Consider the following 72,089-nt stretch of genomic DNA (forward strand, 5'->3'; position numbering starts at 1 on the left):
AGGTTTGGTTTGGTCCTGATCAGGCTTGGTGTTTTTAATTTAGTTTAGTTTAGACTGAAATAGAGTCAGCTGTCTGTACATTATCACACACTGATGAACAGATTCTCAAACTCTGTGCAACTGTTGACTGTTGATTGACAGCTCTGAGCTCATTCACAAACACAGCTGCTCCTCTGATCTGCAGACATGTTCAAACCTGCACTGAACGAACAGATGCATGGACTTCTCCTGCTTTGAATGTTAGAGAGACAGGAGCTGAAATCAACTAAAAATTTAAACCACATAAATAATAAATGCATTAAATGAATGTATGCAATAAATAAATGCATGCATTAAATAAATGAATACATGCAATAAATAAATGCATGCATTAAATAAATGAATACATGCGATAAACAAATGCATGCATTAAATAAATGAATACATGCAATAAACAAATGCATGCATTAAATAAATGAATACATGCAATAAATCAATGCATGCATTACATAACCAAATGCATGCAATATCTATTTATCTAAAGATATAAAAATATAATAAAATGATGTTAAACTATATAACAATAAGAAATATTATATATGATTTAGTATATAATAATAATAGTTTGTTTCATTACATTGCATAAAGAACTAGAAGTCTACTTTACAGAAAAAAATAGATATTTTTCCTCTAAGCTTATAATGAATCGATGGCCTTTGTTAGCTTTATGAGCCAATAATCGCAGAAAAACATGTTAATTAGTGACTAACAGACAGCAGCCTATTAATAAAAGCAGTGACATCATGGTCAGACGCTGCTGATCAATCAGTGTGTCTTCAGTCAATAAAAACCTCGAACGATCTGCTCTTTAATGTGAAATCGTGCTTTACAGCCAAAGCCTGGCATTTATATCTGTCAGGATGCTTTTCTGTTCAGATGTTTTCATGCTTCAAAACATAAATAAATAACCATAAAATAAGACAAATCAAAATACAATATAATGAAAGTTCTAATTAAAAAAGATCACACATACAACACATACAATGATCAAAATATAAAACAAAGGGGTAAATTTAGTCATTCAGACTGACAGCTTTTGTGCTGAAGTTCATTAACCCTCTTGTAAATTAATGTTGATATAATTAAACTGGTTTTAGTCATTTGATCAAACATATAGTATGTTTTACAATGTTAAGCCACAGACTTCCCAGAATCCATCAGGTCTATTGATAATATTCACTGGCTGTTGTTTTCCCTCCAGAATCATGTCAATTCCTGGAAAATGTTTTTTTTACAAAATAGATTTTCAAAAGGATGTAAAGTGATATAGAAGATACTTTGGGGAAAACAATCTTTCCAGGAAATAAGCTTTCTTTGAAACATTTCAATAAGAGAAAGTTTGGGGACAAAATTCAGTTCTGAAAATACTGTGTATTATTCTAGTCAGTGTATTAGAGTTAAATCACAAAAGCTGATTTGTTTTTATTTGATCGAGGGTCTGCGGCTTCAACACTGGAGTGCTTTACATGGGAAATGACTGTACATTGAATCCTGAGCGTGATTGTATTTGGAGTTTCACATGAACCAAACTTAACAATTTGTGGAAAATCTCCAAAAGGAGGCTTTTCAGAAAAGGAGAGCAAACATTATCTTACTAGAGAGAAAAGACTGAAAGATAAGCGTTCAGAGAAGCACACTGAGCAAGGAGGCATCGGCTGCTCTCATTGGTGCAGAAGAGGGAGTGGGCGGAGTCTAGAGCCACCAGCCAATGAGAGCGTGATCAGATCCACACTGCATCACATAATTCCTTTTCGGTGAATATTCATATTGTATATATACTGCATATTTTGCTCTCCATTATTTTTAACACATTGCCTGATGAAAAAACATATTTATTCTCACTAACATGTTTTACTACTGTTACGACCCCGTGCTTCCTTTTCTTGCCTGCTGGTGGCGTGATGACTTCAGGAGGGTGTGGTCGATTGTACAGCCCTGCTGAGCGATTTCCACTGATTGTGGACAGGATAAATGAATAGACTGATTCCATTGACAGGACTTCACCTGGGGGATTGGCAGCCTCCGGAGAAGTCATTTACTCCAACTTTCTCTTCTTTCCTTATTTATCATTCCTCACCATTTGGATTATTATTATTTTTCTCTTTATTTAAACCCTAGACATTATGTTATGTTCTTTTGTATTGTATCATTTTGGCACTTGAATAAAGAAACTTGCAAGTCAACCAATCTGTGCAAGCGCTCCTATTTTATGTTACGGTCGATATCGAGCTGGCCGTGACATAAATTGGGGTCTCGTCCGCGATCCTTTGGTGAGTAATGTGATTATTTTTTTGTGAATGGTTACCTTTATGAATGAGAACTCCGGTTAGTCAGAGTGTATCCAGCTGGGTTGTGTATACAATCCTTCCGACGGAACACTGTTTGTTGTTTTGTTTATTATTTTGTCTTTCTTGTTTTTGAGGGTTATCCTGGGTGGAGATTTAACTCTCTGTAGGGGGTACGCTTTCGGACTTTCAGTTTAACTGATCGTTACGGAGTTCAGCGTTTAATGCCGCCCCGAGCCCGGTACACCTTTGAAGACTAGGTAGAAATTAGTTAGTGTTTTCGTAGATAGGAGCTGGAGTTTCTCAGTTTATAAAAGTGAATCCATTCTACAAAAATTGGTAAGTAATTGCGCTCGTGTGTGTATAGTGCGTTCTTCTTTTCGTACCTACAATGTGTTTTCGACTTGTAGCTAGTCTTTGGAATTTTTGTGAATGAGTAGGTTACGTAATACACTGACGTAGTTCCTCTTTGAAGCAGGGGCTTATGGGAGTTGTATTTCGGGTAAACAGCGTCTCACGCGTGTGATCTGGTTGTTGTTTTTTTGTTGTAGCTTAAGTGTATTTACTAACAAAATGTCTTCGGTGCTCGAAGATTTCTTCGCTTGTCCCTCAGAAACCTTACTTGAGAGTTGTACAAAGGAGCAACTGGTGCACATCGCCGAACGCTTCAGTATCGATCTCACTACTCAGGATAAGCGGCTGAAGGAAACACTTGTGACTACTTTGAAGCGATCACTTGTTGACAGAGGAGTTTTAGAGGTAAGCACTAAGTTTACTGCTCCTAGTGAATCGTTTGTGTCTACTCCTTGTGAAGTTGACAGTGAAAGTGAGATAAAATTCCTAGAGATGTCATTGCAAGAGAAACAGTTGTATTTAGAGGCAGCGAAACTCCGCGCTGAGCGTGAGGATCGTGCTGCGAAAGAGAGATCGGTAGAAAGAGAACGCGCTGTGAAAGAGAGAGCGGAAGAGAGAGAACAGCAGTTAGCTGTGCGAAGACTGGAACTTGAGTTGGAGAGAGAACGGGATGAAAGAGCATTTCAGTTAAAGAAGTTGGAGTTGGAGTGGTCAGTAAAACAAGCAGAAGCTTTGCGAGCTGATGTGCCTCTCGTTGAACGGCGTCAGCCGAGTGAATTACACGAACCTGTGTTTGATGTTCATAGAAATGTAAGATTAGTTCCGCCATTTTCTGAGAGGGAAATAGAAAAATATTTCTATCATTTCGAACGAGTTGCCTTGTCTTTAAAATGGCCGAAAAGGTTTTGGACCTTGTTATTACAGTGTGTTTTCACAGGTAAAGCACAGGAAGTCTATTCTGCTCTCACACTGGAACAGAGTGGTGAGTATGATACTGTAAAATCTGCTGTGTTACATGCGTATGAACTCGTGCCTGAGGCATATCGCCAAAAATTTAGGAATTTGAATAAAATTGATGATTGCCCTTATGTTGAATTTGCAAGAGAAAAGGAAAATTTATTTGATCGTTGGTGTACTTCCATGAAAGTTACCACTTAAGAACAGTTAAGAGAATTGGTGCTCTTGGAGGAGTTTAAACATTGTGTTCCTCACGCTGTAGCTATACATATCACTGAACACAAAGTGAATAAACTTTCTGAAGCTGCTATCATGGCCGATGAATTTGTGTTAACCCATCGGGGGTCATTTAGTTCGGTCAGTTTTAAGAATGACATGAGTAAGTCTAAGTTTTGCTCTCAAGCGAAGACTAAGTCTCCTGTGATGAGTAGGAACGTTAAGGCGACAGTTTCTGATCATTCTAGTAAGCCTGTACTCTCACGAGACATAGTTTGCTATTATTGTAAGAAGCCTGGCCATAAAATATCTGACTGTGTTGTTCTTAAGAAGAAAGAAAGACTGTCGAAACCTGTTGCTTTAGTTGCTGCTTTGCCATTCATTGATGATACTCGTGATGAGAGAGATCACCCGTTACCTATTCCAGGTGGTAAAACTGTTTTCAATCGGTGTGTAACTTCCTCTGATTATACCCCTTTTGTCACTGAAGGAACCGTGTCATTGCCTGGGTCGAACGAAACTGTACCCGTGCGTCTTCTCCGAGATACGGGAGCTGCCCAATCGTTCCTTCTAGAAGGAATTTTGCCTTTAACTCCTGAAACTGCGACTGGAACCTATGTACTAGTACGAGGTTTTGAGATGGGGTTTGTTGAAGTGCCTTTGCACCGAATCCATCTTTCCTCTGCCATTGTATCTGGTGATGTTGTAGTTGGTGTCCGTTCTGCACTTCCAGTTCCTGGGATTACGTTTATTCTGGGGAATGATTTAGCTGGGGGGAATGTTTGGGGAGAGAGTAGTGTGGCAGCTCCGCCCATAATAGTATCTATACCCAGAAAATCTGTCGAAAATCCTAAAGAATTCCCTGATTTGTTTCCAGCTTGTGCAGTTACTCGATCGATGGCTAAACCGTTGTCTGAAAATCAAGTTGTAGAGGTTCCCCTTCATGACACTTTCTTTTATACTGTTAATACAGGTGAACCAGAATCTGATGCGTCTGAATGCTCTAAACAGAAAGACCTGAAGGCCTGTGCTTCGCTGTCTTCTGACCAGAAAGATTTTATGGTACTGCGAAGTAAATCTGTTGATCCATCTGAGGTTATGTCCACTCCTGAAAAAACTAATGCTGATCTCTCTGATGTTGGTGGCTGTTCTCTGATTTCCTTGTTACAGATCTCTCGAGAGGATTTAATAAGAGCCCAGCAGAGTGATGACACTCTTAAACCTTTATTTTCTGCAGCAGGGTCTAAGAAGTGTTCTGATCACCACTCTTCTTCGTACTTCCTTGACGATGGTCTCCTTTGTCGGACGGAGGTCATGCATAAAGATGTTTCTCTGGAACCTAGAACTCAGATTGTAATCCCTCTTACAGTAAGAGACTCTGTGTTGAATTTGGCTCATCGAGGACTTGCTGGTCATACAGGAGTACGGAAAACATATGATCGTGTTATGCGACACTTTTATTGGCCTAAGGTAAAACGAGATGTGGCTAAGTATATACGATCTTGTCATACATGTCAGATTACCAGTAAGCCAAATCAGAAAGTGCCGGTTGCTCCCTTGCAGCCTATTCCTGCTGTTTCCACTCCTTTTGAACATCTGATCATTGACTGTGTTGGTCCTTTGCCCCGGTCTAAGACTGGTCATCAGTATCTTCTCACTCTTATGTGCCAGACTACTCGTTATCCTGCAGCGTATCCATTGAGGTCTATCACTACAAGGTCTGTCTTGAAGGCCCTCACTAATTTCATGTCGACCTTTGGAATTCCCAAAGTTATTCAATCTGATCAGGGTTCAAATTTCATGTCGAAACAGTTCTCCAAAGCCCTGCGTCAGCTTAGAGTAAGCCACAATATTTCTAGTGCTTATCATCCACAGAGTCAAGGAGCTCTTGAAAGGTTCCATCAAACCTTGAAATCTCTGTTAAGGTCATATTGTGTGGAACTCGATGTGGATTGGGAAGAAGGTCTGCCGTGGATGTTACTAGCTATACGTGAGGTAATCCAGGAGAGCCTTGGTTTTAGTCCGAATGAGCTAGTGTTTGGACATACAGTACGAGGACCTACTGCTGTTTTAGCTGATGAGTGGCGTTCGTCTAAGCCTTCTGAAAACGTTTTAGACTATGTGAGTGGATTTCGGTGTAGACTGTATGAGGCACGAGCTATTGCTAAAAGGAAACTGAGTAAGTCTCAAACAAAAATGCAGCAACTTTTTGACAGGAAAGCTAAGTTGAGAGATTTTCAGGTGGGTGATCAGGTATTAGCTTTGCTGCCTCTTCCTGCTAACCCATTTCAAGCAAAGTTTACAGGACCTTACAGTGTCGCTAAACGCCTTTCAGATAATAATTATCTGTTGAATACTCCTGACCGTAGGAGAAAAGTGCAAGTTTGTCACAGTAACTTGTTGAAATCTTATGTAGCTTCTGTTCCTTCTGTCTCTGTTAGTGTGGTAACCACTTGTGACTCTTTTAATCCAACCCTTTCTTGCGGTACAAGTGGTGATTCTTCAGAGAATGCTGATGAGGATGGGAATCTTCTTTCTCGAGAAAAAGTAGACGGACGACTTAACAACTCTGAGATCCTTGCTAACCTGTCCTCTCATCTTTCATATTTGACAGAGAAGGAGAGGAGTGACATCATTGAGTTAGTGATGTCATTTCCTTCTCTTTTCCTTGATGTCCCTGGTCGTACTTCTGCCATTGAACATGACATCGACGTCGGAACTTCCTGTCCTGTTAAACAGAACGCTTATAGAGTTAATCCACTGAAACGAGATTTGTTAAAGAAAGAAGTGAACTATTTGCTTGCTCATACCCTGGCTGAACCCAGTTTTAGTTCATGGAGTTCTCCTTGCGTTCTAGTAAATAAATCCGATGGCTCATATCGCTTTTGCACCGATTATCGAAAACTTAATGCGGTGACAAAACCAGATTCTTTCCCTTTACCTCGTGTTGACGATTGCGTCGACCATGTTGGTTCTGCCCGATACGTAAGTAAGTTTGACCTTCTAAAGGGGTACTGGCAGGTGCCATTGACTACTCACGCCAAAGAGTTATCCGCCTTCGTTACGCCTGATGCTTTCCTGCAGTACACAGTAATGCCTTTTGGGGTTCGTAATGCACCCGCGACTTTCCAACGATTGGTAAACCGTCTACTGTATGGAATGTCCGGATGTGAGGCGTATCTTGATGACGTCGTCCTGTATAGCTCTTCTTGGTCTGAGCATCTTAACCAGATCAAATAATTATTTTCCCGCTTAGCTGAGGCTAATCTCACTATCAACCTTGCTAAGTCTGAATTCGGAAAGGCGACTGTTACGTATCTGGGTAAGGTAGTGGGAAACGGATGTGTGAAACCTATCGGGACTAAGGTAGAAGCCGTTTGTAGTTTTCCAACCCCCACCACTCGGCGTGAATTACGCCGATTCCTCGGCATGGTGGGATATTATAGGAGTTTTTGCGAGAATTTCGCTAGGGTAGTTTCACCGCTAACAGATTTATTGAGTCCGAAAATAAATTTTCAGTGGTCTGAGACATGTCAGCAAGCTTTCGAAAATTGTAAGGCTTTGCTGGCACGTGCTCCTGTTTTGACCGCCCCGAATTTTGAAAAGTCTTTCAGTCTTGCGATTGATGCTAGTGCTTGCGGTGCGGGCGCAGTTCTCTTGCAAGAAGATTCGAACGGGGTTCAACATCCTGTTAGTTACTTTTCAAAGAAATTTAATCGGCATCAACAGGTCTACTCAACTATTGAGAAGGAAGCCCTCGCCTTGGTGTTGGCCGTACAACATTTTGAAGTGTATTTGGGGTCAATTGCTGCGCCAATCATCGTTTATACAGATCATAACCCTTTGGTTTTCTTAAATCAGATGAGAAATCGTAACCAACGACTTATGCGATGGAGTCTCATTTTACAACCTTTCCATTTGGAAATTAAACATGTAAGAGGAAAAGATAACGTTATAGCTGACACCCTTTCCCGAGCGTAACATCGAGATGTCTGTGGTATGTTTCTCTCTTCTCGTTTTTTCATCTCTAGGGCCCAGAGGTGTTGAACAAAGTGGAGTAGAGGATGCTTCTTGGACAATTAGAACATTCCATTGTTTGGTCCTTTGGGTGGAGCTTGATTTTTCTCTTTTTGTTTTCTTTTAGATTCGTTGCCGAATCTTTTTGAGGAGGGAGGTGTTACGACCCCGTGCTTCCTTTTCTTGCCTGCTGGTGGCGTGATGACTTCAGGAGGGTGTGGTCGATTGTACAGCCCTGCTGAGCGATTTCCACTGATTGTGGACAGGATAAATGAATAGACTGATTCCATTGACAGGACTTCACCTGGGGGATTGGCAGCCTCCGGAGAAGTCATTTACTCCAACTTTCTCTTCTTTCCTTATTTATCATTCCTCACCATTTGGATTATTATTATTTTTCTCTTTATTTAAACCCTAGACATTATGTTATGTTCTTTTGTATTGTATCATTTTGGCACTTGAATAAAGAAACTTGCAAGTCAACCAATCTGTGCAAGCGCTCCTATTTTATGTTACGGTCGATATCGAGCTGGCCGTGACAACTACTGACTGAGTTGCTTTCAGATCTTTTTTCAAGGTTTTTGAGGTTTATTCAGAAAACGAATTAACTTTTTTTTTTTGCTTCAAACACTTTGATATACTAGCACTCAACATCTATTTTTTATAATATTCTCACCAAATCAAGCCCTAAAACAAGCAAATATAATTTCCGTAGGAGAGAATCATTCAAAAAGACATTTCTACATAAAATAAAGTGCCATTCTGACTGAAAAAAAGACAAATATCAGTGTTGATTTAAACGAAAACGTCTGTTATTGTGCTGTCAGATCTCTTCTATGTCCTGATATTACTGATTTATTAGATCTATGAGCATTATAATGTTATCATGCATGTGTCAGAGTGACTCAAGCTACAATGAACCTCTTTTAAAAGCAAATTTGCATCTTCAGGATGTTAGTGAAGGCCAAACACTGCTGGTTTCAGATATTTGCATTGTTATTAGAAAAGGTATTTCTAGGAACGTAATATGGAAACACATCAAATTACATTCTTACGTGATTCTGAATTATTCCGAATGATCATGACGAACTTTCAGTGGCTCCCATTAACACCTGTTCACTTTAATCAAACCATAAACGTGTGAATATCATTCATTAGGTGAACAAATACAACAGAAAGCGTCCTTTATTGTAAAGAAATACACACAAATGCATTGCACTTTGTTCTTTCGGTTAATTATCGTATATTTTGATATTTTAAAGTTGAATATTGTAAATATTATACCCAAAATGATTTAAAATATACAAGTTTCAGTTGCATAATGGTTGCAACTGTAATTAAACACAAACATTTATATAGTTTTCTGTGAGCATACGTGAGTTGATATACTGGACCTGCATGTAACAACACACTAAGGTTCTCAGTTAAAACCCAAATAAATCTGATTTGCATGCTTGCAAATGATCTCTGTATCAGATTCCTGCGGCTCTCAGCTGCGGCTCATAATCAAACAGCTTCATATGTGGATGCATCAAACTCTCTCAACTCTTGGACTGTCTTATTAACTCAAGAATGTAATAAGACAATGATTTAGGGTTTAAGATGCATTTCCAATGCTTGTAGAAAACAAAACTAACGTGTGTATCTAACAGGTCGCTGTCTCTGGGAATCACGTCTCGACAAAAGCATCATTTGCTGTGGCTGATGGTCATCTGTTGTGGTACATGCCAGATAAGTATGTTGCTTTAACAATGCATTTATCATGCCAATGAATATGTTATTTGGTGCACATAGCCTTATAACATTGCATTTCTTTGTGCAGCCTGCTCAAAAATTATGATAATCGGCGAGGATTTGACAGATACGTGTTTCTGGAGCTTCAACAGTTCATCCTGTCCAGGTTTCTGTGAATATTTTACTTGTTTTTTTCTTTTGCTGCTCACACTTTAGAACGAATTAGGTTTCTACTTAAATTTTTATGTGAATAAAAGGTTTCTGTGGATAATCTGTATATTTATTTTCTGATAGTGCTCATGACAACTGATAACTTTATTGAGTTTTTGTTTTGTTTGTTTTTCCAGCTATAAACCTGACATGTCCACCGGGATATGAAATACTGATAGGAAAGTTTTGCATAGCGAATATCAAATACAACACATCTTCCACAGGTAACAGTTCATCTTTAATAATATTTGATTTAGCTTTTATTTTCATGTTTTCAGTTTTCAGTTTAAATTCGGTATAAGTTTTAGTAATTTATTATTATTGTTATTATTATTAATTATTATTATTTAGCTTTAATTTATTTCAATTTCAGTTTTAGTAACTTCAGGACTTCAACCTTTTTTTTTTTTTTGGTTAGATGCCAAGGCATCAAATATTTAGCTGAATTGAATTTTAGTTGTTTTTAAATGATAAAAAATGAATAATTTTAGCTACTAATAACAACACTGCTCAGTGTACAAAAAAAAAATATATATATATATATTTATATATATATATATTTTTTAATTAATTTATTTATTTTTTAACTTCAACTAGTATAAAAATATTTTAATTCTTTTTTATTTTTTGTTTATTTTTGTTTATTTGTTTATACAGTGCCTGTATATATTCCAATTATAAAGAATTATTGAAAATGGCAAAATAGCTTTAACTAAGACAAAATGTTAAAATGTTCTCTCTTGTTTCCAGGATATTGCAAATCATACTGTTTCAACATAACAAACAATGAGGGCAAATATGAAGTAAGAATGGATGAGATGGCTCTAAACATTGAAATGTGGTTTGTCCCAAATCCATATAAATGCCTTACATCAGAAGTTCTGAAATCAACAGGTATGTAATAGACTCAGTGTAACTAGGGTTGCAAAAAGGTGGAAAATTTCCATTAAAGAAATGTTATATTTCCAGAGATATTTTGGAATATTTCCGTAAATGTTCCACCCCTTTGCAACCCTAACACACACACAGAACCAGATAATTACAGATATACTTTCCACACATTCGTGTTTGCATGCGTGATCTTTGCTGTAAGTGATAATCACTTCGTCGCTGCATTCTAAACATTTCATCAAGCGATGCAAACCAAAAACAGAAAGTAGGTAACATTGAAAGTAACCAAACTATTTAAATGGAGTCTTTGTGTTCGTTGTCCTGAAAGCTCTGTAATAAGTTCCTGAAGAAGAGCAGATCATGTATAAATGCAGACTATATTAAATTAGGCATATTTAGTAAAGTGCTGTACAAATTTCATTTATTTCATTCTGCAGGATCCACATCCAATCATATTGGGACTTGTCGGCCACAGTCAAGCACAAACACTACCAACCCTACCACCACCACGACTGAATCTACCATTACTACCCCAGCTAGCAACCCTACCACCACCACCATGACTGAATCTACCATTACTACCCCAACTAGCAACCCTACCACCACCACCACGACTGAATCTACCATTACTACCCCAACTAGCAACCCTACCACCACCACCACGACTGAATCTACCATTACTACCCCAGCTAGCAACCCTACCACCACCACCACGACTGAATCTACCATTACTACCCCAGCTAACAACCCTACCACCACCACCACGACTGAATCTACCATTACTACCCCAACTAGCAACCCTACAACCACCACCACGACTGAATCTACCATCACTACCCCAGCTAGCAACCCTACCACCACCACCATGACTGAATCTACCATTACTACCCCAGCTAGCAACCCTACCACCACCACCATGACTGAATCTACCATTACTACCCCAGCTAGCAACCCTACCACCACCACCACGACTGAATCTACCATTACTACCCCAGCTAGCAACCCTACCACCACCACCATGACTGAATCTACCATTACTACCCCAGCTAGCAACCCTACCACCACCACCATGACTGAATCTACCATTACTACCCCAGCTAGCAACCCTACCACCACCACCACGACTGAATCTACCATTACTACCCCAACTAGCAACCCTACAACCACCTCCACGACTGAATCTACCATCACTACTACCAGCCCTATCATCAACACCATCTCTACTAACAACTCGACCACCACCACAACTGAATCTACCACTTTCACCAGTACTAACAACCTTACCAATAGCTCTACCACACCCACCAACACCTACAATCCCAATTATACAAATCCATACGAAGGTAAGTTTCCACCCTCTTCTATAATCCTATTGGTTGTCATTGCAGCAAGATACATTGCATTCTCATTCGCACTGTAAAGATAGCTAGAAGCATAGAAATAGCATAAAATTACAGTAGAAGCCTCATTCCTTCTGAAGTGTATGACAGGATGTGGCGGCTCTCTGCTCAGGTCAATGCAAACTAATAGATTTGTACTGCAGAATTAACAGAGTATATTTCTATGTGTAACACAAAATTTGCAACCGTTTAATAAAAGAGAAAAATAAATAAATGGAAGGGATCTGGCGGAGTTCAACGTCGCTGCAAATGTGCCTATATACGAAGTGTTTTTGCAGCGTTGAGCATTGTAGCCAATCACAGGCATCACGGTTGGGAGAGTCCATTCAGTATCTCTCTGAGTGAGTTACTTAAGCACACATTTGCTGTTTTACATGCATGCAAATCCTCTCATTATTACAAACAAAGCGGAGACACAAAGTAAATGTAAACACAAACAAAGTAAACAAAAGATTCATTGTGAGGTTCAGTTAGATTCAATGATCCGACTGGAGTTTCACACTCAATGAATTTGCACTTTCCTACAAATATGTAATTCACATTTCAGTATAGAAAGTGACAAAAAGACAGTTAAATCACTTTTTTTAAAAAAATTATTATTATTGTTACAATAGTGATTCAATAAACTACAAAATAAATTAATATAAAATGGCTATAAGCCAATAAGTGCTCCTCTGCAGCCATCTACTGGTTATAATGGTAATTTCATGTCTTTTTTATGATTATTATTTTAAAATAAGTGTTAGTATTCCTATACTGTGAAACTTTTAGTGATGAGGACAATCTTAGGAGGATGAACAAAAACATTTTGGTCATTGCATTAAAAATACAATTTTAATTACTATTTAGACATCTGAGCTCTAAATGCTGGAAAAAGTTGTGAAGTATTGTGATTTCTGTGAAAAATACTTGAAAAGCACTCTTACTGTAACATGTTGGTGCAACGGAGAAAAATCCAAAAAGAGACTAAACAAACAAGGGGATAATATTTTTGGATAAATATCAATGTTTGAATTATATGAAAACAGATTATGCTACATGAAAACTAATTGTGGAAAGCTTTTTATGTTTGTTTTTATGATATAACTATCTTGGAAATTATCTCTTTACAGTAAAAGAAACCTCTTTAAATGATTGATTCAGCAAACTGTCCAAATGAATCAAACTGAATCACAAGCAATTTCAGACCTTTCTGCAATAGTGATTCAATTTGTGATTCATTTGTTTTGATTCTAAACAGCCAAAAGAAAACATATATAACTCTCATTTCCACTATATTTAATTTTCCAACTTTATTTAATGTTTTATTTATGTTGATCCTTTATTACCTTCCATGCTGTTCTAAGTATGCATAGTTGCAGAAGTCTTTATTTCAAATCATACACTGCAATTATACACAATTATGTTGAATTATGTCTCCTTTTCTACTGAGGTTGTTTGAAAAACCTTTCTGTTGATCCTGAAAAGATATGTAAATACGCTACATATGAAAATGACACATGCTGTGGTAAGTCTTAATATTATTAAGATTTATAAAAAAGTTCACAGCCACCAAAGTTTGATTTTAGAATCGAAATAAATGTAGAACAACGTTAACTGATTTATTTTTAGCATAGATGATGGCCTAGTATTTGCATTTCTTGAGCCTTTTAAACAGAATGCACTTGCATGAGAAATTCAATAATTTGTTTAGTGTTTGGAGTAGCATGACAAAATCATGGCAGGAATATAACTGGACTGTGTTAATAATAAATATGTCAATTGATGAACATGTATAAATGTTTCTTGGTTTATAACTAACCAACCTATATTAGAGCATTTTAATCTACAAGATTGTTTGAGTTGTTGCACAACTGCATCCATTGTTTATTTGTGTTGAAGGGAAAAATGAAAGCAGATATGTTATGCATTTAAATGGGAGTAAGTGGACATGTGTGACCTGCGATGATGGAAGATCAACCACCATTACACCACTGTCACAAACCATTACCATTTTCCCAACTACCATGCCCACTCTCCCACAACCGGAGATGAATTTCACTCTTTCAAGTGGCCAAAACAATGGAGATAAAACTGATCCCAAAAAGGCAGCGTAAGTGTGCGGTTACCAGTAGATTTCAAATCTAAAAATTTGTTACAGAATACCAAGCGATTCAATGCATTTTACAGAGAAAGCTTGGAAAAACTGGAGTCACTGGTGGAGCAGATGGAGAAAAGGAATAAAACCAATGCAGCAATTTTCATGGGGGATGTAATTGGCGTTCTCCAAAGACAACCCAAGAACACAGCAACCAAAAACATCAGCATATGCTACTCTTCAAGTCAGAATTTAATAAACGTAAGGCCTGAGAAGCATTAAAACATGTCACTTTGGGGAAGAATTAACATAATCAATGTCATTTCGTCTTTTCACAGGTTGTTGAGAGCAACCAGGCTGGTTTTCCCTGGTCTGTAAAGATTCCCAGTGAGGCCTTTAATAAATCACGACAGGAAAACAATGGAAGTGCATTTGTTGGAGTTTTACGGTTCAAAAACATGGTAAAAAATGCCTGCGCTATTGTTTCACTTTCATTTTGAACTGCTGAAGCCGATTCCTCAAAAATTTGACTTTAGGACCAATATGTTTCTTGATTGTTTCCATTTGATTGCTCTGATCTTGAACGGTTTCTGATTTAGGGGGAAAATACAACTTACACTGTTTTGAACAATGAGAGTTATGGAATAACGATGGGGGCCAATATCTCCAACCTAACCGACAATATTGACATGATCATTGAAAAGAACGATAATCTGGTAATAAAGGTTTTGTTGCAAAACTTGTATTATATTACACTGTTAAAGCTAAATCTAAATAAACATGTTTTTACAGACCGGTAATGTGTCCTGCGTTTCTTGGGATGGAAAAGGTAAATTCATTTATGTTGCAATCAACAGACACAGTGTATTTTCTATACTTAATCTGTATAATTCATTTCATTTGTGTGTTTCTTTTGAAGGAGAACTTATTTGGACGACGTCCGGCTGTGAGACAGAAATCGACAACACCACCATAAAGTGCTCCTGCTCACATCTGACATTTTTTGCAGTGCTGATGGTGAGAAGAAGACATTGTATAAATGACAGCAAAAAAAATAATCCAGCTGATCTGTGCAGTTTTCTTTTTTCTCCAATCTTTCAGTCTCGGCCAGCTATAAACGGCACAGTGCAGGATCTGGAATTATTGACTTTAATCTCTTCTATCGGCTGCGGCATCTCCATGTTTTTTATGGCCATCGCTTTATTCATGCATTACCTGCTACGGTAGAGTATCTTAACATTTATCATACAGTTAGTGTTGTTTAATACTTAATAATCATTATTTCTACACCAACAAGAGATTTTAACTTAGAAACTGCTGGTAAATGTACAAAGAAAGAAACAGCGACACACTGAATTAAACTTGACATTTTGAATACAAAAATGTGACCCTGGAGCAAAAAAATAAATAAATATCGCTGGGGAATAGAATATTATAAAATAAACTGTATGTTTCAAAATTTCAGATTTTTCTGTATGCCAAAGAGCATGTTCCATGAAGATAGTGTAAATTCCCTACCGTAAATATATCAAAACTTAATTTTTGATTAGTAATATGCATTAAGCATAAATATGCATAAAGACTTAGTTTGGACAACTTTAAAGGTGATTTTCTCAATTTTCAGATTTTTTTGCACCCTCAGATTCCAGATTTTCAAATAGGTGTTTCTCATCCAAAATTTGTCCTATCATAACAAACCATACATCAATGGAAATTTCAGATTATGTAAAATCTCAAATTTGAAAAACTGACACTTAAGACATGTAAAACATTCTCCAAGTGATGAGATCAAAGCTCTAACGTATTAAAGTTCAGGTTACAAAAGCATATTTTTTGCATGTTTTAACAGGAAAGCCAAATCAAATCAGGCCACGAAGATCCTGATGAACATGTTTGTGGCTTTGTCTCTACTGAATGCATCGTTTTTGTCAAACGAGAGCATCGCTAACACAGGAGACAACGCTGCGTGTGTCTTCATAGCGCTGCTCCTGCATTACTCCATGCTGGCCTCATTCACCTGGTTCTTCATTCAAGCTCTTCACATGTACTTATGGCTCATCAGACAGAACGTCACCATCTCAAACTACATGAGGAAGATCACCGTGTTGGCCTGGGGTGAGTTACAGCAACAAAATGTCTAAAACAAATTTAAGTTCATACAAAAACCAAAAATATATTGCACACAAAACGTATAAACTACTGTATACTTTTATGGTTTCATGCTTACTTATGTTGTATACTCTTATGGTTTTAACTATAATACCCCTTGTCTCTGTGTGTTTTCAGTGTTTCCTGCTCCAATAGTCATAGCTATTGCTTCTGTAGGAGAATATAAAACAGTGGTCATAAAATCAACATCTGAAAAAATTTCACGAATGTAAGTTCTGTACATTAAATGTAAATGTGCATTTCTGAATGTCTACTGATTGTCTTATTAATCATACTTCATTCTCTTCTAATTACAGGTGCTGGATTACAAACTCTTACATTCACAACACGGTGAACATTGGCTACTATGCTTTAGTTTTCATCTTCACGACAGGAATCTTCATCATGATCGTCACTAAAGTCGTTCAGGCCAGAAACATAAAAGCTGTCGATGGCAAGAGAAAGACAATCAAAAAGCAGCTAATGATGGTGTTGAGTTTGTTCCTGCTCTTCGGTCTGACGTGGTCTGTGGCGTTCTTCAGTAATGGACCGATGCTCGTTCCCTCATATTACATATTCAGTGTGCTGAACTCATTTCAGGGTGAGAAACAATTACACTTATTATTACATTTAGTTTATATTTTTCCTGCAGATTTCAGCTAATAATTAGAGCTTTAAATCTTTTATTTTAAATGTTTTAATATAATAAAAATAAAATACATTTAATGTAATATATATTATAATTAAATAATTTTATTTTATTAAAAGGTGCTATAACGTATCGGTTACGTACGTAACCCTCATTCCCTGATGGAGGGAACTGAGAAGTTATGTCGAATGACATATGGGGTCTCACTTGGGAGGCCAATCATCTCTGAGTTTAAGAGAAAACGCCAATGAAAATTGGCTAGTGGATTTAACATATCTGAGCCACTCCCCGTGCCAACGGGTATAAATAGGGCGACAGGTGCATCGACTCATTAGGTTTTACGCTGAGGAGCCGAGAACGTGTCCCGGCAACAGCGTTGTGGCATGGGGACATAACGTCTCCGTTAGGTTACGTACGTAACCGAGACTTTCCTTATCTGTCGGTCACTACGAGTTATGTCGAACAACATATGGGGTCCTATGGAAAACGCTACAACCTGAACACAGTCACAACCCTGTGGTGCTGCAATTGTCGGCAAGACGTGGCGTGCCACAAAAGCTACGCTTAAGGTCGTAACCTTACCAAAGCCCCAGCGTAAATTCACTGACCTTGGTACCGAAGGGGCCAAAGGGTGAGTACATCGCTGCTGGAGAAGGCCACGCTGCTGTTCCGCCAACACAAAGTTAGTGGAAGGGATTTCAACCTTTGGAGAAATATTGCTTCAAATCTTCCCTATTTGTTTTTACAGCTTGGCAAGACGATGGGGAAGTGAGCCTTAGGAAAAGGTCGCTACAGAGACCACATCCTAACCGTAGGAAGGTGACATGTGGAGATACTGATATGGACTGCACCGGGGGGCAGTACTACATATGGAATGGGTCTCTGAGGCAGGTCCTACATTAGAGTAGGGATGGAACAGCTGCCAGAAGAGACTGACAGAGCGGGTCTGTCAAGGGAAGACACAGGTCTGCCAACAGGGAAACCTTATCGTGGAAGAATACACATATGGGATTACCCATAGGGAATCAAGCCATATGGACACCTAGCCCAGTACAGGGGCTGACTGGAGCTACAGGCATGCTAACACCAGTACTGGGCCTGGCGACAGACGGCTCCACCAAGTCTGACTGCCAAGGGTGCTGGAGGATGCTCGACCAGGGTACGCCAACCGGGGAACTCTACTGGGAGAAGAAAGGCGCTCACATCCCCTTGTTAGGGGGAATGGAGCAGCAAGCGTGACACCCAGCCAGCCCTTCCCGGCAATTACCTGTTACCCAACACATGGGAAGAAACTGGCTCTACATGAAGGTTGTAAAACCCACGAAGGTGTTAGGTGTCGCCTAGCCCGCAGCTCGACAGATGTCTGCCAGAGAGGCGCCGTGCGCCAGCGCAGAGGAGGAGGCCACACTCCATGTGGAGTGGGCCCTCACCTCCTGGGGGCACGCTCTCCTTGGGAATGGTACGCCAAGGCTGCATCATGATGGGCTGCAATGACAGCCACATACACTTTCAGGGTGGAGGGTGACAGCCCACGCAAGAAAGCACGACTCTGACCGGGCACCACCGCTGGTGGCAGATCACTTAGGTCTTGGAATAAACGCATTCCAAGGGGACTTAGAATCAACAAAGAACCTACTATAGGACAAATTAATGAGAGTTTTTTGTAAAAAGTGGTGTAAAATCTTAAACAAATGCTCATTGGACCTTATGCTTTTGGTCATTGAACATGTGAATGAAGAAATCTCAAACGTGCAGGTGGACATTACCGACGTCCAAAATGAAATGAAAAATAAGTTTGACTCCCAACAACTAAAAGATATTGATGATCGTTGCTCTGCCCTTTTGGATAGCTACAGAAAGGAAATATTGGAAGTGAAACTACGGAAATACTGCCGAGATACCTTGGATTATAAAAACAATCGGGTCTACCAGTGGCTGTCTAATCCTGTTTCTATGCGGACAATGCATACTCCACGGCAAATTACTGACTCCCTCTCCAGTGGTCTTTCAACCGATTAATCTGGAAGCGATATTGCATCAGCAGGTACTGCAAATCATTTTTTATCTCAAGGGGGGAGACGAGGTCTTCGGTCGCAAAACAGAAGAGACCGACACGGAGAGGCGGTAAGAAACATAGAACTTGCAGCACGAAATTGCTCTCAGGTCAGCCTATAGTTAGAAATTATCCTAAGGAACATTTGGAGAAGAGCCGTTTTCGACCTAAGAGTACATTTATGCCCCCTGTATCTAATCCTTCGGTTCAGACTTTTTGCCGGCTGGTTGATCAGGATGTCTTTAATCCATTTACAAGAGAGAGATGTTTTTTCTCGACCCTTTCGGCTAGAGAACATGAAGCTTTGAGGGCTCTTAGTGAAGATGTTTTTCGATTGTGATTAAACCTGCGGACAAAGGTGGTGCAGTTGTTATACAAGATATAGACTCATATCGTAACGAAATTTTCTCTCAACATAGAGATCAGGAATTTTACTCCTCTCTTACGTGTGATCCTACGAGTCAGTTTACCAATGCGATAAAAATCATTTTGATTGGTGGCGAATCAGAAAAGTATATCACCATGGAGGAATTTGATTTTCTGTTCCAAACTCACCCAGTACGATCGTGTGACGAGTGGGGCGGGGCCGAGGGATGTGGGAACGAGCGAGGCCGGTGGAGTGATTGTGAAATGAGCGACACTTGCGACCCACCACCAGTCTCGAGTCCCACAGAGGAGATGGAAGGATATAAAACTGGAGCGACGACAGTGAAAGTGACGTGACATTCAGCCAAGTATGGTGACCCATACTCAGAATTTGTGCTCTGCATTTAACCCATCCGAAATGCACACACACAGAGCAGTGAACACACACACACACACACTGTGAGCACACACCCGGAGCAGTGGGCAGCCATTTATGCTGCGGCGCCCAGGGAGCAGTTGGGGGTTCAATGCCTTGCTCAAGGGCACCTAAGTCATGGTATTGAAGGTGGAGAGAGAACTGTACATGCACTCCCCCCACCCACAATTCCTGCCGGCCCGAGACTCGAACTCACAACCTTTCGATTGGGAGTCCGACTCTCTAACCATTAGGCCACGACTTCCCCCACACAAGGACAAGAGAGGACCAGGCCTGGGCTTTATTTTATGTTTTGGTTTTTATTTGTGCGCATCAGTCATCCGTGAGGGGCTGATGCGCTGTTTTGTGTTTATTTTGATTATTAATTGAAAAATCATTTTGATTGTCCGCCGGTTCCCGCCTCCTTCTTCCCGAAGATAACGGAGTTATATTATTACAGACTGGTATTGTACACCTTGCCGAAAATCCATAAGAAATCTGAAGGTAATATTTCTGGCCGTCCCATCGTGGCAGGTTGCCAATCTTTAACTGAACCTATTTCTCAGTATGTAGACTGGTACATCAAGCCTATTGTTTGGACTTTACCCTCATATTTAAGGACACTACTGATTTTCTGAGTAAACTGAAGAATGTCCATATATCAGATGATGATTTGTTATGTACTATGGATGTAACTAGCCAGTATACTAATATTCCACACGATTTAGGTTTATGTGCTCTGGAACATTATCTAAAATCTAGAGATGTTGACAAGCCTCCAACCATTTCTGAATGTCTACTGAATGTCCTCCAACCATTTGCCTCCATTTGCCCCTAATTATGCAAACTTGTTCATGGGTAAATTTGAAGCAGATTTTTTATATTCCCCAAATAACATTTTCCATCACTGTTTGAAATGTTGGTTTCGTTATATTGATGATGTGTTTTTCATTTTTAGCGGAACAGTTGAAGAACTTAATCAATTTCATGAATTTCTAAATTCTAGACTTGATTCTATACGATTTTCCTTGGAATATAATATATCTTCTATATCTTCTCTTGACGTTAAGGTTTTTAGATCTACTGGACAGATTTTACAGACAACAGTATTTTGTAAATCCTCAGATAAGAAAACATTTTTACATGCTAAAAGTTACCATCCTTCATCTATGAAAAAAGCCTCCCGTATAGTCAGTTTTTGCGTATAAGGAGGATTAGTAGTACCGATGAAGAATTTGATAACCAGGTCAGAATAGTATATGACCGTTTCCTTTCTAAAGGTTACGACCATATAAATCTTGACTCGAGTTTGGATAGGGTGCGTGGCATTGAACGAGAATCACTTTTTAATAAAAAAACAGCCACTTCGGACAATCGAGTCGTCTTATCTACGACATTCTCTCCCCTTTCGGGCAAGATTAAATCAATAGTGAATAAACATTGGCATGTTTTATCTAGTGACACAATGATTGGCCAGTCATTTCAAAACCCTCCGCTTTTTGCTTATAAGAGGTCCCATAATTTGAGGGGTATATTGGTTAAAGCTGGGTCTTACACTCCGCCTACTAATTGGTTCACAACTCTTGATCCAAACACAAAAGTAACACACGCAATCATGATATTAAGTCACCCGTGGCCAGACATTTTAATGAATTTGGGCATGATATTTGTACTTTGAAATTTCTAGGCATTGAGTTGGTCAAGCCTCTTCAATGGGAAGGTGATAGGGAGCGCTTTCTTCTTCAACGAGAGGCTTTTTGGATTTACACACTTCAAACAGTATACCCCAATGGTTTAAATTAAGAATTACCTTTAAATAGTTTTTTGTAAAACCATTTGGGTTGCAATCAATCTGTGTTATTTCTTTTGTTTCCTTAATGTTTGTAACTTGATGCACCTGATGGTGCTAATGATTTGAGGAATGGGGTTCACCTGTGATGCATTGTTTTAAAATGTTCTTGTTTGGGCTTCTTGGTACACACTGATGATGGCTTAGGCTGAAACACGTCTGTGTAAGACATGGTACAAATAAATTTATAAAAATATTTCTTGAGAGTTTGAATTTTTTTTCTCTTTTATTTCTGGATAACTTTATCACTCGCACGACTAAACGACGTGGGAGTTGAGCGCGCCTTCTCCTCTACAAGATCACTTAGGTCTGCCACGTCCCGTCCAGAAGCCCCACGTAGAGGTTCCAAAGATCTGGACGCGGGTGCCAAATGGTGCCAAGCCCCTAAGAGAGGAGATCCCTCCTCAGGGGGAAGCGCCAGGGAGGGGCTGTCACGAGGAGCATGAGTTCCGAAAACTAGGTCCAAGTGGGCCTGTAAGGCCCAACCAACAGGACTTGTTCCTCATCCTCCCTGACCTTGCACAGCATCTGTGCGAGCAGGCTCATTGGGGGAAACGCATACTTGCGTAGAGCTTGAGGTCAGCTGTGTGCCAGTGCATCCGTGCCCAGGGGGGCCTGGGACAGGGAATAGTACAGCTGGCAGTGGGAGGACTCGTGGGAAGCGAACAGGTCTACCTCGGCTTCCCCGAATTGACTCCAGATCAGCTGGACCGTCTGGGGATGTAGTCGCCATTCCCCGGGAAAGGTGAGCTGTCATGAGAGCGCGTCGGCTGCACGATTGAGCTCCTCCGGGATGTGGATAGCACACAGCGACTTGAGCCGCATCTGACTCCAGAAGAGGAGATGATTCTCACCCATGACGCCCCCTTTCGCCAGCGGTCAAGAGGTGGCGGTTCGGAGACGCAACGCATCTCTGGCCAGTTCCTCTGGGAACACGAGGAGTGTGGCCGTGATGACTCGGAACGCGATGCCTTCTGGGCCATCCGACAGAACTCCCCATCGCTGGATAAGCAGCAGTCTGCTGTTGTTCTGCCAGGAAATAATGGGCACAGCCACTGTCAGCGTCGCCACACAGGACAGCCTGGGAGATGGGAACGTCGAGAAACTGCACTTTGTCAGCGTCTCTTATACAGACCAGGCTGAACCAGAAACGGCACTACTGGACCACCAGAGTGGACCTCGCCTTCCCGAGGGACTGCGTAGTGACTTCTGTCACCTGGAAGGGTGAGGTCAGTTGCCGTGCGCAGCTCCTGCATCAACCTCGGGTTGGTTGTACCCTTGTGCATTTGTTAAAGCCTTGGCTTGGTGAGTTTGCAGGATAGCCATGGCATGTAGGGCAGAGGCAGCTTGGCCCGCAGCACTGTAAGCCTTGGCGGCGTGAGCGGCCGACAGCTTACAGGCCTTGACTGAGAGGCTCTGATTATTCCTCCCAGTGGCGGCGTTTTGCGGACACAAATGAACCGCAATCGCACTCTCCTGCTGGGGAATGTTGACGCACCCCTAACTGCCACGCCATCAAGGGTAGTGAGGACGGAGGAACGAAATGAGCTGCTTCCGGGCGTAAAAAGGGGCCATCCATGACTACATCACTTCCCCATGCACATCCGGGAAGAAAGGAACCAGAGCAAAACGCGGTTGTGAGCCGCGCTCTACACCGAGAACCAATCGAACAGCCATGAGCACTCAGGGCTGGGCGGTGCATTCACCTCCATCCTGATACATTTACATTTAATCATTTAGCAGACGCTTTTATCCAAAGCGACTTACAAATGAGAACAATAGAAGCAGTAAGGTCAACAAAAGAACAACAACAGTATACAAGTGCCATGACAAGTCTCAGTTAGTCTAGTATAGAACGCATAGCCAGGTTTTTTTTTTTTTTTTTTTTAATTTAAAGACAAGAAAAGGAAAAGTGCTAGTATTAGTTGGTTAAGTGCTGTCGAAAAAGATCGACAATCTGATCCCCGGCGGCAAACTGAATGACCCGTTGGGACTGCCATAAGACAAGCAAAATCACCCAGCAGCTGCACAGGACAAACACTGTGGAAGGGGTCAGAGGTCCGTGGGGCGTGGCCCGGTGGAGAAGCTCTCACTGTCACCTTCAAATCTGCGGCGGTCCTCTGCTCGTGGCAGAGAAACCGGAACGGGTAGTGACAGAGGGGTCTGCTCCTTTCCTTTTAAGAAGGAGAGACGTGATCGCTGATACATATGTCGTTCGACATAACTCGTAGTGACCGACAGATAGGGAATCGGAGTTACACTAATATGATGAATTTGACAAGAAGTCTGATTATTTTTGGTCACTGTTCAAAAATTGTGCAAATGACTTTAATCATATCTGAAATGTATTTGCATTAGTTGAAATAAGTTTTTGTGTTCTTCTTTCAGGGTTTTTCCTCTTCCTGTATTACTACCACATTCACAATGATGTTGCGGGTAGTTTCTCTGATGATCCAGAAAATACAGACTCCAACACAGCCATCACTCAATCCAGGATTAATGCTGTAGAAAATATTTATAACTAGCATAATTAAGACAGAACGCTTTCTTTGTCTCAGACTGATTTGTACAGTAATTGTTTAAGGGCAAACTGTGCATTCTCACCAAAATCAAGCTCAAAAACAACACAAAGACAAATGTCACAACTCAAAGAGAAAGACAGTTTTAATATAGGGTCAGTTTTATTGAAATAACTCACAAAAATGACTGAATTCTAACTGAAACTATAAATATGACAGTTATTACTTATGTTTGATTTATTGAGCTTTATAATTATCCTTCTGTCTACTATGTGTTTTTAAGTGTGTGTCAAGGCGACTCAAACAACACTGAACATCTTTTATCAAAACAATTCACATCTTCAGAAAGAAAGCTTATTAAACCTCATTCTTCATCACTATGGACATTTGAGTGGCTTTAAAATTATTTACTCACGTCAGTCAAACTTGTAAATGTGTGAAAGCCTTTCATTAGATTAGAAGATAACATAAGTGGCATTTATTGTAAAGAAATATTGTATTTTATTGTTTCTATGAAAAATTTTCAAATTTGCCATTTTCGGTATGGGAATCTGAATGTAAATATTGCTGATACATGTAAATAATGTAGAATTGCCTCTAATAAATAATATGCTTTTATTGGAATTTTGTTGCTACTTTAATCAAACATTAATTTTCTACAATTATATTGTTGTCTGTGAGCTAAAATTACTTGACAAACTGGACTTGAATGTAAGTAGATAATGAGATTTTCAGTTAAAGCCCAAATAAACATGATTTGCATGTTTTCAAATGAACTGTATGTCAGAGTCCAGCGGCTCATAATCAAACATCTTCATATGTGGACGCATCAAACAGACTGTGGACTTTCATGTGAAGAATGTTATAAGAAAATTGTTAAAGATTTATTTCCAAAGCCTGTAGAAAACAAAACTAACGTCTCTCTCTAACAGGACGCTGTCTCTGGGAATTATGTCTCGACAAATGCGAAATTTGATGTGGCTTATGATCATTTGTTGTTCTACATGCCAGATAAGTATGTTTTCTTGAAAAATGGATTTCGCTAAAAGATATTTGCCAATGAATGAGTTGTTTGGTGAAAATTAGAAAACAAACTAAAGTGTAAGCAAAAAATAATGTGATAAAAAAATTGTGGCTGTGGGCTCCTAAATTATGACCTTTAATATAGAGTTTTTTTTTTAGCATGTCATACATTGTTATATGATAATCTTAAATATTGACTGTGTTTGTGCAGGCAGTTCTGAAAATCAGATCAAAATCGACATCCAAGTCTGTTTGACTGATGAATATTTCTGGAACAGAAGTAGCTCACCATATCCAGGTAGATGTGAAATATACTTCTAACATGACTGTGTGATACTGCATATTTATTATCTGAAAGCACTTGTGATGAATGACAAACTCATAGAGTTCATTTCCTATCAATCAGATAATAACATATATAATTTTTACATAAATGTCAAACTAAACATCGAGCCTGTTAATCCTGGAGAGAAATGTAAAAATGTGGTATATGACAAAGGTCTATGCAGCGGTAAGTCTATTTTAATATTTACAAATTGCTTTTCAGTTGTTTCTATTGCCTATTTTATACCAATTAAAGTTTAATTTCAGAATCAAATACAGTACAATGTAAACAGGCATTATATTTCTTTCCTTGAAAAATCACTAAGTTAAGTAACGTAGCATGTACAAGCTTTGAAAAACATGCTGAATAATTAATTCATGATAAGTTAACACTGTTCAGTTCAGTTTACTGAAAACACAACAAAATTAATTATGAAGATAATATGATTGGACAATGTCTATAATAAATGTGTGAACTGATGAAAATGCATCTATAATGCTGAAATGACAGTGTTTCTTGTTTTATAAATGACCAGCATATCAAATATATCATATATTATGTAACATATAATTTATATTAGTTTATTGCACAACTGCAAAAAATGCATCCATTGTTTATCTCTGTGTTGAAGGGAAAGAAGGAAGCAGATACGCTCTGCATTATAAAGATAATCAATGGATGTGCGTGACCTGTGATGATGCAAAATCAACCACCATTACACCACTGTCACACACCACATCTCACAATCCAACTACCAGTGTAGCAACAGATATGACAACTCCCTATTCAACTACTAGTGTCACGCCAAATACGAAAACTTCGGACACAACTACCAGTGTAGCAACAGATATGACAACTCCCTATTCAACTACTAGTGTCACACCAAATACGAAAACTTTGGATCCAACTACCAGTGTAGCAAGAGATTTGACAACTCCCTATTCAACTACTAGTGTCACGCCAAATACGAAAACTTTGGATCCAACTACCAGTGTAGCAAGAGATTTGACAACTCCCTATTCAACTACTAGTGTCACGCCAAATACGAAAACTTTGGATCCAACTACCAGTGTAGCAAGAGATTTGACAACTCCCTATTCAACTACTAGTGTCACACCAAATAATAATAATAATAATTCATTACATTTATATAGCGCTTTTCTAGGCACTCAAAGTGCTTTACATAGTCAGGGGGTATCTCCTCGTCCACCACCAAATACGACAACTTCGGACCCAACTACTACAACTCCTGACACTACTACAATTGTATCACCAGATATGACAACTCCCTATTCAACTACTAATGTCACACCAAATACGACAACTTCGGAAACAACTACCAGTGTAGCAAGAGATTTGACAACTCCCTATTCAACTACTAGTGTCACGCCAGATACAACAACACCCGATCCAACTTCCAGTGCTGCACCAGATATGGCAATACCGAACCCAACTAACAGCTTCGCACCAAATACAACAACTCTCAAACCAACTTCCAGTTTAACATCATATACGACTACTCCCAAACCAACTACAAGTTTTGCATTGTATAAGACAACTTCTGACCCAGCTACCAGTTTCACATCACATATGACAACTCCTGGATATACTGATTCTTCAAAGGCATCGTAAGTGTGCAGTTACCAGTGAATATCAAGTCTAAATCTGGATCGTAGAATACAATGTGATTCAATCCATTTTACAGTGAAGCCTTGGACAATCTGTATACTAAGATGGAAGAGATGGAAAAAAGCAATAAAAGCAATGAGGCAATTGTCAAGGAAGATGCTGTTGGTCTTGTTCATGTTCAAGCCAAGAACACAGAAACAAAAGAGATCAACATATGCTACTCTTCAGACCATGCTATGGTAAACCTTAGAGCTTAGATGCATTAAAACATTTAATGATTCATCAGTTTTCATGGCAATTCTACTTTTCACAGGTTGTTGAGAGCCAAAGTGACATGAATACAAACTGTTCCTGGTCTATAAAGATTTCCAAGGAAGCTTTAAATAAATCACGTCTTGAAAACAATGGAACTGCATTTGTTGGAGTTCTACGATTCTGTAACATGAGAAATAAGGTACTGTATGCTTCAATTATTTATTTTTCTTGAATGGACAAAATCTAAAATATATATATACTTTTGGACAAATGTTTCTTGATCAATTATATGCAAGCACATTTATATCGGATTCATGATTGCTCTCTTGGTTTCTGATTTAGAATGAAACTAAAATTCACACAGTTTTGAACAATGAGGTTTATGGAATCACAATGAGGGCCAACATCTCCAACCTTACGGAAAATATTGACATGTACTTTAAATATAAAAATCTGGTAATGAAGTTTTAGATGCAGAATATATTTTGTTAAATTGACCAGACAATGTGAAAGCAAAATGAAAATGAATGTGTCCTTTCAGGATGGAAATGCAATCTGTGTTTCTTGGGATGGCAAAGGTACATTATGGCGTTCTGATTCAATCATCAAACCCAATTCATTCAGGATTTTTTTTAATTATTATTATTATTATTATTATTATTATTACAATAGGTTTATTTGTCATTTCTTGCTCTTTTCTTTGAAGGAGAACTTAAATGGACAACATTCGGCTGTGAGACAATAATCAACAACACCACCATAAAGTGCTCCTGCTCACATCTGACGTTCTTTGCAGTGCTGATGGTGAGAAACTTCTCAGAGAATAACTTATGTTTTCATGATTAATATGTTAATTAAAGATTCCAATAAATTGATATCTGTCTTTAATCTCTGTCTACGTGAAAAAAAAAGAAAAACAAAACACACACACACACACACGCACACACACACACACACACACACACACACACACACACACACACACACACACACACATATATATATATATATCATTTAAAACAAGATCTGCTTCTTGCTAACAAACAACAAATGGTTTTAAAGTCCTTCTGCTGATCTGTTTCATTCTGTTTTCTATGATCCTTCAGTCTACGCCAGATGTAAATATGACAGCACCGTATCCGGAATCATTGACCTTAATTTCTTCTGTCGGTTGCGGCATCTCCTTGTTTTTTATGTCCATCGCATTATTCATGCATTTCCTCCTACGGTAGAGTATCTTACAGTTTATCATATTGTTAAAGCTGGTTAGTAATCAATAATCACTAATACTACACTAAGACAAAATCTTCAGAAATCGCTATTAAATTTAGCTACTGTTGCTGTAGTGGAAAAATAATTATATTCTAATACGGTTCTCCATTTATTTATTTATTTATTATTTTTTATTTATTTTTTGATAATGACAATAAAATCAAGACTGATAATTATAATTTGGAGGATGAGAGAATCACTTTAAGCCTGTTTTATCAGTGTTGTGATAATTGACAAGACCCATTGATGCACTTTAAACTTTTCCCAATCAAACAGCAAGAAAGAAACAGAACAGGCACCTTTGTTTATATTGTACTGTGTGTAGAACTATGTTAGCTGCGTTTTTAATATTTAATACATATTTTATTTTAATCAAATGTAAATTTGTCTCCCGGATATTTTATTCATATCCAAAATTAGGAGATGTGAACATCAGGAGCACTAAACGCTATTCTGCATTGTATGATTTATTCATACTCGAAGCCAGAGGGCGCTCTAATGAAGAAAGTCCAAAACAGACTCATAAAAGTAAAAAGGTATAACTTGCAGGAAATCCCTAATATGGACAAAAGAATCTGGCTATTGATGTAGCTGAACTAAATAAAAAGCAGAAACGTTTTTACTGATGAAACGTTAAGACAACAAACACATGATTGCAAAAATATAGGGTTTATGTGTGTTATGTGTCACCTCCAGGTCATAAATAAATAAACTATATGAAAAACACTTTACTCATTGACATATTATTTAGTATAGAAACTATAAAAAATATTTCCTCCCTTATTCTGTGTAAAAATAGGGGAAAGGTGTTCGTAAAAGCCTTTATAAACAATCATAAAATTGTCATTAGGAAAATATTGAACAAAAATATTATAGCTACTTGCTGCAGCTAGTGGCAAAATTTTTTGCATGTTTTAACAGGAAAGCCAAATCAAATCAGGCCACGAAGATCCTGATGAACATGTTTGTGGCTTTGTCTCTACTGAATGCATCGTTTTTGTCAAACGAGAGCATCGCTAACACAGGAGACAACGCTGCGTGTGTCTTCATAGCGCTGCTCCTGCATTACTCCATGCTGGCCTCATTCACCTGGTTCTTCATTCAAGCTCTTCACATGTACTTATGGCTCATCAGACAGAACGTCACCATCTCAAACTACATGAGGAAGATCACCGTGTTGGGCTGGGGTGAGTTACAGCAACAAAATATCTATTATAGTGCTGCTTCAACGCCAGCTAGTCAAAACTTTAGAATAAGTTTTCATTAGGTAATGCATTAACTTATTTATTAATCTCTGTTAATGATAATCAATAAAAACACAACTGTTTACTGTTAGTTCATGGTAGCTCTGGTCCATTACATATATTATGCATTACATGATTTCCATGCACTTTTAACTCATTTTTTACGCAATAATGAAATGAAAATATAAATAGCCTGTGTTAACAAAATTTATTTAAATTGACACTATATCACACTATCACTTATCTTTTTCATCTGAAGAAAACAAAAACTGTAAATGAAATGATAACTATTGTGTTTTCTGTGTTTTCAGCGTGTCCGGCTCCAATAGTCATAGTTATCGTTTCTGTAGGAGGATATAAAGCGGTGGTCCTAAACACAACGTCTGGAAAAATCGCACGAATGTAAGTTTGTCTGATGTCACACATTCTTAAAGGGTTAGTTCACCCAATATTCAAAAATATGTCATTAATAACTCACCCTCATGTTGTTCCAAACCCGTGAGACCTCTGTTTATCTTCTGAACACAGTTTAAGATATTTTAGATTTAGTCCGAGAGCTCTCAGTCCCTCCATTGAAGCTGTGTGTACGGTATACTGTCCATGTCCAGAAAGGTAAGAAAAACATCATCAAAGTAGTCCATGTGACATCAGAGGGTCAGTTAGAATTTTTTGAAGCATCGAAAATAAATTTTGGTCCAAAAATAGCAAAAACGTCGACTTTATTCAGCATTGTCTTCTCTTCGGTGTCTGTTGTGAGAGAGAGTTCAAAACAAAGCAGTTTGTGATATCCGGTTCACGAACGAATCATTCGATGTAACCGGATCGTTATGAACCAGTTCATCAAATCGAACTGAATCGTTTTAAATGGTTCTCGTCTCCAATACGCATTAATCCACAAATGACTTAAGCTGTTAACTTGTTTAATGTGTCTGACACTCCCTCTGAGTTCAAACAAACCAATATCCCGGAGTAATTCATGTAACCAAACAGTACACTGACTGAACTGCTGTGAAGAGAGAACTGAACATGAACACCGAGCCGAGCCAGATAATGACTCGTTCATGAGTCAAGAACCGTTTCTGTCAGACGTGTCCGATTCGAGAACCGAGGAGCTGATGATACTGTGCATGTGTGATTCAGTGTGAAGCAGACCGACACACAGAGCGTCTGAACTGAACTGATTCTTTTGGTGATTGATTCTGAACTGATTCTGTGCTAATGTTATGAGCGCGGGTAAACCGAAGGCTTGAATCAAGGGCAGTTATCGCAAATGACGTCATTACGTCGAGCGCATAAGAACCGGTGAACCGTTTTCTTCAACCGGTTTATTGAATCGAACTGTCCGAAAGAACTACTGGTGATCCGAAAACCAATGCAACCGGTTCTTGCCTCGTGAACGAGTCAGTCTTTTTTTTCGTTATCTGGCTCGGCTCGGTGTTCATCTTCAGTTCTCTCTTCACAGCAGTTCAGTCAGTGTACTGTTTGAGTAAATGAATTACTCCGGGATATTGGTTTGTTTGAACTCAGAGGGAGTGTTAAGTCATTTGTGGATTAATGCATATTGGAGACGCAAACCATTTAAAACGATTCAGTTCCATTTGGTGAACTCGTTCGAGAAGATCCGGTTACATCGAATGATTAATTCGCGAACCAGATATCATTGAACTGTTGTGTTTTGAACTCTCTCACAACAGACACGGAAGAGAAGATAATGCTGAATAAAGTTGTAGTTTTTGCTATTTTTGGACCAAAATTTTCGATGCTTCAGAATATTCTAACTGACCCTCTGATGTCACATGGACTACTTTGATGATGTTTTTCTTCCTTTTTGGACATGGACAGTAGACCGTACACACACCTTCAATGGAGGGACTGAGAGCTCTCGGACTAAATCTAAAATATCTTAAATTGTGTTCAGAAGATAAACGGAGGTCTCACGGGTTTGGAACGACATGAGGGTGAATTATTAATTACATCATTTTGATTATTGGGTGAACTAACCCTTTAAACTTATGTCTACTGATGTCTACTTTTTTTCATTTTCTAACTACAGGTGCTGGATTACAGATTTGTACATTCACTACACAGTGAACATTGGCTACTATGCTTTAGTTTTCATCTTCACGACAGGAATCTTCATCATGATCGTCACTAAAGTCATTCAGGCCAGAAACATAAAAGCAACTAACAGCAAGAGAAAGACGTTCAGAAAGCATCTGATGATGGTGTTGAGCTTGTTCCTGCTCTTCGGTCTGACGTGGTCTGTGGCGTTCTTCAGTTATGGACCGATGCTCGTTCCCTCATATTACATATTCACTGTGCTGAACTCATTTCAGGGTGAGAAATGCATCAATATATGGCTCAATATATATTGATATACATTATATACATACATTATATCAATATATAATGCTTGCATTTTTTTTCTACTTTTTTTTAATAAATTATTTGAATTAAATTATAATAAAATATTATTTCTAATTATCATAATAAATTCTTTATTTGATAAAATGTAATTTATATTTTAAATAAATTACTTTATTGTTTATAAGGTGTTTTAATGTTACTTAATGATTATTTTAAGTCACAGTTTAAAAGGCATGCATACATTCATATCTGAAATGCATTTGAATTAATTTAAATAAGTTACTCTGGTCTTTTTTCAGGGTTTTTCCTCTTCCTGTATTACTATAACATTCACGATGATGTTGCGGGTAGTTTCTCTGACGATCCAGAAAACACAGACTCCACAACAACCATCGCTCAATCCAGCATTAATGCTGTAGAAAATATTTATCACTAGCATAATTAAGACAGAAGGCTTTATTTGTCTCTGACTGATGTTGAAACTGATTTATACAGATGTTGTTTAAGTGCAAACTGTGTATTCTCACCAAAATCAATCTAAGAAACAACACAAAGACAAATGTCACGATTGAACAAGAAAACACAGTTTAAAATGAAATAACTTGAGACATATGACAAATATCTGTTGATCATTATTGTATCTGTCTATTATCATGGAAGGATTTAATTGTGCTTTCAAATCTCTGATATGATCTGTATGGTGCCCCTGTGCTGACATGTTCAGCTCACGTTTTGTCACGGCCAAAAGATATTAATTTGTGGGAATGTGACATTATGTCATGCCCTTGAGGTGTTATGTTATGTACAACATATTTTTCTCAGGGTCACGAGTTTAATATGTAAACAAACCTTCATGACCATAGCAACCTGGGATTATCAGATAATCAGAGATAAACAAACATTTTCATAAACATTAAACATTTCATTTAATATTTTATTATTATTGTTATATTTATGACCGTGTGTGATAATAAATGAGCGTGTTGTGTTTTCATCTACAAATGTAACTACGTGAATGATTATTCCTCAACAAACAATATAGTATTTATAATTATGGTCTATTAATTAGCCGAAGTAAAATGAAATATGTTAAATTTAAACTGCATTACAGCAAAAATATAAAAATATAAAAATATAAAAATATAACCAATAATAATAGGCTAATAATAATAATAAAAATAATAATACAAAAATAATAATAATAAAAATAATAATACAAAAAAAAAAACTACGGGGAAAAGACGATCAGTTAATGAACTTACAAACTGTAATTTATTCATGATAAACTTCATTTGAATGCTGACTATTGCACATAATACAGTCAGGTATGGTTAATAATTTTATAAATTCTATAATAATCAATTAAATAAGTTCTTAATTCAACGTTCCCACAAGTTATTATTTTGTGGCCAGGAGAAACTAAGTAAAATGAACATGTCAGCTCAGGGGCACCATAGATCTGATATTACTGTTGTTAGTTTTATTGAGCGTTATAATCATCATGTGTGATCATGTGCGTGTAAGAGCAACTCAAACACTGAACCTTATTTAGAAAACAAATTTACATCTTCAGGATGACAGTAATGTGTGCACGCCTTTGGATTCAGACATTTGCATGGTTATAAAAACAGCGTACTAATATCCACACACATAGATGTGAGAAAAAACAAAACCGCTGTAAGAATCAGCTGATGAATTCTGCATTATTTAATAATTCATACCTACAGGTGATATGTTCTATCTCTCAGTATATTCTTATGGTATTGAAATGAAGCTGTAATGAAAATGTGATTTGTTTTAATTTTTTCATGAAATGTGTATTCCCTTTAGTCCAACTGCTAAATATATGGATGTATTTCATTAGTTAACAAAATAACAAAGCAAATTTAATTCATTGTATAGACAGTATTTACAATTTGCTTTTGTTTCTATTCAAAATGTTCTAACTTGGCATTTTCTGCATGGAAATGATTGTAAATATCGGTAATCTAAATATTGTCTAATAGTCCCTAATAAAGGTTATGCTTTCTTAGGAATTTTGTCACTGCTTTTATTAAATATAAATAAAAAATTTCTACATTTATGTTTTTCTCTGTGAGCAAATGTGGCTTTAGAAACTGGATCTGTTTCTTGATAATATTTTCAGGTTAAAGTGCATAAAAAAACATGATTTGCATGTTTTCAAATGAACTGTATGTCAGTGTTCAGTTGTCAACTGTATGTGACTCTCTCAGCTCTTGGACTGTGGACTTCAGCTCAAGAATTATAAAATAAATTAAATTATTTAAGATTTACTTCCAAAACACTCTAGTGTGTCTCTAACAGGTCGCTGTCCCTGGGAATAATGTCTGGACAAAAGCAGAATTTGCTGTTTCTGATGATCATCTGCTGTGCTCTGTGCCAGATAAGTATGTTGCTTTATAAAAAGGAAGAATTTTTTTTTAAATATAAACAAAAATAACATGATATGTGGGCATCTAAATGTAGAGTGTTATACTATGTCATACCTCATTATCTAATAGTCTAATAATGTTGTGTTTGTGCAGGCTCCTCAGATAAACTGATAATCCAAGTCAATTCATCAGATCAGTGTTTCTGGAACAGAAGTAGCTCACCAAATCCAGGTAGATGTGAAATATACTGCTAACATTACTGTGTGATACTGCATATTTATTATCTTAAAGCACTTGTGATGACTGACAAACTCATTGAGTTCATTTCTGTTTTTCTTTCAGATATAATACAGACATGTCTGACAACTCGAGAACCAATAGGAATCGTCACTCTAAATATCTCTTCTCTTGGTAAAACACGCTTATTTTATATTTATAAACCATTCTTGAGTTCAGAGCTCTTTAAAAAATATTTCTGCCCAAATGTAATGGTTGTCTGTGGTTTCAGGACAATGCAGATCATACAGTTTCAACATAACAAAACAGGGTGACAATTATGAATTAAGAATGAACGAGACGGTTGAAGGCATAAAACTGTGGTTACTGACAAATGATAATTGTCTGCCATCACTTCTGAATTCAGCAGGTGTGTGTCGTTCTACATACAATGGAGTGTTAATGCTGAAGGTTGTGAGTTTTGTTGTTATTTTTAGTGCACATTAACCCCTACAGACCAACACAACACCACATGAGAACAAAGCTGTCCAAAACGATTGATCACTGATCAATGCAAACCGAAATCAGATCCTAACACACTTAAGTGCAGAATTATCCACAGAACAAGCTCTTTAAATGGAGTCTGAATGATCATTGTCCTGTAAGCTCTCTAATGAGTTCTCAAGGAAGAGCAGATCATGTTACACACAGAGTCTGTTTTACATTAGTTATATTTAGTCAATAATAATAAGTTCATCTCTTCTCTTTTACAGAAATTTTGTCTTGCCAGGGTTACATAATAAGCACCAGCAGCATTATTCCAAACACAGGTAAGATAAGATTCATCCACTGTTATATTGTTTTTAATTTCAGTTTATGTCTTCAATTAGGACAGGACAGTTAGTTTTTTAACAGAAAGTGTAAGATGCCACTGTGAATTTATTTTATTTTTTATAATTTTTATGTGCATTATTTAATTTACATCATTGTCTTGCAATATATTCTCCTGGAAGTAAATAAGAAAGAAAGGAATATTGCACTGATGTATGTAGAGCTTAAATACTGAACACAACAGATTTCATTATAAAACTACATTATGTTAGTATCTAGACCAGCATTTCTGAACGGCCTCAGAGAGATCTGTTTAAGTCACATTTAAACCACTTGCATAAGAATATAGCAGGGCCAGCATAAGTAGTTGTATAATAGTGCTCCTCTGTTTATTTATTTATTTATTTATTATTATCAGTGTTGGGAGTAACGCGTTACAAAAGTAATTAATTACTGTAATGCATTGCTTTTGCTGTAACGCGGTAATGTAAGGCATTACAGGGGGAAAAAATGTAATATTTTACTCGGTACAAATGTCAGTAACGCGCGTTACAATGCATGTTAGTTAACCTGGAATAAAGTGGTAGTTTTTTTTTTCTTCATACAAATTCGCCAAAATCACCGCAAGATCAGCAGAGGAGATGTTTCACTTCCTAGCTGCTAGTCAGACAGAGCAGAGATGAGTGAGCCTGCAGCTGATCTAACATCGGATAGTACATTCTCCAGATGGGCATATGCCCATTACTTTAAGTTTGTGAAAAATAAGGATATGAAGAACATCATAGTCATATGCACTTTGTGTGTTACACCTAAAGAACTGTCAACTTCCCGAAATAGCACCAGTAATTTAACCAAACACTTACAGAGGTGCCACAGTCACGTGAAGTTAGCAAAACGGAAGCAAGCAGAGGATGACAGTGGCGATAACACGACGATGAAGCAGCTAAAATTAACGTTCTCCCGATCTGAGTTACTACTTCAGCCTCAAGAGGTGAGGAGACTTGTGGCGGAGTATGTTGTTGAAGATATGCTGCCGCTTTCAACGGTGGAATCGCCAGCTTTTCGGAAACTCGTCAACAAGATCCCTGTCGCCACAAGCAGCAGCAGCAATGATGACAAGGTAAGCAAGGCTACCATTACTTAAACAGGTACATTTTTACTGGACTACTAGCTATTAGTTTACGTAGTTCTGGCCATCAGAACAGATACATACATAACGCCATTGTGAATCACGTCAATAGGCCCGTGTATTAAGATGAAATGTAGTCCAAAAAACATCTGTTTTTGCCCCACATCGATTTATCTACTTATTTATTTGAAATTTGAAATCTAATGTGGTGTAGAGCATTTTTGTAAGGGCTGTCCGTGCTGAATATGAACAATGAATATTGAAACACTGGGGTGCGCTAGGCTACCTGTACTGTGTGAACATTTACAATGAAAAACATGTCTCAATTTTTTACATATGTATGCAGAGACTTTGGTCTTTTTTAAAAGGAAAGCTAATGAATTTATACAATATAGGCTACTTTCTAGATGCCCACTATCCATGACTAGGAAGAATATGAAACATGTCGCATGTTTAATCACACTTAGAATGCAGCCTATTGTATAAGCTTTCTAGCTTTAAATAAGTCCAAAGCTGGTTGCATTAGGGTTGTGTACATTGTAAGGCCCATTAGCTAATGTCACAATAGTAATTAACACCTAATAATGAATAATAAATACACACTGAACATTAGTAATATTTTGTTTTATTATTATGACCATTGAATTTGATATCTGGTTATTTTCTTATATTTTCAGCATGTACTTCCAAGTAGAAAAACCTTCTCAAAGGACTTGGATAAAGCATACGCAGTCATGACAAGGGAACTCAAAAAGACCATTGAAGTACAGAACCATGTGTCCACCACCGCTGATCTTTGGTGCGCAAATAACAGAAGCTACCTTGGGGTCACAGTGCACTGGATCGACAATGAAAGTTTGAAACGGAGGAAGGCGGCAATAGCTTGTAGAAGATTCAGGCGTCGCCATACTTATGATAGAATTGCTACAGAGCTTGAGGACATTTTCTCAGAATATGGCCTAACTCATGACAAAATCATGGCATGTGTGACCGATAACGGTAGCAACTTTGTGAAGGCATTTAAGGAGTATCAGCATGTTGAGTCCGAAGAGGAGGAGGAGGAGGAAGAAGTGGAGGAGGACAGTGGCGAATAGGAAGTGCACTTCACAGACCTTCACAGTGTGCTTAATAGCGCTGATGATGAAGATGCCCAGGTTGGGCTATGTGTACTGCCTCCCCACCAGAGGTGTGCAGCCCACACACTGAATATAGTTGCAAACAATGAGGTGGATAAATGGCTTGCAACCAATCCAGAATCAAGAGCAGTCTACCGTAGTGCTACAGCCAAATGTTCTGCACTGTGGACAAAGTCCTGCCGCTCCACTGTTGCAGCTGAGTGCGTTGAAGAGGTTAGTGATAAAAAGTTGATTGTCCCCACAGTGACACGGTGGAACTCATTTTATGATGCCTATGCAAGAATCACAGAAATGCCTCTCACTGACATTAATAATCTCTGCACAAAGTTTCAGATTAAATGTATGAACGACAGGGAATACCAGTTTCTTAAGGACTACTGTGCCATTATGAAGCCTTTTACTGTTGCGCTGGACATTCTACAGGGAGAGGAGACTTGTTTTTATGGCACGCTTCAACCAACACTAGAGGTGCTTATGGCCAAAACCTTGGCGCTTAAAAATGGTCTATCACCAATGACCACTGGGTTGCCTGACATTATTGTGGGAGTAATCAAAACTAGATTTGCTGCAATAATTGATTCCAAAGCTGCACTACTGGCTTCTTTCTCACTGCCCAAGTTTAAGCTGCGCTGGGTAAAAGAGGAAACCAGAAGAGACCACATCACTCTCCTCCTTACAACGGAGTGTCACACCCTAACAGAGGAACCTGCAGCCCTGATGCCCGATCCCCCTCCACCTACTGCTGTTGCCCCAAGTGAGGAGGACTTTTTCTCTTTTGATGAACAGGTGAATGTCTCAGCTGATGCACTCATGTCAGTGGAAACAGAGGTAACATCTTACTTGAATTCTGCCCCTGTGATGGAAAGTCTTCATCTGTTTCCAAGAATAAAAAAAATTCCCACTCCGTTACAATGCACCAACACCTTCCAGTGCACCAGTAGAAAGACTTGTCAGTCTTGGCAGTCTTTTGCTCACCCCAAAACGCAACCGTCTTAGTGATGGGCGCTTTCAGCGCCTTCTTCTGATGCGCTTTAACAGATATTTCAGTCAAGAAGGTTAGCAGACCACACACACACACTATATATGTCAGTTGTACAGGCCTTGCTTGACAATATGCTGCTTCTGTTTGTGTATTTGGTAGTTACAGTCTGTTTACATTTTTGTCCTGTATTGCTGTTTTTTTCTGGTTGGAGTTCAGACTAAAGTAATCCCTTTAAGGCAAATAGGCCGAAGCACTTCAATATAATTAAAAGCACTTTGATTTTGTTATTTTCATTTGAAAATGTGACTTGTAAGCCTCATATAGCTAATAGTCATTGTCTAGCTGTGATTTAAGAGGTTTGTGTTTTTTGTTTTTTTATCTCTGGACAGTTTTATTGAAAGCTACAATTTGCCATATGTTAATTTTAGTTACGTTTCTGAGATGAAGTCATATCTCTTAGGGCTAATCTTATTCTATGAAGCATAAACTGTGCCTTGTGCTGTAAAACAATAAAGGCATAAAAATGCTAATTTTGTACTATCTTGTCATATCTTTTGACATTAAGATACAATACAGTTCAATTAATGTTATTATGAAATAATAAAGTTAAAGTTGCAGTATTTCTATCAGAGTTTGCCAGACTTTGACATTTTGTCTGTTCTTGCGACGATTGTTCCTTGTATTGCACCATGAGCCATCACTGTGGCTATTATATCTTACTGTTTTTAACCACAATCCAAGCTCAGTCGGATACCACATCACCTTCTACTGAATGTGTAATGAGCTAATTGAGCATCATGAGCTACATTTAGATTGCCAAATCCATATTTGCAGTTATTTTGGTGAGAGTAACTTAAAAGTAATGCAATAGTAGTGTAATGCCTTACAATTTAAATACAGTAATATTGTAATGTAAAGAATTACTTTGAAATGACAGTAACAAGTAATAAATAACGCATTACAGTTTTGAAGTAACTTGCCCAACACTGATTATTATTTCTTGTTTTTATAGTAAACATATTACAATACATGATGTACTTATATGAAGCCAATTGACATAAGACATTATATCAGAGAAAGGTATCAGAATTTAATCTTTATGCTTAAAACAATCAAAAATATTTGCCAGCAGGGTAATAAATCTAAACTTAAGGTTTATAGCTGTACATGTGTTTCACTTTAGTTACACAAGCAATAGAGGTTGGACGAGTCATGTTGTTTTAATTCATTGTTGCTTTAAAGTTTATTCTCATAATCTATTGGCAGGTGTTTTGAGTAAATCGATAATCTGTTAATGCATTTGTCTGAAATAATTGATTTAAATCTTCTAAATGTTCTAATAACTGAAAAACTAAATCCATAAGTTTTCAGTGTAGGCTATTATATTTTGTCAGTTTGTACATCATAGGCTACACTTTTATCATAAAATCAGTTTCAAAGGTGTCATGAATTGTTAAATCTAATCGAGCAACCAAGCAATAAACATGCTGTTGAAAGATCACAAAATATTGTGCAGTTCCTGGTTGTGGAAGAACACAGTCACTGCATAACCTTCCATCAGAATCAAATATTAGGAATGTGTGGTTGAACTTTATTTTTAGCAAAGTTCCAGCTAACAGGAGTATGTAATGATGAGCCAGAGGCGTTCGGATCCAAATGCAGCGCTTTATTAAAGAATGGTCAAACAGGCAGAAATCAGGAATGGCGTCAGGTGTGTCAGGGATAACCAGAGTCGAAACCAGAAACAAGCAGAGATCTGGGCAGGCAGCAGAGAATCAGAGTCGGAGTAATCAGTCCAAAGATCAAACACGGGAATGACAAAACACAGGGAGAAACGCTCGGAAATGTTAGACAGGCTAGACAAGACTTCGCATTGAGTGAGAGTGAGTGTGCTGCTTTTATGTGTGTGTGTAAATGAGGTGCAGGTGTGGCAAGGAAATTGGCTGATGAATGAGGTGCAGGTGTGGCAGGGTGATTGTGATGCAGTGACTCATGGGTAATGTAGTTCGGGTGTGGTGCAACAGTATGAGAGGTGCTAGTGTCCAAGTGACATCTGGTGGTTGATGGGTAGAATGGTCCTGAGTGGAGTGCCCTCTAATGAAGTTCATGGGCACTCCATCTAATAATCGTGACATAGCCCACCCCCAAAGGAGCGGCTTCCAGACGCTCAAAACAATCTAGGAGGGCGGTGGAGCGGAGGCGGAACAGGGGGAGGGATGGAGGGCCAGGTCCATGAGGAAGTGCAGTGGACTGGGGCAGAGCAGGTGGAACTGGAGCCCTTCCTGGGCCTAACTCAGGAAAACAGGAGCCCCTCCTGGGCCTGGCATAGGAAAAAGGGGCCCGCCATGGGCCTAACTCTGGAACAAGGGTCCACCAAGGCAGAGCAGGTGGCGTGGCAGCCCACCAGAGTGGAGCAGGTGGAGCTGGAGCCCACCAGGGAGGAGTAGAGGACCACCACAGCTGAGAAGATGGGACAGAAGCCCACCAGGGCGGAGCAGAGGACCACCACAGCTGAGAAGACGGGACAGAAGCCAACCAGGGCGGTGCAGAGGACCACCACAGCCGAGCAGACGGGACAGAAGCCCACCAGGGCGGTGCAGAGGACCACCACAGCCGAGCAGACGGGACAGAAGCCCACCAGGGCGGAGCAGAGGACCACCACAGCCGAGCAGACAGGACAGAAGCCCACCAGGGCGGAGTAGAGGACCACCACAGCCGAGCAGACGGGACAGAAGCCCACCAGGGCGGAGCAGAGGACCACCACAGCCGAGCAGACGGGACAGAAGCCCACCAGGGCAAAGCAGAGGACCACCACAGTGGAGTCGATGGCACCGGACCGCAAGTCTGCTCAGGTGGGACTGAAACAGAGAACATTGACAGGTTAATAGCGGCCTCCGTGACCGTGATGAGATGGTAGCTGGCCTCCTTGGCCATTACAGGGCAGGCGGTTAGTTCATGGAGGACCTCCGTGGTCATGACAGGACAGACAGAGAGTTGGTGGATGGTCTCCGTAGCCCAGACCGGAATGAATGAGAGCTCATTGACGGCCTCCCTGGCCGTGACAGGATAGGACGAGAGCTCTGAGATGTGACGAGGCTCTGGGAGTTCGGCTGAGATGTGACGAGGCTCTGGTAGATCTTTGGTGATTTGATTGGGTTCATGAAGATCATTGATGACTTGACTTTGCTCATGAAGATCATTAATGACTTGACTTTGCTCATGAAGATCGTTGGTGACTTGACTTTGCTCATGAAGATCGTTGGTGACTTGACTTTGCTCATGAAGATCGTTGATGACTTGACTTTGCTCATGAAGATCGTTGATGACTTGACTTTGCTCATGAAGATCGTTGATGACTTGACTTTGCTCATGAAGATCATTGATGACTTGACTTAGTTCACGGAGGTTAATGGTGACTTGACTTTGCTCACGGAGGTTAATGGTGACTTGACTTTGCTCATGAAGATCGTTGATGACTTGACTTTGCTCATGAAGATCGTTGATGACTTGACTTTGCTCATGAAGATCGTTGGTGACTTGACTTTGCTCATGAAGATCGTTGGTGACTTGACTTAGTACACGGAGGTTAATGGTGACTTGACTTTGCTCATGAAGGTTAATGGTGACTTGACTTTGCTCATGAAGATCGTTGATGACTTGACTTTGCTCATGAAGATCGTTGATGACTTGACTTTGCTCATGAAGATCGTTGATGACTTGACTTAGTTCACGGAGGTTAATGGTGACTTGACTTTGCTCACGGAGGTTAATGGTGACTTGACTTTGCTCATGAAGATCGTTGATGACTTGACTTTGCTCATGAAGATCGTTGGTGACTTGACTTTGCTCATGAAGATCGTTGGTGACTTGACTTTGCTCATGAAGATCGTTGGTGACTTGACTTAGTACACGGAGGTTAATGGTGACTTGACTTTGCTCATGAAGGTTAATGGTGACTTGACTTTGCTCATGAAGATCGTTGATGACTTGACTTTGCTCATGAAGATCGTTGATGACTTGACTTTGCTCATGAAGATCGTTGATGACTTGACTTAGTTCACGGAGGTTAATGGTGACTTGACTTTGCTCATGAAGATCGTTGATGACTTGACTTTGCTCATGAAGATCGTTGGTGACTTGACTTTGCTCATGAAGATCGTTGGTGACTTGACTTCGTACACGGAGGTTAATGGTGACTTGACTTTGCTCATGAAGGTTAATGGTGACTTGACTTTGCTCATGAAGGTTAATGGGGACTTGACATTGCTCATGAAGGTTAATGGTGACTTGACTTTGCTCATGAAGATCGTTGGTGACTTGACTTTGCTCATGAAAATCGTTGGTGACTTGACTTGGTTCCTGAGGATCAACTGTGACTTGACTTAGTTCACGGAGGTTAATGGTGACTTGACTTAGTTCACGGAGGTTAATGGTGACTTGACTTTGCTCATGAAGATCATTGATGACTTGACTTTGCTCATGAAGAACACCAGTGACTAGCCCTGGCTCTGGACAGTCCATGGTGACTAGCCCTGACTCTGGAGAGTCCATGGTGACTAGCCCTGACTCTGGAGAGTCCATGGTGACTAGCCCTGACTCTGGAGAGTCCATGGTGACTAGCCCTGACTCTGGAGAGTCCATGGTGACTAGCCCTGACTCTGGAGAGTCCATGGTGACTAGCCCTGACTCTGGAGAGTCCATGGTGACTAGCCCTGACTCTGGAGAGTCCATGGTGACTAGCCCTGACTCTGGAGAGTCCATGGTGACTAGCCCTGAGTCTAGTCAGGTTCCAGTGAACTCTCCAGAGTCAGGGCTAGTCACCATGGACTCTGGAGAGTCCATGGTGACTAGCCCTGACTCTGGAGAGTCCATGGTGACTAGCCCTGACTCTGGAGAGTCCATGGTGACTAGCCCTGACTCTGGAGAGTCCATGGTGACTAGCCCTGACTCTGGAGAGTCCATGGTGACTAGCCCTGACTCTGCAGAGTCCATGGTGACTAGCCCTGACTCTGGAGAGTCCATGGTGACTAGCCCTGACTCTGGAGAGTCCATGGTGACTAGCCCTGACTCTGGAGAGTCCATGGTGACTAGCCCTGACTCTGGAGAGTCCATGGTGACTAGCCCTGACTCTGGAGAGTCCATGGTGACTAGCCCTGACTCTGGAGAGTCCATGGTGACTAGCCCTGACTCTGGAGAGTCCATGGTGACTAGCCCTGACTCTGGAGAGTCCATGGTGACTAGCCCTGACTCTGGAGAGTCCATGGTGACTAGCCCTGACTATGGAGAGTCCATGGTGACTAGCCCTGACTCTGGAGAGTCCATGGTGACTAGCCCTGACTCTGGAGAGTCCATGGTGACTAGCCCTGAGTCTAGTCAGGTTCCAGTGAACTCTCCAGAGTCAGGGCTAGTCACCATGGACTCTGGAGAGTCCATGGTGACTAGCCCTGACTCTGGAGAGTTCACTGGAACCTGACTCGACTCTGGAGAGTTCACTGGAACCTGACTCGACTCTGGAGAGTTCACTGGAACCTGACTCGACTCTGGAGAGTTCACTGGAACCTGACTCGACTCTGGAGAGTTCACTGGAACCTGACTCGACTCTGGAGAGTTCACTGGAACCTGACTCGACTCTGGAGAGTTCACTGGAACCTGACTCGACTCTGGAGAGTTCACTGGAACCTGACTCGACTCTGGAGAGTTCACTGGAACCTGACTCGACTCTGGAGAGTTCACTGGAACCTGACTCGACTCTGGAGAGTTCACTGGAACCTGACTCGACTCTGGAGAGTTCACTGGAACCTGACTCGGCTCTGGAGAGTTCGCTGGAACCTGACTCGGCTCTGGAGAGTTCGCTGGAACCTGACTCGGCTCTGGAGAGTTCGCTGGAACCTGACTCGGCTCTGGAGAGTTCGCTGGAACCTGACTCGGCTCTGGAGAGTTCGCTGGAACCTGACTCGGCTCTGGAGAGTTCGCTGGAACCTGACTCGGCTCTGGAGAGTTCGCTGGAACCTGACTCGGCTCTGGAGAGTTCGCTGGAACCTGACTCGGCTCTGGAGAGTTCGCTGGAACCTGACTCGGCTCTGGAGAGTTCACTGGAACCTGACTCGGCTCTGGAGAGTTCACTGGAACCTGACTCGGCTCTGGAGAGTTCACTTGAACCTGACTCGACTCATGAAATTTCACTGTTGTTTTACTTGACTTTTGGGTGTTAGTAGTGACTTGACCTGACTCTGGAAAGTCGACGGGGCTGGCGGCCATCTTGTGCAGTGTCGCTGGGCTGGTGGCCATCTTGTGCAGTGTCACTGGGCTGGCGGCCATCTTGTGCAGTGGCGCTGGGCTGGCGGCCATCTTGTGCAGTGGCACTGGGCTGGCGGCCATCTTGTGCAGTGGCGCTGGGCTGGCGGCCATGACGTGAGTGAGTCCAGGGTCGTGTGCCTCTGCGACACCCACAGTGAATGTTGAGCCAACAATCAGCAGTGCATAGTCCATAAACTGACTAAGAGATGAGCGGGGACCCTCACTGATTACTCGTGACCTTAGTGGTTAATTTAGCCCATCACAAAAAAAGTCAATCAGCACAAAATCCGGCAGATCAGAGAAAAAGGTGAGGCCTAAGTACTCTTGTACATAGTCCTCGAGGGATCCAGTGCCCTGCTTGAGGGCTAATAGGCTTGCCATCTCCATACCTGACCAGTGTCCACACAAAAAGCTGCTGGATCCTGAGTGGCGAAGTCTTCTGTAATGATGAGCCAGAGGCGTTCGGATCCAAATGCAGCGCTTTATTAAAGAATGGTCAAACAGGCAGAAATCAGGAATGGCGTCAGGTGTGTCAGGGATAACCAGAGTCGAAACCAGAAACAAGCAGAGATCGGGGCAGGCAGCAGAGAATCAGAGTCGGAGTAATCAGTCCAAAGATCAAACACGGGAATGACAAAACACAGGGAGAAACGCTCGGAAATGTTAGACAGGCTAGACAAGACTTCGCATTGAGTGAGAGTGAGTGTGCTGCTTTTATGTGTGTGTGTAAATGAGGTGCAGGTGTGGCAAGGAAATTGGCTGATGAATGAGGTGCAGGTGTGGCAGGGTGATTGTGATGCAGTGACTCATGGGTAATGTAGTTCGGGTGTGGTGCAACAGTATGAGAGGTGCTAGTGTCCAAGTGACATCTGGTGGTTGATGGGTAGAATGGTCCTGAGTGGAGTGCCCTCTAATGAAGTTCATGGGCACTCCATCTAATAATCGTGACAGAGTAATCCATTGAGCATTGTGCACTCACAGATTCCTTTGTAAACAAGAAACAGGTCAACGCTGGATTTGGAGAGTAGATTAAAAAGCAGTACTTTGTCATCTATATTAGATCCAACAATAATGGTGAAGCAGACTTATGAGAGTAAAAATTATTTGTACTTCGTGTCACTATTGCTTTGTTAGAGATTGCTTGATATTTCCTGATCATGTGTAACATACTTCTCTAACCAAAGTCACAGAAGGCTCCAGCTATGCAGGACATAGCTTGTCAAAAACAGAAAGTTAGTTTACTAATCAAACTATTATCCTATAATAGCAGTGGGTGTTTACGTCCAAGTCTCTAATGCGGCACACCCAAAAAAATGGAGCGTTTCTCAAAACCAGGGTAAAAAATAGCCGATTATTATTGATTTTGGTGTTTTGAATGTAAAAACCATGCAACATCATAAGTGGACTTCATACAACATTATAAAATAATAATAATAATAACAAAAATAAAAAAACAGTTCACGACCTCTTTAACTATCTCTTGATTTGTATTCCTCTTGTTCTTTTATCACTATTCAGTGCAGAAGCTTTTTTTTCATATGCATGATTTTATGATTATGTTGAATTATGTGTTTGATCTCTTGAGGATGTCAGAACATTGATCCTGTTGATCCTGGAGATAAATGTAGATACGCCCTATATGACAATGACATATGCAGTGGTAAGTCTGTTATAAACAAAGTCTAGATTTTAAAAAATATTTTCAGTAGACGTTTCAGTTGCCTGTTTATAACCATTAAGAATTAATTTCAGAATAAAAATAAATACAGTACATGTGAGCTGCCATTGTTTCCCTTTCAAGGGAATTTCGAACTGCGTCCTCTAGGGGTTGATATGGGGAACGCCTCATCATGACCCGTGTCTGAAGCATACATTAAAAAAACCAACATGTAGGCCGGCAACCGCCCCTGATGTCACTACCGGTGCGACTATAGAATAAATTGGTTCCGAGACAACATTTCATTCTCTTCTCTGTCTTCACTGACCATTTTGAAGCGTACAGTGTTTAGGAGTGCATGTTTGTCACCAGAGGCTTTGCGCTGATACCTGCAGTTCACACGACTCATGTGCCGTGCTGTGTGTGTGCTGAAGAGCAAGTGCATTTAGCTCTCAAGGGAGTTAGATTCGCTCTGTTGTGCCCATTGTGAGGCATTCGTGGGACTACTGAAGGGATGTGAGTATTTGAGCATTTACTCGAGTTTGTAGACAGCGTGTGCATGAGTGTTTTTGCCGCAGGAATTGTGATGCATTCGCGGCAGCAGTTTCGTTCATGAAAACGTAGCGTGTTTAGCTCCCGTGTTGCGTCATGGTGAGAACAAGGAAAGGATCTGATGGGGAATTTCTTTCTATCAGTAATTTCCTTTTGTTTATATAAGAAATGTGTATATGTGAGGAAACCACATTATGCTGCACTCTGTCCTGAAAAAATTAAATAAAATCCATTCTCGTTCCGCATCCACAGATTCAAGCATATTAGTTATGCCAAAATTGAGGTGATGCGTGAGAATGGTTTACATTGCATTTACATTTATTCATTTAGCAGACGCTTTTATCCAAAGCAACTTACAGATGAAGACAGTGGAAGCAATCAAAAATAACAAAAAGAGCAATGATATATAAGTGCTATAAAAAGTCTCAGTTAGGTTAACACAGAACATGTAGCATGAGATTTTAAAAAATATAATAAATAAAAAGAAAACGGATAGAATAAAAAAAGAATAGAGCAAGCTAGTGTTAGAGGTCTTTACGCACACACACACACACACACACACACACACACACACACACACACACACAATTGCATAATAAATGAAAAGAAAATAGAATACAAAAAGATTAGAAAGGTAGTTAGATTTTTTTAAGAATAGAATTAGAATAGTGAATGTTAAAGTTAGAGGGTCAAATAAAGATGGGAGAGATGTGTTTTAAGCCGATTCTTGAAGATGGCTAAGGACTCAGCTGCTCGGATTGAGTTGGGGAGGTCATTCCACCAGGAGGGAACATTTAATTTAAAAGTCCGTAAAAGTGACTTTGTGCTTCTTTGGGATGGCACAATCAAGCGACATTCACTTGCAGAACGCAAGCTTCTAGAGGGCACATAAGTCTGAAGTAACAAATTTAGGTAAATGGCTGCAGAGCCAGTGGTAGTTTTGTAGGCAAACATCAATGCCTTGAATTTTATGCGAGCAGCTATTGGAAGCCTGTGCAAATTGATAAACAGAGGTGCGACGTGTATTCTTTTTGGCTCATTAAAAATTAATCTTTCTGCCGCATTCTGAATTAATTGTAAAGGTTTGATAGAATTAGCTGGAAGACCTGCCAAGAGGGCATTGCAATAGTCCAGCCTGGACAGAACAAGAGCTTGAACAAGGAGTTGTGCAGCATGTTCCGAAAGAAAGGGCTTGATCTTCTTGATGTTGAATAAAGCAAATCTGCAGGATCTGACAGTTTTAGCAATGTGGTCTGAGAAAGTCAGCTGATCATCAATCATAACTCCAAGGCTTCTAGCTGTTTTTGAAGGAGTTATGGTTGATGTGCCTAACTTGATGGTGAAATTGTGATAGAACGATAGAAGAAATGTCTGTTAGACAAGCTGAGATGCGAATAGCTACCGTCGGATCATCAGGATGGAATGAGAGGTAGAGTTGAGTGTCATCAGCATAGCAGTGGTATGAAAAGCCATGTTTCTGAATGACAGAACCTAATGATGCCATGTAGACAGAGAAGAGAAGTGGTCCAAGAACTGAGCCCTGAGGCACCCCAGTAGTTAGATGTTGAGACTTGGACACCTCACCTCTCCAAGATACTTTGAAGGACCTATCTGATAGGTAAGACTCAAACCATTGAAGTGTGGTTCCTGAGATGCCATTTGCCAGTAGGGTTGATAGGAGGATCTCGTGGTTAACCATGTCAAAAGCAGCGGACAGATCAAGCAGGATAAGTACTGAAGATTTGGATTCTGCTCTTGCCAGTCTTAGAGCTTCAACAACTGAGAGCAAAGTCGTCTCAGTTGAATGTCCATTTCTGAAGCCAGATTGGTTGCTGTCAAGGAGATTGTTGTGTGTGAGAAATTTAGAGACTTGTTTGAACACAGCTCGTTCAATGGTTCGAATGGTTATGAGAAGTCTTCTCTTAAGAATTCCTCCTTCCAAAGTGAACAATAGCAAAAATTTAGTGTGCATCCATGTCATTGTTATTTGATACCCGATGACACACACGATCTCTGTGTTGTTTGTTTGGGCTAAGAGCTTGCACCCGATGTCCTTGAGGGGGCAATTTGCATGCTTTTTTGAGTGTTTAAAAAACAAAACAAAATAAAACCTCAGCTCTTGTTTGTCTCTCTTTTCGTGGAGAAAGGGTCAGACATCTGCTACCCGTGATTTGGGACCCAGAGAATGAACTCAAGGGGACCACAGGTGGATCTGGATGATGAATTTAGAGAGGGGCTTCCCTTTCATGCTTGTCGGCCGTGGATGAGAGAAAGCCGCTTGAGGATGAGGTTATTTCTCTAACATTTTCTGATCCAAAGGCTAGTGCTCTGGTGGGGATCGGCCCAGGAAGAGCAGGAGATGTCTGGGGATGGCGAAAAAGCTGAGACTGAGCCTTCTCAATCCTCCTGCCCCATGTAGGATGAGCTGTTGGAGGTTATGGATCACACCGCAGAAGGCTGCTAAGATGGTGACTCCACAAGGTCGCCTCGTTGAGCGTTACCTTTCTGGCCATAGCCCTCCAGCTCAGGTGAGCCATCCATTTCTTCCTGATCTCCATACAGAGTTTGAGTAGAAATGGAAGACCCCATTTTCCTCACGCTTCCTCACGCACTTTCTGAAATCCTGTACGGTAAGTTTTACACACTCCGCTTCATTCCCTTTCTTTGAGTTGGTTAGACCTTGGTTCCTTGGGCTCCAATAAACCAGTGTGCCTTTATTAATAAACTTCAAGCATCGCTTCCCTCAACATGGAGGGTTATTGTGATACATGGCGCATCCCCTTAAGCACATGAGTTCTCTCCTCTTCAGAGGAGTTGAATTCCTTTCTCCGTGGGCTGTTTTCGTGTTAGTTTAGCACCGCTCCTCTTTACCAAAAAGGGTTGTCTATGAGCGCGCTACTCTCTTCCTGAATTTGGAGTTCACTATCATGTGAGAATTGAGTTCTCTGTTTTTTTCCAGAGAAACCAGCAGCATCAGGTGAACTAGGCCCTTCATTCACCTCTCTGATGCGCTGAGTTTTTGGCTAGCTACGCAGTACACTTACCCTTCTGATTCTAACAATCATGCTGTAGGTCAAGCCCCCTCCCTCCTGAGAGTTGGGTTGTGCTCCCTGAGCTAAGTAAATTATTGCTAGCTGTTCCAGTTTTGGAACATGCGGTAGGTCGAGCTCCCCTCTCGTTTTAGAGTTGGATGTTTGCCCCTCCCCTAAGCTAGATATTTACTGCTAGCGGCTCCAGCATTATTACCATAGATTGAGTTGATGACTCTCAAACATACTGTTTTTGGGATGCACTATTCCATCTATGAGCTGCTCTTTCAGAGTGCCGCGAGAGTCCCTCAGAACAGTATCTTAAGAACCATGTTATTGTAAGTGTGCATGTGAAGTCTTTGTGTGCATGTGAAGTCTTGAACTCTTTGCCGTATCCCTTTAAAGGAATCTTTCTTGATTCAAAAGCTTGAGCTCTACCCTGGGCCCAAGCCCTAACAGGTAAGTTTGGGTATGTAACCTAGGCCTTTGGCCGTAAGGGATAATGTCCCAGGTGCAACTCTCATGGAAATGGTAGAGTTGGTATTTAGTGCTCGCCATGGTTCTGGCCTGCACTCCCCTCCGCATAACGGCATGGGTATACTGTTCCCCATAGCGACCCCTAGAGAACGCAGTTCGAAGTTCCATTGAAAGGGAACGTCTCAAGTTACGAATGTAACCATGGCTCACTGAGCAGGGAATTAGACACTGCATACTCTAGCTTCCTGCCATGCTTTGGATGCAAGCTTCAGATGAAGAAGTGAAAGACATGTTCTCTAGGTACCTGTATATTCTATAGTCACACAGGTAGTGACGTCAGGAGCTGTTGCTGCCAACTTGTTGGGTTTTTTTTCAATGTATGCTTCAGACACGGGTCACGACGAGGCGTTCCCCATGGCGACCCCTAGAGGACACAGTGTCTCTTTCTGTACTCAGGGAACCATGGTTACATTCGTAACCTGAGATGATTTCTTTACTCTAGTGAAAAATCAGTCGGTTGGGTAATGTTAGGCCTACTAACCTGGAATATGCTTGCTTTGAAAAGCATGTTGAGTAAATCATTCACGATAAGTTAACACTGCTTAGTGCTTTTAATTTACAGTTACTGAAAGCATGACAAAATCAACATGAATCGACTGTCAATAATAAATGTGAACTGATTAGCATGCATTTATCCTTATGATTGTTTTACTTATTGACCAATTTCAATAAAATCCACTCATTATTTAATTCAATTCAATTCAATTCAAGTTTATTTGTATAGCGCTTTTTACAATACAAATCGTTACAAAGCAACTTTACAGAAAATTATGTTTCTACAATATTTAGTAGTAGCTAGTAGTTTGTGCACGTTTGACAGGATTTTAGAAAAATAAAAATAATAATAATAATACAAGACGTAGTCAGCTAGATGATGAACTATCAATATTATTAATTAATAGTAATTATATGATGCAGTCACACATGTAGCAATAATTGTTAGTTCTGTTTGTTGATTCAAGGTTAGGATCATCTGGGGTCCTCTGAGGGTCAGCATCATCTCTTCTCAGGTGTTCTGGATCCAGACTGGAGCTTGTGTAAATCCTAGTTACCACGGGATGTAAATCCCGTGGCAAAACATAGAAACAAGATAGAGACATCATTAGCATAGCTGCTGATCCAACAAAGTAAAATTAGTTTAACCCAAGCTAAAGAATAAAAATGCAGATGCAACTACACTCACAATTTAAGAGATACATTATTCGAATGCTTGGCGAAAGAGATGCGTTTTTAATCTAGATTTAAACAGAGAGAGTGTGTCTGAACCCCGAACATTATCAGGAAGGCTATTCCAGAGTTTGGGAGCCAAATGTGAAAAAGCTCTACCTCCTTTAGTGGACTTTGCTATCCTAGGAACTACCAAAAGTCCAGCGTTTTGTGACCTTAGGGTGCGTGATGGGTTGTAGCGTGGTAGAAGGCTAGTTAGGTACGCAGGAGCTAAACCATTTAGGGCCTTATAGGTAAGTATTGATAATTTGTAACTGATACGGAACTTAATAGGTAGCCAGTGCAGAGACTGTAAAATTGAGGTAATATGATCATATTTTCTTGACCTGGTAAGGACTCTAGCTGCTGCATTTTGGACTACCTGTAGCTTGTTTATTGACGAAGCAGGACAACCACCTAGAAGTGCATTACAATAGTCCAGTCTAGAGGTCATGAATGCATGAACTAGCTTTTCGGCATCAGAAACAGATAACATGTTTCGTAGCTTGGCAATGTTTCTAAGATGGAAGAATGCAGTTTTTGTAACATTGGAAATATGATTTTCAAAAGACAAATTGCTGTCTAATATAACACCCAGATTTCTGACTGTAGAGGAAGTAACAGTACATCCGTCTAGTTGCAGATTGTAATCTACAAGATTCTGTGTGGTGTTTTTTGGTCCAATAATTAATATCTCTGTCTTATCCGAATTTAATTGGAGAAAATTATTTGTCATCCAATCTTTTACATTTTTAACACACTCTGTTAGCTTAGATAATTGGGAAGTTTCATCTGGTCTCGTTGAAATATATAGAGTATCATCAGCATAACAGTGGAAGCTTATTCCGTATTTTCTAATAATATTACCAAGGGGCAACATGTATATTGAAAATAGAAGGGGACCTAGGACGGATCCTTGTGGCACTCCATATTTTACTGATGATAAATGAGATGACACCCCATTTAAGTAAACAAAATGGTAGCGATCGGACAGGTAGGATCTAAACCATCTTAGAGCCTGCCCTTGAATACCTGTATAGTTTTGTAATCGATCTATGAGTATGTCATGATCTATGGTGTCGAACGCAGCACTAAGATCAAGTAAGACTAGAAATGAGATGCAGCCTTGATCTGACGCAAGAAGCAGGTCATTTGTAATTTTAACAAGTGCAGTTTCTGTGCTATGGTGGGGCCTAAAACCTGACTGAAATTCTTCATACAGATCATTTTTATGCAGGAAGGTGCTCAATTGAGCAGACACAACTTTTGCTAAAATTTTAGACATAAATGGAAGATTTGAAATAGGCCTATAATTTGCCAGTACACTAGGATCTAGTTTTGGTTTCTTAATAAGAGGCTTGATAACCGCCAGCTTGAATGGTTTTGAGACGTGACCTAAAGATAACGACGAGTTAATGATATTGAGAAGCGGTTCTTCGGCTACAGGTAACAGCTCTTTTAGTAATTTAGTGGGTACAGGATCTAATAAACATGTTGTTGGTTTAGATACAGTGATAAGTTTATTTAGCTCTTCCTGTCCTATATTTGTAAAGCACTGCAGTTTATCTTTGGGTGCGATGGATGAAACTGAAGTGTTAGACGCTGTAGAATCTACATTCGCTATTGTATTTCTAATGTTATCTATTTTATCAGTGAAGAAATTCATAAAGTCATTACTATTTAACGTTGGTGGAATATTTGAATCAGGTGGCGTCTGGTAATTTGTTAATTTAGCCACTGTGCTAAATAAAAACCTTGGATTGTTTTGGTTATTTTCAATGAGTTTGTGGATATGCTCTGCCCTAGCAGTTTTTAGAGCCTGTCTATAGCTGGACATACTGTTTTTCCATGCAATTTTAAAAACTTCCAAGTTAGTTTTTCTCCATTTGCGTTCAAGACTACGAGTTACTTTCTTGAGAGAGTGAGTATTACTGTTATACCATGGCACAGTACGTTTTTCTCTAACCTTTTTCAATTTGATGGGGGCAACAGCTTCTAATGTATTAGAGAAAATAGTGCCCATGTTGTCAGTAATTTCGTCTAATTCATGTGTATTTTTGGGTACAAATAGCAGTTGAGATAGATCAGGCAGGTTATTTGCGAATCTGTCTTTGGTGGCTGGAACAATAGTTCTGCCCAGACGGTAACGCTGAGACATATAGTTAATATCAGTTATACGCAGCATGCACGATACAAGGAAATGGTCTGTAATATCATCACATTGGGGTACAATATCTATAGCAGTAAGATCGATTCCATGCGATATAATTAGATCTAGTGTATGATTAAAACGATGAGTGGGCCCGGTGACATTTTGCTTGACTCCAAAGGAGTTTATTAGGTCAGTAAACGCAAGTCCTAATGTATCATTTGCATTATCAACGTGAATATTAAAATCTCCCATGATTAGCGCCTTATCAACTGTAACTAGAAGGTCTGAGAGGAAATCTGCAAATTCTTTTAGGAATTCTGTATACGGCCCTGGTGGTCTATACACAGTAGCCAGAGCAAGAGATACATTAGATTTCTTTTGCATGTCTGACAGTGTAACATTTAGCAGAAGTATTTCAAAAGAGTTAAACCTGTATCCTGTTTTCTGGGTAACATTGAGAATATCACTATATATTGTTGCAACACCTCCTCCACGACCAGTCTGACGGGGCTCATGCTTATAACAGTAGTTTGGTGGAGTAGACTCATTTAGACCAAAATAATCATTTGGTTTTAGCCAGGTTTCAGTCAAGCAGAGTACATCAAAACTATTTTCTGTGATCATTTCATTTACAATAACTGCTTTGGGTGTGAGTGATCTAATATTTATGAGCCCAAACTTTAAAAATTGTTTTTGTTCATTTACTTTACATTTTTCTGGTTTAATTACGATAAGATTTTTTCTAGATCCTACATTATATTTTGATCTCACTATTCGGGGAACAGACACAGTCTTAATAGTTTTTACAGCACAAGTACTTTTATCATTTAAGCGGGTGGAACAAAACTCATCATAATAGTTATTAGAGAATTGTCTTACTAGTCACATGGAGCGAAGTGTCCTGGAGATGTTGTCAGAGAGCAGCTCCGCTCCGATTCTGCTGGGGTGTAATCCATCAGCGCGAAACAGCCTAGGACGCTCCCAGAAAAGATTCCAGTTATTAACAAATAGCAGTTTCTGTTCTTTACATCATGACAACAACCATTCATTTAAAGCAAAAAGTCTACTGAACCTTTCGTGTCCTCGTCATATTTACTTCCTATGTTGAAGGGAAAAAAGGAAGCAGATACAGTCTGTATTTAAATGGGAGTGAATGGATATGTGTGACCTGTGTTGATGGAAGATCAACAACCGTTACAGCTATTTCATACACCACAACTAACATTCCAACTAACAGTTTCACATCATATATGACAACTCACAATCCAACAACCAATTTTACATCATATACAACAATCACAGAACCAATTGCAAGTTACACATCACATACAACAACTCCCAAACCAACTATTAGTTTCACATCACATAGACCAATTTCTGAGCCAACTACAAGTCTTACATCGCATACAACAACTCACAATCCAACTAACAGTTTTACATCACATACAACTCTAAATCCAACTACAAGTTTCACATCACATACGACAACTCACAGTCCAACTACAAGTTTCAGATCAAATACAACTTACAATCCAACAACCGGTTATACATCACATACAACAAATCCTGAGCCAGCATCTCATACAACAACTCAAAACCCAACTACCAGTTTCATATCACATACATCTCAAAATCCAACAAGTTTTACCTCACATATAATAACTTCCGAGCCAACTACCAGTTTGACATCACATTCGACAACTCCTAAGCCAATTGAAAGTTTCACACTGCATATGACAACTCACAATCCAACAACCAGTTTCACATCACATACAATTACAGAGTCAACTAGAAGTTTCACATCACATACAATAAATTCCAAGCCAACTACAAGTTTAACATCACAAACGACAACTCACAATCAAACTACCAGTTTTACATCACATACAACTCTAAATCCAACTACCAGTTTCACATCATATACAACAATTTACAATTCAAATACAAGTTTCACATCACATATCTCAACTTCCGAGCCAACTACCAGTTTCACATCACGTACGACAACCCCAGAGCCAACTACAAGTTTCACATCACATACAATGACTCCAAAGCTAACAACAGGTTTCACATCACATACGACAACTTACATTCCAACCACAAGCTTCACATCACATACAACAACTCACAATCCAAATATGAGTTTCACATCATATACAACAATCACAGAGCCAATTGCAAGTTTCACATCACATACAACAACTCCTGAGCCAACTACAAGTTTCACATCACAAACAACAAGTCCAGAGCCAGCTACAAGTTTCACATCTCATACGATAACTCCTGAGCCAGCTACCAGTTTGACTTCACAAAAGACAAGACCAGAGCCAAGTACAAGTTTCACATCACATCCGACAACTTACAATGCAAATACAAGTTTCACATCAAAAACGTCAACTCCCAAGCCAATTACAAGTTTCACATCACATACGACAACTCCTATGCCAACTGCCAGTTTCACATCACATACAACAACTCCCGAGCCAACTACAAGTTTCACATCACATACGACAAGTCCAGAGCCAGCTACAAGTTTCACATCGCATACGACAACTCCTGAGCCAGCTACCAATTTCACTTCACAAACGACAAGTCCAGAGCCAAGTACAAGTTTCACATCACATCCGACAACTTACAATGCAAATACCAGTTTCACATCAAATACGTCAACTCCCGAGCCAGTTACAAGTTTCACATCACATACATCAACTCCTGAACCAATTACAAGTTTAACATCAAATTTGTCAACTCCTGAGCCAAAGAACAGTTTCATATCACATACAACAAGTTACAATCCAACAACCAGTTTCACATTAAATAAAATTACGGATCCAATTACAAATTTCACATCACATACAACACAATACAATCCAACTACAAGTTTCACATCAAATACGTCAAATCCCGAGCCAATTACAAGTTTAACATCACATACATCAACTCCAGAGCCAACTATCAGTTTTACATCACATACAGTAACTCCCGAGGCAACTAAAAGTTTCACATCACATACAACAATTTCCAAGTCAACTACAAGTTTCACATCACATATGACAACTCAAAATCCCATTAAAAGATTGACATCACATACGACAGCTCACAATGCAAATACCAGTTTCACATCACAAACGACAAGTCCAGAGCTAACTACAAGTTTCACATCACAAACGACAAGTCCAGAGCCAAGTACAAGTTTTACATCACATCCAAATACCAGTTTCATATCAGAAACAACAACTCCCGAGCCAACTTCCAGTTTGATATTACATACGAAAAGTACAGAGCCAGCTACAAGTTTAACATCACATATGACAACTGCTCCAGATACCAGTTTCACATCACAAATGACAAGTCCAGAGCTAAGTACAAGTTTCACATCACATCCAACAACTTACAATGCAAATACCAGTTTCACATCACAAACAACAACTCCTGAGGCAGCTACAAGTTTCACATCAGAAACGACTAGTCCAGGATCAACTACAAGTTTCACATCAGATTTGTTAACTACTGAGCCAAATAACAGCTCCACATCACATACAACAAATCACAATCCAACAACCAGTTTAACATCACATACAATTACAGAGCCAATTACAAGTTTCACATCACATACAACACAACACAATCAAACTACAAATTTCACATCACATCCGTCAACTCCTGAGCCAACTACAAGTTTCACATCACATACAAGTCCAGAGTCAGCTACAAGTTTCACATCACATATGACAACTCCTAAGCCAGCTACAAGTTTCACATCACAAACGACAAGTCCAGAGCCAAGTACAAGTTTCACATCACATACAATAACTCTTGAGCCAGCTGAGAGTTTCACAGCTCATATGCCAGCTCACAATCTAAATACTAGTTTCACATCACACACAACAATTACTGAGCTACTTTCAAGTTTCACATCACATACATCTACTCACAATCCAAATATGAGTTTCACATCATATACGTCAATTCCTGAGCACAATACCAGTTTCACATCTCATACGACAAGTCTAGAGCCAACTACAAGTATCACATCACACAAGACAACTCAAAATCCCACTACAAGATTGACATCACAAATGACAATGAATGAGCCAATTGCAAGTTTTAGTTCACATACGACAACTCTCAATGCAAATACCAGTTTCACATCACAAGCGACAAGTCCAGAGGCAACTACCAGTTTCACATCACAAATGACAAGTACAGAGCCAAATACAAGTTTCATATCACAAACGACAAGTCCAGAGCCAAGTACAAGTTTCACATCAAATCAAAATATCAGTTTCATATCAGAGACAACAACTCCCATGCCAACTACCAGTTTCATATCACAAACAACAAATCATAAGCCAGCTACAAGTTTAATATCAGAAACAACAAGTCCAGAGCCAAGAGCAAGTTTCACATCACATCGAACAACTTACAATACACATACCAGTTTCACATCACAAACAACAAATCCTCAGCCAGCTACAAGTTTCACATCAGAAACGACAAGTCCAGAGCCAACTACAAGTTTAACATTACATACAACAATTCCTGAACCAATTACAAGTTTAGCATCACATTTGTCAACTCCTGAGCCAAATAACAGTTTCACATCACATACAACAAATCACAATCCAACAAGTTTAACATCACATACATCAACTCCAGAGCCAACTATCAGTTTTACATCACATACAGAAATTCCTGAGTCAACTAGAGGTTTCACATCACAAACGACAACTCACAATCAAACTACCAGTTTTACATCACATACAACTCTAAATCCAACTACAAGTTTCACATCACATATAACAACTAAAAATACAACTGCCAGTTTCACATCACATATCTCAACTTCTGAGCCAACTACCGGTTTCATATCACTTAAGATAACTCCAGAGCCAACTGCAAGTTTAACATCACATACGTCAACTCCTGAGCAATTTATCAATTTCACATTAGATACGTCAACTCTCAAGCTTACTACCAGTTTCACATCCCGTACAACATCCGCCGAGCCAACTACAAGTTTCACATCACATATGATGACTCCAGAGCAAACAACAGGTTTCACATCACATACGACAACTTACATTCCAACCACAAGCGTCACATCACATACAAAAACTCACAATCCAAATATGAGTTTCACATCATATGCAACAAAAACTGAGCCAATTGCTAGTTTCACTTCACATACGACAACTCCTGTGCCAACTTCCAGTTTCACATTGCATACGACAATTCCTGAGCCAGCTACCAGCTTCCGATCACAAATGACAAGTCCAGAGCCAAGTACAAGTTTCACATCACATCTGACAAATTACAATGCAAATACCAGTTTCACATCACAAACAACAAATCCTCAGCCAGCTACAAGTTTCATATCAGAAACGACTCCAGAGCCGACTACCAGTTTGATGTTACATACGAAAAGTCCAGAGCCAACTAGAAGTTTCAAATCACATACGAGAGATCATAATCAAAATACTAGTTTCATATCACACACAACAACTCTTGAGCCAACTGAGAGTTTCACAGCTCATATGCCAGCTCACAATACAAATACTAGTTTTACATCACACACAACAACTACTGAGATACTTGCAAGTTTCTCATCACATACATCTACTCACAATCCAAATACAAGTTTCACATCACATAAGTCAACTCCCGAGCACACTACAAGTTTCACATCACACAAGACAACTCAACATCCCATTACAAGACTGACATCACATGCGACAGCTCACAATGCAAATACCAGTTTCACATCACAAACAACAAGTCCAGAGCTAACTAAAAGTTTCACATCACAAACTACAAGTCCAGAGTCAAGTACAAGTTTCAGATCACATCCAAATACCAGTTTCATGTCAGAAACAACAACTCCCGAGTCAACTACCAGTTTGATACTATATACAAAAAGTACAGAACCAGCTACAGGTTTCCCATCACATACGACAACTGCTCCAGCTACCAGTTTCACATCACAAATGACAAGTCCAGAGCCAGCTACAAGTTTCACATCAGAAACGACTAGTCCAGGGTCAACTACAAGTTTCACATCACATTTCTCAACTCCTAAACCAAATAACAGCTTCACATCACATACAACAAATCACAATCCAACAACCAGTTTCAAATCACATACAATTACGGAGCAAAATACAAGTTTCACATCACATACGTCAACTCCTGAGCCAACTACAAGTTTCACATCACATACGACAAGTCTAGAACCAGCTACAAGCTTCACATCACACAAGACAACTCAAAATCCCATTACAAGATTGACATCACATACGAGAGCTCACAATGCAAATACCAGTTTCACATCACAAACGACAAGTCCAGAGCTAACTACAAGTTTCACATCACAAACAACAAGTCCAGAGCCAAATACAAGTTTCACACCACATCCAACAACTTACAATGCAAATACCAATTTCACATCACAAACAACAACTCCTGAGCCAACAACAAGATTCACATCACATACGACAAGTCTAGAACCAGCTACAAGTTTCACATCACACAAGACAACTCAAAATCCCATTACAAGATTGACATCACATACGACAGCTCACAATGCAAATACCATTTTCACATCACAAACGACAAGTCCAGAGCTAACTACAAGTTTCACATCACAAACTACAAGTCCAGAGTCAAGTACAAGTTTCATATCAGAAACAACAACTCCCGAGTCAACTACCAGTTTGATACTATATACAAAAAGTACAGAGCCAGCTACAAGTTTCATATCACATATGACAACTGCTCCAGCTACCAGTTTCACATCACAAATGACAAGTCCAGAGTTAAGTACAACTTTCACATCACATCCAACAACTTACAATGCAAATACCAGTTTCACATCTCAAACAACAACTCCTGAGCCAGCTACAAGTTTCACATCAGAAACAACTAGTCCAGGATCAACTACAAGTTTCACATCAGATTTGTCAACTCCTGAGCCAAATAACAGCTCCACATCACATACAACAAATCACAATCCAACAACCAGTTTAACATTGCATACAATTACGGAGCCAATTACAAGTTTCACATCACATACAACACAACACAATCAAACTAAAAATTTCACATCACATACGTCAACTCCTGAGCCAGCTACCAGTTTCACATCACAAACGACAAGTCCAGAGCCAAGTACAAGTTTCACATCACATACAACATCTCATGAGCCAACTGCGACTTTCACAGCTCATATGCCAGCTCACAATCTAAATACTAGTTTCACATCACACACAACAATTACTGAGCTACTTGCAAGTTTCACATCACATACATCTACTCACAATCCAAATACAAGTTTCACATCACATATGTCAACTCCTGAGCACAATACCAGTTTCACATCTCATACGACAAGTCTAGAGCCAACCACAAGTATCACATCACAAAAGACAACTCAAATGCCCACTACAAGATTGACATCACAAATGACAACCCCTGAGCCAATTGCAAGTTTTACTTCACATATGACAGCTCACAATGCAAATACCAGTTTCACATCACACGCGCCAAGTCCAGAGCCAACTACCAGTTTCACATCGCAAACGACAAGTACTCCTGAGCCAGCTACAAGTTTCACATCACAAACGACAAGTTCAGAGCCAAGTACAAGTTTCACATCACATCAAACAACTTACAATACACATACCAGTTTCACATCACATACAACAAATCACAATCCAACTACAAGTTTAACATCACATACATCAACTCCAGAGCCAACTATCAGTTTTACATCACATACAGCAATTCCTGAGTCAACTATAAGTTTCGCATTACAAACGACAACTCACAATCAAACTACCAGTTTTACATCACACACAACTATAAATCCAACTACAAGTTTTACATCATATATAACAACTCAAAATACAACGACCAGTTTCACATCATTTACGACAATTTACAATTCAACTACAAGTTTCACATCACATATCTCAACTTCCGAGCCAACTACCAGTTTCATATCACATAAGACAACTTCAGAGCCAACTGCAAGTTTAACATCACATACGTCAACTCCTGAGCCATTTATCAATATCACATCAGATACGTCAACTCTCAAGATTACTACCAGTTTCACATCACGTACAACAACCCCCGAGCCAACTACAAGTTTCACATCACAAATGATGACTCCAGAGCTAACAACAGGTTTCACATCACATACGACAACTTACATTCCAACCACAAGCTTCACATCACATACAACAACTCACAATCCTAATATGAGTTTCACATCATATACAACAAACACAGAGCCAATTGCTAGTTTCACTTCACATACAACAACTTCTGAGCCAGCTACCAGCTTCACATCACAAACGACAAGTCCAGAGCCAAGTACAATTTTCACATCACATCTGACAACTTACAATGCAAATACCAGTTTCACATCAGAAACAACTCCTGAGCCTACTACCAGTTTGATGTTACATACGAAAAGTCCAGAGCCAAAAAGAAGTTTCACATCACATACGACAGATCACAATCAAAATACTAGTTTCATATCACACACAACAACTCCTGAGCCAACTGAGAGTTTCACAGCTCATATGGCAGCTCACAATACAAATACTAGTTTCAAATCACGCACAACAATTACTGAGCTACTTGCAAGTTTCACATCACATAAATCTACTCACAATCCAAATACAAGTTTCACATCACATACATCAACGCCCGAGCACACTACCAGTTTCACCTCTAATATGACAAGTCTAGAGCCGACTACAAGTATCACATCACACAAGACAACTCAAAATCACATTACAAGACTGACATCACATACGACAGCTCACAATGCAAATATCAGTTTCACATCACAAACGACAAGTCCAGAGCCCAGTACAAGTTTCAGATCACATCCAAATACCAGTTTCATATCAGAAACAGCAACTCCCGAGCCAACTACCAGTTTGATATTAGATACGAAAAGTACAGAGCCAGCTTCAAGTTTCACATCACATATAACAACTCCTGCTCCAGCTTCCAGTTTCACATCACAAATGACAAGTCCAGAGCTAAGTACAAGTTTCACATCACATCCAACAACTTACAATGCAAATACCAGTTTCACATCACAAACAACAACTCCTGAGCCAGCTACAAGTTTCACATCAGAATCGACTAGTCCAGGGTCAACTACAAGGTTCACATCACATTTGTCAACTCCTGAGCCAAATAACAGCTTCACATCACATACAACAAATCACAATCCAACAACCAGTTTCAAATCACATACAATTACGGAGCCGATTACAGGTTTCTCATCACATACGACAAGTCCAAAGCCAAATACAAGTTTCACATTGCATATGACAACTCCTGAGCCAGCTACCAGTTTCACATCACAAACGACAAATCCAGAGCCAAGTACAAGTTTCACATCATTTTCGACAACTTACAATGCAAATAACAATTTCACATCACACACAACAATTACTGAGCTACTTGCAAGTTTCACATCACATACATCTACTCACAATCCAAATACAAGTTTCACATCACATTCATCAACTCCCGAGCACACTACCAGTTTCACATCTCATACGACAAGTCTAGAGCCAACTACGAGTATGACATCACACAAGACAACTCAAAATCCCATTACAAGATTGACATCACATACGACAGCTCACAATGCAAATACCAGTTTCACATTACAAACGACAAGTCCAGAGCTAACTACAAGTTTCACATCACAAACGACAAGTCCAGAGCCCAGTACAAGTTTCACATCACATCCAAATACCAGTTTCATATCAGAAACAGCAACTCCCGAGCCAACTACCAGTTTGATATTAGATACGACAAGTCCAGAACCAAGTACAAGTTTCACATCGCATATGACAACTCCTGAGCTAGCTACCAGTTTCACATCACAAACGACAAGTCCAGAGCCAAGTACAAGTTTCACATCATATCCGACAACTTACAATGCAAATAGCAATTTTACATCACAAACAACAATTACTGAGCTACTTGCAAGTTTCACATCACATACATCTACTCACAATCCAAATACAAGTTTCACATCACATACATCAACTCCCGAGCACACTACCAGTTTCACATCACATACGACAAGTCTAGAGCCAACTACGAGTATCACATCACACAAGACAACTCAAAATCCCATTACAAGATTGACATCAGATACGACAGCTCACAATGCAAATACCAGTTTCACATCACAAACGACAAGTCCAGAGCTAACTACAAGTTTCACATCACAAACAACAAGTCCAGAGTTAACTACAAGACTCACATCAAAAACGACAAGTCCAGAGCCAAATACAAGTTTCACATCACATCCAAATACCAGTTTCATATCAGAAACAACAACTCACGAGCCAACTACTAGTTTGATATTACATACAAAAAGTACAAAGCCAGCTACACGTTTCACATCACATACGACAACTCCTGCTCCAGCTACCATTTTCACATCACAAACGACAAGTCCAGAACTAAGTACAAGTTTCACATCACATCCAACAACTTACAATGCAAATACCAGTTTCACATCACAAACAACAACTCCTGAGCCAGCTACAAGTTTCACATCAGAAACGACTAGTCCAGGGTCAACTACAAGTTTCACATCACATACGTCAACTCATGAGCCAACTACAAGTTTTACATCATATACGACAAGTCTAGAGTCAGCTACAAGATTCACATCAGAAACAACAGCTTACAATGCAAAAACCAGTTTCATATCAGAAACAAATACAGAGCCAACTACCACTTTGATGTTACATATGAAAAGTCCAGTGCCAAATAGAAGTTTCACATCGCATGTGACAGATCACAATCCAAATACCAGTTTCACATCATATACAACAACTCTTGACCCAACTACGAGTTTCACAGCCCAAATGCCAGCTCACAATCCAAATACTAGTTTCACATCACATACAACAATTACTGAGCTACTTGCAAGTTTCACATCACATACATCTACTCACAATTCAAATACAAGTTTCACACCACATACGTCAACTCCTGAGCACAATACCAGTTTCACATCTCATATGACAAGTCTAGAGCCAACTACAAGTATCACACCACACAAGACAACTCAAAATCCCACTATAAGATTGACATCACAAACAACAACTCCTGAGCCAACTGAAAGTTTCACATCACATACATCTACTCACAATTCAAATACAAGTTTCACACCACATACGTCAACTCCTGAGCACAATACCAGTTTCACATCTCATATGACAAGTCTAGAGCCAACTACAAGTATCACACCACACAAGACAACTCAAAATCCCACTATAAGATTGACATCACAAACAACAACTCCTGAGCCAACTGAAAGTTTTACATCACATATTTCAACTCATGAGCCCACTACCAGTTTCAGATCCCATACGACAACTCACGAGCCAACTACAAGTTTCAAATCACATACTACAACTCAGAATCTAACTACCAGTTTCACATCACATACAACACATTACAAACCAACTACAAGTTTCACTTCACAAACGACGACTCCCAAGCCAACTTCCAGATTCACAACACTTACGACAACTAACAATCTAACTGCCAGTTTCATTTCATATATGACAACTTATGGATATACTGATCCCTCAAAGGCATCGTAAGTGTACAGTTACCAGTGGATATCAAGTCTAAAACCCGTTACAGAATACCATATGATTCCATCCATTTTACAGAGAAGCCTTGGACAATCTGTATATTAACATTGAAGAGATGGAAAAAAGTAATAAAAGCAATGTAGCGATTGTCATGGGGGATGCTTTTGGTCTTCTTCATGTACAAGCCAAGAACACAGAAACCAAAGAGATCAACATATGCTACTCTTCAAATCATGCAATGGTAAATCTAAGGGTTGAGATTCATTAAACATGGTATGATTCCTCCATTATCATGGCAATTCTGATTTTCACAGGTTGTTGAGAGTGACCAAAATATAAGCTGTTCCTGGTCTTTAAAGATTTCCAAGGAGGCTTTTGATAAATCACGTCTTGAAAAAAATGGAAGTGCGTTTGTTGGAGTTCTAAGGTTCAAAAACATAGAAAACAAGGTACTGTATGCTTCTGTGTAGGGCTGGGTTATATGGCCAAAAAGTTGTCACAGTTAAGTTATTCACATCATTTGATATTGAAAATTATGACAATAAATGTCAAGGAGTAAACATAAGTAAAATCTTTCTTAGGTCTATCTATTGAGAAAGAAGTTTCTGCATGTTCTAACGGGTGATATAGTTACAATTCATGAAACAGGTTTGTGTTCCTTTTCTGAATGCAAGATGCAGATGTAAATTTATGTTAATTACCAAAAACAGTTACATCTGTTAAAATCATAACCTCATAATTATTGGTTAAAAATTCTGTATTACATTTTTTGTTTTTTTAAATAACGATTGGTCATCTATAGTATCACACAATTATATCATGATAATCAAAGGTAAAAACACACTTAGCAATTCATAAACATGGTGAAATTTCTGCGGGCCAAGATTGCCATCATCATTCGTGTAGCGGTGCGGTCTGGATTCCAATTGTCCAATTCTATTTCCCACTCAGCTTGGACAGCCTCCGTAGCTCATTCCCCCCTCCTATCTCAGCAGCTCTATGAAAAAAAATTTAACCACAGGTTGTCTACAGCAGTTCAACCAGGAGCCATACTGGGACACTCTCGACTCCGAACTCCAAACACATTGCCCCAAGCGTGCTTCAGTGTACCTCACTGGCTGGAACAGCTCCATGCTCACCATTCCCTCTATCAGTTCCTTTCCATCAATGACATGCTGCCTTTGCAACTTGATTTCTTACACTATTTCCTTAAAAGATATGAACATGCTCTTTCCAAGACTACTTATCAGTAATCAACTTCTTCTATAAACTAACTATGCCAGACCATCAAACGTCTTCCACTGACCAGTAACCTATTAAGCCTCTGCATGATCTCATACGATCATCCTATCCGAATTTCGAGACTGATCAAACTTTAGACTTCATGCTCTCATTAGTATTCTTCGGCATCCTACGATGCTCAGAACTCACTCTGACTCCTTTACATTCAATCCTTTACCCACTCCAGTATTTTGGAGATTACTATCCACTCCTCAGATACTCTCATCTTCCCCCCTTCAAAGAAGCAAACTGAGAAATTAGGAACATAATTTCCTATCTACATCTTCTGTCCATACTCCTTCTGAGTTCTTTTAAATCTATTTCCGAATATGTCTGCTCTCCACATGCAGGCCAAGCACTTCCTAAAGATCTGCTCTTCCTAACAGAAACTGGAAACTGATCACAAGATTCATAACATCAGAAACCAGATGTGGAATCTCCAATGAGACTGCCAGAACCCTTGGTCGCTGGTCATCTCAACCATACCACGCCTACATCCGCAACAATTTCAAGTTCTCCATCAAGCCCAAAGTTACCTCAGCTATTCCCAATTTAGGGGGTCCTAATCGTCTGGTCTAAATATACAAATGAGATGATACCTATCCTGAGTCTCTCCGGGCCATCAATTGAAGACACCCAGATCAACCTGACCAACCTATCCCCTTTACCTTTTCATCCTCTTCCAACTCATCCTTAACTTTCTGAATAATAAACTATTCATTTTCATATTTGCTTGTGGTATGGTTCTTGCTCGTGAAAGGGAGTTAACTAGTTAATTGAGGTTTGGGAGCGAGGCCACCCCTCTACCAAACACCTGATTTTCCGAATCCTTTATATATCAGGCCAACTCATGCCATGCTGTTTGTCTATTTCTCTCAAACCTACCCTTCTCTCAAACCTGGGCTTCCATACCACCTCAGCAGTGCCACAAACAGATCACCTCCATGCCAAGCCGAATTGAAGCAGTAATTAAGGCAAAAGGAATCCCTACCAAACATTGAGTACATGTACAGTAAATGAACATACTTTCCAGAAGGCCATAAAACATTGAAATAAAACATTCACTAAAATGTTTTATTTTTAATGGTCTTATGAAATATTCTAATGGGTTGAGATTGTGAATTGGTGGGTTTTTGTTAAATGTGAGCCAAATCATCACAATTAAAAGAACCTAAGACTTTAACTACTTCAGTCTGTGTGCATTGAATTGATTTAATACATGGGCATTAAATAAAGTAACTTTTCCATGACATTCTTATTTATTGAGATAATTAGTTCACACGTACAAGGAATTTGTTTTGGTGACAGAAGCTTCCAGAGCAAAAACAGAATGACAGTGACAAGACAAGACACAGATAATAAAAAGAATAAAAATAGGACAAAGCCGTGAACTGTATGGTTAGTCTGCAAGTCCAATTGCATGGAAAGATTCTTAAAGGTTTATACTTTCAGACAAATGTTTTTAATCAGTTATATTCGCACATATTTATATTTGATTAATGATTGCTCTCTTGGTTTCTGATTCAGGATGAAACTAATAATTACACTGTTTTGAACAATGACGTTTATGGAATAACAATGAGGGCCAAAATCTCCAACCTTACCGACAATATTGACATGCTGTTTACACTTAATGATAAGGTAATGAAGAGTTTGTTGCAGAACTTTTGTTATAATGATCAGACAATGTGAAAGCAAAATTAAAATAAATGTTATTTCAGGACAGAAATGTATCCTGCGTTTCTTGGGATGGCAAAGGTAAGTTAATTTATGACTGTACCGATCAATTTCAGTCAAGAAACCCAGTTCAATCAGTTAATGTTTTTGTTTCTTTTTTTTTTTTTTATCAAATTCATTCATTGCTCTTTTTTTTTAAGGAAAACTTAAATGGACAACATTCGGCTGTGAGACAATAATCAACGATAACACCATAAAGTGCTCCTGCTCACATCTGACGTTCTTTGCAGTGCTGATGGTGAGAACTTATGGTTTCATAATTGATATCAAATTTGCTAACAATATCTGATTCTTGCTAACAAACATCAAATGGTTTTAAAATCCTCCTGCTGATTTGATTTCTTCTGTTTTCTCTGATCGTTCAGTCTCCGCCAGATGCAAATATAACAGTTTCGCATCTGGATTCACTGACCTTAATTTCTTCTGTCGGTTGTGGCATCTCCATGTTTTTTATGGCCATCGCATTATTTATGCATTTCCTGCTACGGTAAAGTATCTTAAAGTTTATCATACGAGCTGGGTTTCCATCACCCTGGTTTTATGCACATTTTAAAGTATCACATCAGAATCGAGTGATGGAAACACTTAATTTCGAATAAAAACGTTTTTACGCTCGATTGAGGTGGTTTGTGACCTGTGCGAAAAAGGGTTAATTAATGTGAACAATGGGAGACGGAAATGCATTTTGCCAATAAAAACCTCCAAGCGCATCAAAAAATTCATGTGACTTTGTGCTATGATGTTATATGATCACTCGGAAATACCTGAGCAAAGTCTGTCATCATAGTATTTCTGTTTAATTGCCTCTCATAACTGTTAAATGACTGCGTTCCAAAACAGCAGCATCCACCTCCGAAAGCAATAAGCACATTCATTGTGTTTCGTCTGCTCGTTCTGATGTGCAAGTAATTTATTATATAGGAAAATTATTATATTCAGTAGCTTCTCCTGCTTTTCTTAGTGATGTATAGTGCCAGTTTATCAGGAAGTGACTATTTTGTTCTCTTTGTCTCGGTGGATGGAAATGCTTCCTGTTCGCAAATGTTTTGTGCGATATAACAATTTTGCGCATAAGTTAAATTCTCAACTTTGGATGGAAAACAGGCTATAGTTGGTGCTGTTTAGTAATCAATCATCACTAATATTGCAGTAAGAAACAATTTTAGCTTGCTAGTAAATTTCACATATAATTACAAAGAAACAGCAAGTAACACCTTGAATTAAAATTGAGATCGAAGCTATACTGTATTAAAGTTCAGGTTACAAAAGCATTTTTTATTTATTTTTTAATAGGAAAGCTGAATCAAATCAGGCCACGAAGATCCTGATGAACATGTTTGTGGCTTTGTCTCTACTGAATGCCTCGTTTTTGTCAAACGAGAGCATCGCTAACACAGGAGACAACGCTGCGTGTGTCTTCATAGCGCTGCTCCTGCATTACTCCATGCTGGCCTCATTCACCTGGTTCTTCATTCAAGCTCTTCATATGTACTTATGGCTCATCAGACAGAACGTCACCATCTCAAACTACATGAGGAAGATCACCGTGTTGGCCTGGGGTGAGTTACAGCAACATTGTTAGTTCATGGTAGCTCAGGTCCATTATATGTGTACATTTAATAATTGTAATGCACTTTAAAGATATAAGTTCACCAAAAATTAAAATTACCCCACCCTCAAGCCATCCTAAGTGCATATGACTTTCTTCTTTCAGACAAATTCAATTGGGGTTATATAAAAACATGTCCTGGCTCTCCCAAGCTTTAAAATGAGTGAGCTTTGTAGTCAATTGGTGTTGATACTTAAAAGTATCATCCATCCATTATAAAAAGTGCTCCAGGTGGCTCAAGGGGTTTAATAAAGTCCCCCTGAAGCAAATTGGTGCATTTTTGTAAGAAAAGTATCCATATTTAAAACTTTATAAACAGTTATCCAACGGATGATGTAGTAGGATGTAGTCATAGTGTAAGCTTTTAATGCAATAACTGAGTGTCGATGTTTACAAAAGTTTATTAAATTGACACCATATCTTTACTTTAGGCATTCAGAAACAAATCATGCGTATCTGGCAAAAAAAAGTCATGTGGTAATTAAACTATAACTATTGCGTTTTCAGCGTGTCCGGCTCCAATAGTCCTAGTCATCGTTTCTGTAGGAGGATATAAAGCGGTGACCCTTAACACAACATCTGGAAAAATTGCACGAATGCAAGTTTTTCTGATGTCACACATTTTTACATTTATGAATGCCTTCTGATGGTTTTATTAATAATACTTCATTATTTTCTAACTACAGGTGCTGGATTACAAATTTGTACATTCACTACACAGTGAACACTGGCTACTATGCTTTAGTTTTCATCTTCACGACAGGAATCTTCATCATGATCGTCACTAAAGTCGTTCAGGCCAGAAACATAAAAGCTGTCGATGGCAAGAGAAAGACGTTCAGAAAGCATCTGACGATGGTGTTGAGTTTGTTCCTGCTCTTCGGTCTGACGTGGTCTGTGGCGTTCTTCAGTTATGGACCGATGCTCGTTCCCTCATATTACATATTCACTGTGCTGAACTCATTTCAGGGTGAGAAACAATCACACGCATCAGTACATTTGATACTATGATACATATTTTAACTAATAATTTGAATTAATTCAGTTAATTTTTATTGAGTTTTTGTGAACATGATTTTACTGTTCATTATACCATTTTGCTATTAATAATTTGACCATTTTCAGTTAACAGTTTTAGAATTATGTAAATGACTTTAATCATATTGGAAATGTATTTGAACTAATTGAAATAAGTTTCTCTGATTCTTTTTTCAGGGTTTTTCCTCTTCGTGTATTACTACCACATTCACAATGACGTTTCGGGTAGTTTCTCTGATGATCCAGACAGCACAGACTCCAACACAACCATTGCTTAATCCAGCATCAATGCTGTAGACAATATTAATCACCAACATAATTAAGACTGAACGCTTTCTTTGTCTCTGACTTTTTCTCTC

The 72,089-nt window shown here is 39.3% G+C and overlaps 6 protein-coding genes and 1 long non-coding RNA gene across 7 annotated transcripts in view; all 7 read left to right on the top strand.

The window, feature by feature from the left end:
* The first annotated feature begins 9,395 nt into the window (after window positions 1–9,395).
* LOC132144837 (mucin-2-like) lies at window positions 9,396–14,680 on the top strand. Its single transcript, XM_059555402.1, has 10 exons — window positions 9,396–9,442; window positions 9,521–9,603; window positions 9,691–9,768; window positions 9,950–10,036; window positions 10,563–10,706; window positions 11,141–12,046; window positions 13,536–13,610; window positions 13,985–14,195; window positions 14,273–14,441; window positions 14,519–14,680. Coding segments are annotated over exons 1-10 (1,917 nt in total). The 5' UTR covers window positions 9,396–9,440.
* A 128-nt stretch (window positions 14,681–14,808) lies between these two features.
* Window positions 14,809–24,335, top strand: LOC132144588 (adhesion G-protein coupled receptor G2-like). Its single transcript, XM_059555152.1, has 8 exons — window positions 14,809–14,896; window positions 14,973–15,009; window positions 15,100–15,197; window positions 15,282–15,403; window positions 16,030–16,295; window positions 16,467–16,557; window positions 16,646–16,929; window positions 24,049–24,335. Exons 1-8 carry the CDS (start codon window positions 14,831–14,833, stop codon window positions 24,183–24,185), a joined length of 1,101 nt encoding a protein of 366 aa, XP_059411135.1. The 5' UTR covers window positions 14,809–14,830; the 3' UTR covers window positions 24,186–24,335.
* Window positions 24,336–25,114: 779 nt separating this feature from the next.
* On the top strand, window positions 25,115–25,714 carry LOC132144587 (uncharacterized). The gene is made up of 3 exons (XR_009434355.1): window positions 25,115–25,194; window positions 25,414–25,500; window positions 25,609–25,714. It is a non-coding gene; the product is annotated as an uncharacterized LOC132144587 (long non-coding RNA).
* A 1,065-nt stretch (window positions 25,715–26,779) lies between these two features.
* Window positions 26,780–28,257, top strand: LOC132144838 (adhesion G-protein coupled receptor G1-like). The gene is made up of 5 exons (XM_059555404.1): window positions 26,780–27,395; window positions 27,470–27,610; window positions 27,754–27,867; window positions 27,953–27,989; window positions 28,118–28,257. Exons 1-5 carry the CDS (start codon window positions 27,261–27,263, stop codon window positions 28,255–28,257), a joined length of 567 nt encoding a protein of 188 aa, XP_059411387.1. The 5' UTR covers window positions 26,780–27,260.
* A 265-nt stretch (window positions 28,258–28,522) lies between these two features.
* On the top strand, window positions 28,523–32,889 carry LOC132144923 (adhesion G-protein coupled receptor G2-like). The gene is made up of 5 exons (XM_059555511.1): window positions 28,523–28,639; window positions 29,605–29,870; window positions 30,239–30,329; window positions 31,981–32,264; window positions 32,594–32,889. Exons 1-5 carry the CDS (start codon window positions 28,536–28,538, stop codon window positions 32,728–32,730), a joined length of 882 nt encoding a protein of 293 aa, XP_059411494.1. The 5' UTR covers window positions 28,523–28,535; the 3' UTR covers window positions 32,731–32,889.
* A 35,988-nt stretch (window positions 32,890–68,877) lies between these two features.
* On the top strand, window positions 68,878–71,385 carry LOC132144924 (adhesion G protein-coupled receptor G3-like). Its single transcript, XM_059555512.1, has 6 exons — window positions 68,878–68,987; window positions 69,068–69,104; window positions 69,224–69,321; window positions 69,449–69,570; window positions 70,377–70,642; window positions 71,200–71,385. Exons 1-6 carry the CDS (start codon window positions 68,925–68,927, stop codon window positions 71,337–71,339), a joined length of 726 nt encoding a protein of 241 aa, XP_059411495.1. The 5' UTR covers window positions 68,878–68,924; the 3' UTR covers window positions 71,340–71,385.
* The window catches only part of LOC132144925 (adhesion G-protein coupled receptor G2-like), a 740-nt gene continuing 34 nt past the window's right edge, over window positions 71,384–72,089 (top strand). Inside the window, exons 1-2 of the mRNA XM_059555513.1 lie at window positions 71,384–71,662; window positions 71,908–72,089. The exon at window positions 71,908–72,089 is cut by the window's right edge and continues 34 nt beyond it. Of these exons, the coding sequence (XP_059411496.1) occupies window positions 71,467–71,662; window positions 71,908–72,008 (297 nt within the window). The 5' untranslated portion in view covers window positions 71,384–71,466 and the 3' untranslated portion in view covers window positions 72,009–72,089. The remainder of the gene's footprint in view (window positions 71,663–71,907) is intronic.

This window comes from Carassius carassius, chromosome 8 (assembly GCF_963082965.1).
Source record: "Carassius carassius chromosome 8, fCarCar2.1, whole genome shotgun sequence".
NCBI classification, from domain to species: Eukaryota; Metazoa; Chordata; class Actinopteri; order Cypriniformes; family Cyprinidae; genus Carassius; species Carassius carassius.

Coding starts and splice junctions, on each gene's coding strand:
- LOC132144924 (XM_059555512.1), top strand. CDS start 68,925: ATGAGGGCCAAAATCTCCAACCTTACCGACAATATTGACATGCTGTTT. Junction 69,105..69,223: donor CGTTTCTTGGGATGGCAAAG/GTAAGTTAATTT, acceptor TTTTTTTTTAAG/GAAAACTTAAATGGACAACA. Junction 69,571..70,376: donor TTTATGCATTTCCTGCTACG/GTAAAGTATCTT, acceptor ATTTTTTAATAG/GAAAGCTGAATCAAATCAGG.
- LOC132144588 (XM_059555152.1), top strand. CDS start 14,831: ATGGGGGCCAATATCTCCAACCTAACCGACAATATTGACATGATCATT. Junction 15,010..15,099: donor CGTTTCTTGGGATGGAAAAG/GTAAATTCATTT, acceptor TTTCTTTTGAAG/GAGAACTTATTTGGACGACG. Junction 15,404..16,029: donor TTCATGCATTACCTGCTACG/GTAGAGTATCTT, acceptor ATGTTTTAACAG/GAAAGCCAAATCAAATCAGG.
- LOC132144923 (XM_059555511.1), top strand. CDS start 28,536: ATGACAGCACCGTATCCGGAATCATTGACCTTAATTTCTTCTGTCGGT. Junction 30,330..31,980: donor TCTGGAAAAATCGCACGAAT/GTAAGTTTGTCT, acceptor TTCTAACTACAG/GTGCTGGATTACAGATTTGT. Junction 32,265..32,593: donor TGTGCTGAACTCATTTCAGG/GTGAGAAATGCA, acceptor GTCTTTTTTCAG/GGTTTTTCCTCTTCCTGTAT.
- LOC132144838 (XM_059555404.1), top strand. CDS start 27,261: ATGGAAGAGATGGAAAAAAGCAATAAAAGCAATGAGGCAATTGTCAAG. Junction 27,611..27,753: donor TCTGTAACATGAGAAATAAG/GTACTGTATGCT, acceptor TTTCTGATTTAG/AATGAAACTAAAATTCACAC. Junction 27,990..28,117: donor TGTTTCTTGGGATGGCAAAG/GTACATTATGGC, acceptor TTTTCTTTGAAG/GAGAACTTAAATGGACAACA.
- LOC132144837 (XM_059555402.1), top strand. Junction 9,604..9,690: donor TTGTGGTACATGCCAGATAA/GTATGTTGCTTT, acceptor TTCTTTGTGCAG/CCTGCTCAAAAATTATGATA. Junction 13,611..13,984: donor TGAAAATGACACATGCTGTG/GTAAGTCTTAAT, acceptor TTTGTGTTGAAG/GGAAAAATGAAAGCAGATAT.